The sequence below is a fragment of the Uloborus diversus genome, chromosome 10, assembly GCF_026930045.1.
Source record: "Uloborus diversus isolate 005 chromosome 10, Udiv.v.3.1, whole genome shotgun sequence".
Classification (NCBI taxonomy): Eukaryota; Metazoa; Arthropoda; class Arachnida; order Araneae; family Uloboridae; genus Uloborus; species Uloborus diversus.
The window spans coordinates 63,056,563-63,128,651 of NC_072740.1; the positions used below are offsets into that span (position 1 = coordinate 63,056,563).

The following is a 72,089-nucleotide window of genomic DNA, read 5'->3' on the forward strand; positions in this document are numbered from 1 at the left end:
GCAAATGGCTTTTGGCAAATTAAAGGGATATTTTTACAACCTCTATCACAAGATTTTTTATGAAGCCTGAACAGAAGTTAATCAGTATACTAAAAATAAATAAATAAATAAATAAACAATCATAAAACCAAACCAAGGAGATAAATAGGTATATGCTCAGCATAAACTACACACATAAAAATACATGAACACAATAATTATGTTCTTTAATCATATACTAAACATATTTCATTGTTAATGGAAATTAACATATATTTTGAATTAAATTCTTTTGTTTTATGCTACACCTTAAAAAATAATTTTTATGCAAGGGCAGAGCTTAGAAAATAATTCCATGCAAAATATCATCCTAGGTAAACAAAATAGTTGGATTAAAATATTGAACCTTTGTTAGTGCACTTTTTTTGCTTATATTAACAACATTTTTAAAAGCCATATTAATTTCATCAAGCAATTATAAAACAATGCTCACTAATTTATTAATTAATTTTTTCTTGTGTTTTAGAGCATTGATAATTTGAAAGTTAACAAATGCATTGATTACTACTTCAACGGCATGATTGAAATTGTAAAATGATAAAGCAACAAGAATAAGAAAATAAAATTCATTAAAATTCATTTATATTAATTCATTTGTTTTATCATGTTGTGCAAAAAGTAATCTCTTTGCAGTACTTACTACCTTACCTCACACTGTCACACTGTAATAAGCAATTTAATTAAAACAAACAAAACTATATCAAGATAGAAGCTTTTCTCTTACCAGAGAGAAAAAAATCTTTTTCATCTTATTTTCAGCTGAAACAGGTGGTATTTAAAAATATATATTAACAAATAAATTTGGAAATATTTACTAGAGTTTAAATTAACTATTGTTGACAGAATTCACAGAATTCATTATTATGCTGAAAATGCAATCACATACCAAAAAAAAAAAAAAGAGAGAGAGAGAGAGAGAGAGGGTTCTGTCACAATGCAAAATGCCTGATTGGCATTACCATTCATTAAACCTCACCAAATAGTATAGCATAAAATAAAATAAATATGGAGAAAGCAAAATTCCACTCTTGTCTAGTGAAAGTTGAGACAAATTTCAAAATAATATATTTTATAATAAAGTTTGATTTTAGCATATTAGTTTCGAAGTCAAGATTTCTTTCTTGTTTATTTTCTCTATTGTTTCAGAAAATGTAACATCAGTGCAAATTGAGGCATTCCAATTGTATTTTACAAATGCCGATTGATTATAAGCAGCTCATTAGTGTGTTTTCTCCCATTTTTTTCTCTCTTACTGATCCTTCCTTCCGATTCTTTATTGTGATAGAGGGATCATACATACCATAAAATAGCTTCAAGAAATAGGTAAGAGACTGAAAAATGTTTTTTTCATGTACATACTTTCTTAATGTGATATTAAATGCATAAGGATAAGAACATTACTCCATTAAAAAATAAAGTGATTTAAGTTCCAAATGCTTCAAAAAACTTGTAATCGAAGAAACAAAGTTAAAAAAAAAAAGAAATTTTGTTACAAAATTTTAAACTTTTTCACTTAATTTTTTATGCATATTACAATTTAATCTTAGGATTCAAAAGTGAACACATTATTAGATCATTGTGTGCATAAGACTATTATAGTGATTTTTTTAGAAGTGCACTGATTTCCAATCCATAAACAATAACAAAAGCAGATTACACACATAACAGATATTTAAACTCAACTATTAAAAAAACATTGGCAATGCGTGAATAGGAAAGGAAAAAATAATAATATTGCTAAGAAGAATTAAATATCACTTCAATGTTTAACAGCGTGTTGAAAAATAACAAAGCTAAATATATATATTTAAAAACTTAGTCCCCAAATTTAAACAGAAAACTTAATGAATTTCTAAAATTAATTTGAGCTATGTTGTTGAAAAGAATGATATACTTCTCAGAAAATTCTGCGTGATATCAAAAGTAGTGAAACTTATACCCACAGCTATTGGTCCTTTTATCCAATTTAAACTTAAACCTTTATATAGTCCTAGAAAACCTTCATCTTTATAAACTTTAGCAAGTGTACTTCTAATAGTACTATACAAATATCCTGTGACAGTAGCCGTCTGCATTCTTCGCCGAACAATATCTAAAGGATAGGAAGCAGATTGCCCCAACAAGCCTGCTGTAGCTCCAAATATCAATCTTTCTGATGCATGAAGTGGCCTGTCATTAGTTTTCTCTAAAAAATATTTTAAATATTAATATGACAAAACAAAGCTATAGTTAACAATGTCTTAATCTAAGCTGATTCATGGATTCATTAATATAAGCTGTGTCTAGCAAAAAGTTTAGTTTTTTCAAAAATGTGGCAAAAATTCAAAACATGTGTATAAGTTTTGTAGTAAGTTACCGCCCTAAGCCAGGGCTAAGGCAGAAATACTTAGAATACACCACCAGTTCAGTTATTCCATCCGAGGACTGCAGTTTTGTGCTTCTTTCTTGGCTCCCTTAACAGGATTTTCGCCACCAGCTCATGTGATTCCTATTCCGGGCTGATGAGTGCTAAAAAGCACGAAACTGCAGTCCTCGGATGGACTAACTGAGCTGGTGGTGTATTTTAAGTATGTATATAAGTTAAAAAATGGAAATTTAAAAGAATAAAATCTGATGATCAAGAAAGTTGCCATGCAGACAAAACTTTTTCCATGCTGGGAAAATTGATGGAATATTTTCCAATAAATTTGCTGTTAAGTAAAATGCCAAATAATTTTAACTCTGGAAAACCAACCTGAAACAAGTACATTTTTTCCTCTGATTCAATCAAATCTGTTAATTTGTTTTAGGCTTATTTGTATAATGTTTTTGTGTTAAATAATTAGAGGGAAACATTTAATGCAGTAACTTATGAGCTGCAGCTGATCATGTTTAGTGGAGAAATCTATAGCAACACAATGGCTGCTCATCATTTTGTTTTGCCAGTGTTGCAACAAATCATCAAAAATGTTTAAAAAGAAAAAAAAAATGCATAAAACAATTCGCTTCATAGTTTTTACTTAAACATAAAAATACAAAATACAGAAACAAGAAGCACTATAACTTGTGATATTTAGCTGTTTATTGCTTTTGCATGATTCACAGAAAAGCAGACATTTTTTGCAAAATTAGAGGATCCAAAAATGAGCCAAATTAACCTAATTTAATTTCAAAAGAAGTTCCAAAAATGTTCAACTTTACACAGAAAGATGAAGTAATTTAACATGACAAATATAAACTTGAATTTGACTAAAATGGCTTTTGAATGAACACAAAGCAACATTCTTACATAAAATTCAAGTAACAAGAGAAGAAAATTGTTGATCCTGCATTTTGAAAGAGTTAAAAAGTTTGAGAATTATTATTTGGGACTTTCAAAAAACAGCAAAAGAAGTTGGTTCAATACAGGGTCGTCCAAAATGATGTCACGCTTTGAAGGGGAGGGGGGGCTCGTGAAGTTGTGACAGCTAATAACAAGGGGAGAGAGGGAGGGAGGGGGTAACAAGAAGTAACATCATGCGATTTTTAATAACAATATGCTTTTGAAAAGTTATGTGACATGTGACAAGCATAGAGGTAGGATTATAGGTTGGAATATGGCGTATCTTCCAACATTAACACTTTGAGTAACTGTCATGGAGTGGTTGCCATATTGGTTAGATCATAAGAAGGAAAGCCTGAATGAACCTTTCCTGTTTTACTCTTCTTGTTTAAACTGATAATGTGACTGCATTTATTTTCTATCCAGGAAAGTATAGCATACTGACCAAAACAATTTTATTTCATTTTTAGCTGTACATTTCCAATTTTCTAGAAGATGCACTTATTTGACACACTTAATATTATTCCAACAAGATTAAATTTTGATATGTTAAAAAGTAAACTCTACATTATGCACGCAATAGGGTGGCATGGTACACGCGGATAAGCAAATTCAGGAATAATCCAAAAAACTAGGTAGAAACAATGCTATTGTAAGCAAAAGCTTAAAAATATAACACTTGCAAGCATTAAAACTATGGCTAAAAACAACAGTGTAGATAAAAAATGCGTATAAAAGCTTAAAAAGGATCGCTCATTATTGAAATCGATTACACATACGCGAGCAAATTGCGTAACCAGATTACCTGCAACAAATGAAAGTAGGTTACAGAAAAAAACGAACAGGGGAGGGAAATTTTTTCAAGCCAGGTGCAGTCACTCGTTTATGCATCAAAGTCAGAAAGTGGGGTAGATCTAAAAATCAGCAAGTAGTGTAGATTTAAAAATCAGGTTTCAACTAGTCAGATTTTGGTGACCTTGGAAGTGTTGATGTCATTGGTAATGAGGGTGAAGAAGAAGAAAATAGGAATATCTAGAAATAGATTTAGCACTTGCTAAGTTTAAATGTACATTCACAGTTAATAATAAACAAAAACGAAATTTTTTTTTGCATGTGTGAAAGGTCGCAGATAATTGAGAATTTACTGTAGCATGTTGTTAAACCCCTTTATTCTTGAAAATTTAAGAAAAACGAGTATGAGAAGTAATTAAAAACATTAATTATCGCCAAAAATCCTCCAAATTATCTGAAGAATTACACTGCTGAAAGAACTATTTTAGGCCCTTAGAAACTATACATTTTAAAGGAAATTTTTAAATAAGTACTAAATAGTAGCAAAATGATCATTAAAATGTTTTTATAAAGAGAAAAAAAAGAATTAATTAAAATCTAAAAGCTCATAATAAACTCTTGACGGTTCAGGGTACCCTCTATCTTGCAAATAAGTTCAAGTACATTTTAAGGACTTAACCTCTAATGAAAGGGATGCAAAAAAATCAAGAATAAAGTTATTCAGAAGAAAATATCAGCATCATAATATCAAGATCATTATGGCAGAACCAAATCAAAATAGCTAAAAAAGAAAATTTGTTGTCCACGGAAAGGACGTTTAGCAATTAAAAAGTTTTATTAATGAAGTAATTAAATAATTTATCACCATTATTGATGCAAGATCAGGGGCGGATACAAGGGAGGGATCCTCCCTCCCCCCTAAACCATCGACAATAATATACGTCCATATCAGGGTTCACTGATATATATCCGATGTTCACTTCGAAAACATCATCATATTTAGATATTTTTGATATTTATTTTTCAAACTAAGATATATCAGGGTGGCGACAGGAACTATGAAAAAACATTTCCTGACTTTTCCCTGATTTACATTATTAATGAGAATGGTTTCCTTTCTTTTCCCTATTTGAAAACCATTGCATATGAAGTAAAATGCAATGTTCAAAATGTTTTTAGCTGTTATTTAAAAATATATTTTGAAAAGATGTTCCTTTTAAATTATCTTCAGGGAAATATTATAGGAAATCTAAATCAAATACTTTACTTCAAGTAACCAGTTAGCATAAAATTTGTAAGAAATTATTAAAACCACTCTTAAAGACATATCTAATCATGATATAACTAAAAGGTTTACATGGAAATCATTTGAGTAAATTTTCATGCAGTATAACTGCAAGAATAACAAGTAATAGTGAAAGTATAGATGTAATGTAGATTTACTTATGTAAATAACAGACACATTTATGTAAAACAAATATAAACCTTTTAACAACCAGTCATACTGAGCTATTCTCTAATCAAGTACTTAGGTTTTAATGAATGAATACAGTATATTAACTATTAAAAAATAATTAAAATATTTACTTATGTGCAAAAGGTTACTCAATTTCAAATGATTTCATTACAGTAACCTCTCACTTATACGCAACCAAAGGGGACAACGAAATTTTCGCGCATAAGTGAAAACCTCCAAAAATAAGCTTAAATACAGTAAGTTATCAACAGTTATAGTAATACTAATAGTACACTACTGATACTAATGAATAAATACGCACATAATTTCCATTTATGCATTGTAGTTCAATAAAAATGTAAAATTTGAAGTTGCACGTTTTGTCATTTTTTATACACTGTACAGTATGTAAGCGAATTCCACAAAACCTAAAAACTGTCGCGTTATCAGTGTCATAGTCTGTGAGGATACAAAAGATCCTCGATAGGCTATGTCAATGCTTTCCGCTTCACCACGACCTTTAGGAAGGTTAACCTATTCGCATGTAACCTGTTCTCCCCTCTCGATGTCAATCATAAGACTAACTGCACCCCCAATCGCACACTTGCGCTGAAAAAGAAAAAACGCGTTCTTAGAAACATTTTGAACTTTGGAATAAAGGTGTGTGAAAGCATTCCAAGAGACATCAAGAAGGGTACATGAATAGGCGATTTAACTAAAACTTGAAATTTTTTTATCGCGCATAAGTGAAAGGTGCATTTTAGATTTCGTGTATAAATGAACAAGAGTTAACATTGTTTTCCTATATCGCTGGCCGGGCCCGTGAGAAGAACACGCATAAGTGAAAAATGCGTATAACAGAGGTCGCATATAAGCGAGAGATCTCTGTATTTGTTTTAAAAAAATCTTTGATTACTTTTGCAAAAAACACTGCAATTCAAAAAACAATCAATTAATTTTAAAATATATATTGTTGCCTCAGAGCAACACTAAGATGTTTCAGCGTTATTTCTGGGATTAGATATCTTACTGTTGCTCTGAGGTGAAGATATGCTGTATATAACTTGGTTTAAAAGAAAAGGTTATTTAAAATCTGACAACAAAAAAAATCCTCCATGTAATCTCACACAGCAACAGCGAATAATAAGATGGCAAAAAAAGGTTCATTAGTTTATTTTGATTTATTATTCAATTTCAGCAATTAAATTAAAAACACAAAGAAGTAATAACTTTTCGCTTTATCAGTATTTATTCAAAAAACAAAGATTTCTTCTGGAAACTGTGATTACAGTATGCTAATTACTTCAAGACAATGAGTAAAGGCAACAGAACCAAGTCATTAACGACGACTTCCTCTTTTTATTTTACATAGCATGGAATGCGTTCAAGGAAAATACAAGCTACCTAAAACAAACAACATTACAGACACAGAAGCAATCTTAGGAAGTTCATCCTTTGGTTAATAACTTACGATTCAATACTTTGACGTTGTGGAAAAAGGATGCACAAATATGCAGCAGTATATAATCACACATTAGTTTTATTTTTTTTAAACAGATAACATGTAAAATACCTAGGGAATTAAGGTACTTAATTTTGCAAAACAAAAAAAAATTTTTTTTTTCTTCTTCATTAGTTAATTTTCACTGAATTTTTGTTACTTTTTCGAAGTTCCCTGATCTCCCTAATTTCCCTGATCTGTCAATACCCTGCATAAGCAACATAAATATTGCATTTATTGATCACAGGAATGAGATTCATTCATTATTGAAAAAGCCAAAAAAGTTACTACTTATATGTTGATATTAATAAAATATCAATATATAAATATAGTATAGTATATACTATATTTATATATTGATATTTTATTAATATAATAATAGTTTTTTATTTTATATTCATAATTTTTTTAAGTAATGTAACAATTTTAATATTGATCAAAAATGCTGAGTTAAAATTGGTCAGAAAAAAGGAAAGTGTCATATGGTCTATGCATCCATCATATATCATATATAACATTTTGCCCACATCTCATGCATCAATACGAGGGCAAATCAAAAAGTCTTTGCGCCTAATTTTTTTTAAACCAAAATACAGCTGTGAATACAAAGCAAACATATACATTCCCAACAGTGAGTTCCTTGAACCGTACCAGCCGTATCTGCTTTTTGCTCATCAGAGCAGAGCTGCTATCAGTCATTTAAGATGACAGTGGTTCTTCAGACGTCCACAACTTATGAGCAGCCAAGTGATATTCGTTTTGTACGGAGCAAGGGACAAAAGTCCATAAAAAGTCACAGGGAAATGCACTTACAGTTCAGTAATAGTGATTTTCACTCCACTGAAGAAGTTTCTGGCAGGACAGAGATTCACATGTGACGATGAAGCCAAGAACGCTGTGCGACGGTGCATGGTTCCACAGGCAGCCAGAAGATTTCTGCCACAGCGGGATCTCTAACTTAGTCCCGCGATGGGACAAATGTCTAAACTAGTGTGGTGACTATGTGAATAAATAGTGCAAATGGCATAGCTTATTACGTATATTTGTAAATACATGTAGGCATCATTTTTTGGCAAATAAAAAATAGGCGCAAAGACTTTTTGATTTGCCCTCGTACATATCTCCACATCCTACCTTTAGCTTTGTATTTTCAAATTGCCTTACAAATTTTTGTAAAGATAAAAGGCATGCATGAAATGGCTACAAACAATGAAAAAATCGATGCCAAACAAAGAGTCTATAGACAATGGTTTACTAGCTAAATATTTGTAGTTTCATGCCTAGTTAACAACAGAATACAATTTTAATAACAATAGTACATAAATCGGCTTACAGAACTTGAATAAAATTTTGAAACATTATTTTTAAGAAAAAAATGTTGAAATAGAGTTAAATGAATCATCGCTGACAAAAATAAACTAACTGGTGTTAACTAATTCTGAAGGGTTGAAATTGTAATTCAGAAAAAATATCAATGGCAACATTGTAGTATTAAAAATTATTATGATTCTGACTACCTTTTGTTGGCAGCTGATTATCATTTGTTAATTAATTGGCAATTGCCTAATTTGCTAATTTGTGCATCCTTAATAAGTACTCTTTCTCTCTCACAAGTACACTACATTTGCAAATTTAAAAAGATGAAATATGTTCAAGACTTGCTGCAATCAATAGTTAGCAGATTTGCCTGAACACAGCTTGGAAAATGTAAAAGGCTCTTTTTCCAATTTAAGTGAATGCCGCTCAGGCCGAAATATTTTTTAACGTCATTTCGTTGATTTGCTCCAGAATACCTATTTTTTTTTAAAGTTTAATTCAGGGATTTCAGAAAACCGCTACAGCTTCACAGAAAAGTTATGGAAAAAAAAATACTGTGAACCAGTCTCTTGGTTAATTAAACAGGACGAGTTAAGGAAGAATGCTGCAATTAAAAATTAACATAAAATACTAAGTACAATACTTGAAATATTTTTGACTACAGATTTGAGTTTATGTACTTTGATCTAAACACAGAATAGTTTTTCAAAAGTTTGTTAAGGTTTCCCCCCCCCCCAAGTCAAAAAAAAAAAAAAAAATTTTTATGAGCTCTTTTCAAAAAAAAAAAAAAAAGGTTTGATTAAATTTATTAAAAGTGGACATTGTCTTGCAATGGACCCCAGCGCACTGTGGCATTGAGGGGAATGAGGTTGCCGATTCTCTGGCCAAAAAGGGTACCATGATCCAGCAAACTGCTAGGCCAGAAGTTTCTTTTGGCACTATTAAATGAATGATTAAAAGCAAGATGTTGGAGGAGTTTTCGAGCAGTCCTGCCACTAGAACTTCATCCAAACCATGGTGAGACGAACTCCTCTCCTATCAAATAAACACAGATATGGAATGGTGGCTGAGTTCAGACTGACCACGGGATATGATTGCCTACCCAAACACCTACATCATTTCAATGTCATTTCTAGCCCTCTCTGCACACTCTAATCTGGGATATGTTTTGGATGGGGATCACATGTCCTATTGCCCAGCGTTAAGGCAGCAAACTCTAGTAGACTGCTACTGGGAGGTGAGGAGCCGTTTGGTTTCATTGACTTTTTACTGCAGCTGTTTGTTTATTTTAGTATTTGTTCTCTGTGTTTGTTGTTGTTCTTTTGTTTTATTTGTTCTTTGGCTGTCGTGGTTTTGTAAACTTTGCCAATGGAAAAAAAATTATTAAAATCTTTTATGCATTATTATGTATGGTTTCAAGAATATTCTATACATTTTTATTGAAAAATATCCACAGACAAGCTGATGACAGAGCTTTTCCCAGAGTTCCTTCGGATAAAGAAGATTTGCTGTGTTCACTGTATCTCAGCCGACAATTATTTGAAATGAAAAACTATTTGAATTTAGTCAGACAATTAATAAATACTCCCCTCAACGATCTCAGATTTTTTTTTTGTCAAGTTTCAAGTTTTGGGAGGCTATTTTTTAAGTTAAAAAGTGCTATTTTCACGAAAAATTCCACAATTTTCTAAGTAAAAAAACCATTTAAAGAAAAAAAAAGAAAACTAAAACCCAACATTGGAGAAGGTTTTTTATATGCAGAATGTGTGTACTAAATTTGAAATGAATCGGAGCAGTAGTTAATGGGAGTGAACAAAGACTTTGAAAAAGTGGTTTGAGAAAAAGGTGTTTAAAGTTTTAGAAGCTAAAAAGCATCCAGTCTAGCTCCATAGAGTACAGTCCCAGAAGCAACTTCGATGTCCTAAACCTCTTTTTTAAATATATTTATTAAATTATATTCACTAACCACAAGCAAGCAGCACTGAGATTCCTAGCATCCGCAGCAGTCGGAACAGCTGCAGGCTTCTGCAGCTTTCGGAGATACAGCTTGAAGGAGCAGAGACTAAATACTTGATAATTTTGAGAACTTTGCTTGGATCGACTTGAAATTTTGAGAATATATTTTTGAAACTACAAGATAATACAAAAATGAAAAAAATGAGTTTTTGAAAGTGCAAACCTTAGCCTTCCCTTAATTTTGCAATCTGTTCAAAAAACAAAATAGGAGGAGATTAAACCTATGAATGAAAAATCATTCAAAGAGAAATAAAAGGAGTAAGCATCCAATACGTACCACTGTGCAATCTTTTTAAAGTTTCATAAGTAAAGAAACCAGTTCCAGAGTAAGGAATGACTCCTAGAAGAGTTGGTGCATACCCACGATAAAAGGTGGTGAATCCTTCAAATTTATAAATTTTAAAAAACACCTGAGATAAACTGTTGTACCTAAAAATTTCCAAAAAAAAAGTTGTTCAATAATAAAATATCTTCAAAAATATAAAAGAAAATTTACTAATATAAACATGCTTCAAAACATTCTGTGCACCAAACTGTCATTCTTTTGCTCAAAAAAAAAAAAAAAAAAAACAACTACATCACAAAGAACAATGAAACTAAATGTTAGAGACCTTTTTTGTATGGGAAATATATTTATTGTTATAATTTAATAATTATTTTCAAGCATTGAAAGAAAATTGCATTTCTTAAAAAACTAGTTTAGTTGATGTAGCTATACGTTTAAAAAGTGCTAATATAGGCAACGGACGCAATAAGGATATATAAATAAAAAGACAAACTCAATTTCCTGAAAAGAGTTAACTAATATATATACATACAATATACATAATTATATATTTAAAATTAACAAAAATAAAACAAAGACTAAAGATGTTTAGTTTGTCTTTGATTTCAACCTCATAATATTAGAGCCCTAAATAAAATTAATCAGTTTGATAAAATAGATGAGTGAAAATAAAAAAATAATAATAATGATCCAAAGATACAATCAAGTGAAATGACATGCTTAGTCTGAAGAATTACTTAAGCTGATGCTCAGAAGTATTGATTGCAATAGCGGTATTTGCTGAGGTAAAATATCGGTATTTTCAGTATTAGCTGAAAATAATAAATAAGTTAAATTAAAGAGTTTTCCATTTAACTTATTAGATATCTACTTTTATTTTAAATGTACATTTCTTTTTCCATGATATAGTACTAATGATGCATCAGTCCATTGATGTAAAAATTTGGATTCAAAAGCAGAGAGATTGCAAATGATATTTTCATTACTAGATGGTGAGATGAATCGCACTTTCGTGCACTTATGCACACCATGTTTTAATTTTTTTCCATTCACGTGATCACTTACGTTCCCTTTTGTGAAAGTTAATTTCAAGTGTAATTTCGAACTTATTTGTCCTATGAATATTTTATTCCAATCATCCATTGCAGTAATACTTTTTTCAAAAAATGTTTTTCTCAACTGTACTTAATTTTGACAAAATTTTTTCTTGTTAGTATAACAAATGGTAATTTGTTGTCAGCGGCATTGGTTTGTTGTCCTGTCTAGCTATTTAGCTTTATACTTGACAAGATAATCTTTTGAAACCATATAGTATACCCTGAAAGTTTGCATCAAAGTAAGGCATAATCAACTGGGACATATTTTCAGATAGTCACATAATTATAATTCTAAAAAATTACAAAAAGATTATGAAAACAAATAAAAGAAACTAAAAAGATCAAATTTAGTTAAATTCATATATTTCAAACCAAAGGACTAATAAAAATCGAACACAAACCTATCCTGATCAAGAGGAAATCGTTGAGGATGATGTTAATGTTGGAAAAGGTATCGTCTCTCAAAGATAAATCAAAATTAGCTATAAATTCAAATAATATTAATAATAATAATAACACAAGGGTCGATCCAAAAGTAAGGTTCCCATCAATTTTACAAATATACAGCACTGCCTATTCTCATTGAAATTTACATCGTTGGAAAGAAAAAAAGTTTCTCTATTTTTATACGTAATGGACATCTTTTTCTGTGCATTATTGCAGACGATGTCTTAACGTCTGTATTGAGTGTCACAGAATTACACCGCCAGAGTGGGACATGACAGTCAACAAACCACTCTGCTCTTGATTGCAGTTTGGAGCTCGAGTCTAGTGATTACCACTAGTTTAATAAGTTTAACGAACACTTTGATGGCGAACGTTTCCATAGTGATGACTAATTTAAAAAAGGGGTGGAACACTAAATCAACGGGTTGGCGGTTGACTTCTGTGACACTCAATACAGAAGTTAGGCACTGTGCCCAAAAATGCACAGAAAAAGATGGCGATTGTGTATAAAAATAGAGAAACGTTTCTTCTTTCCAACGGTGTAAATTTCAATGAGAAAAGACAGTGATGTATATTTGTAAAATTGATGGGAACCTTGCTTTTGGATCAACCCTCCTAAATAATAAATAAATAATAAAAATTATAATAAATAATAATAGTAATAATAAATAATAAAATAAAAATAATAAATAATAATAATAAATAAAAATAATAAATAATAATAATAATAAATAATAATAATAATAAATAATAATTAAAAAATAATAATAGATAATAATAATAAAATAATAATAATAAGACACATAATACAAAAGAAACACACATACAAAAGGATTTATCCAAAAATAACACACAAGACAACAAATTATTAGAAAATGAAACACTTTGAGGTAATCAGAGAAGGTGCATCATGCATTGTTAACAGTACCACTGATCTGAGTGAATTTAAAAAACGTATTTTCAAATGCAGGAAATTTGTGCACTAAAATCAGTTCCAGGCTTAGAGACAATTATATAGATGCATTATGTTTCTTACTTTTATTGATTTTTTGTTATGACTTTTTTTCCTTCATTTTATATTTGTTCATAATACATTTTCATAAATAATAATTAAATACGTCAACAAAACAAAATGATTAAGACATTTTTTTGTGAAAATTCTAATACTGGTAATCTGGTATCACGATTTTAAAAATACCAAATACTGATATTGCATATTGTTGGTCAAAATTAAGTTTTTAAATTTTAAACTCCATAAACTACGTTAAGACCAACTTGATTAGAGGTCATGAAGTGTCTGATTTGAAGATGAGATAAAACTGCAAAGTTTAAGGCAATGAGAATTTATTAAACATTTAAAATTTAATCAAGCTTACAAATGTAAATATCACAAACTGATTATCAACTGCAGGCTGTTCATTTAAGCAGGGGGATGTGGGGCAAAAGTGAAACGGTTAAGATGACTAATTTGTTTTGAAAATTACAGTACATAAAGAAATAACATGGTATTTTATATAACAAAACCTGCATTGAAACAGTATTTTTTATTTTTGACAGAAAATTTCGTCTTCAAAATAAAAGTGGAAAATTTTCACTTTTTTTTTCATAGTGCAAAGTGAAAAACAAAATATTTTTTTGGATGAAATATTTTCTATTCCATTATATAACATATTTTTGATCAAAAGAATTAGTAAATAAAAGGTTGAATGAATAAATGAAAAGATAATGAAACAATAAATTAATAATTAAATGAATAATTCAATTAATGTACTTGACTAATTGTACAATTTACTTAAAATAAAAATAAGCTCAATATTAACTAACTTTTTACTGCATTGAATGCTAAAAGGTCTCAATTAATATTTGAAATGTTAATAACAAGAACTTTATCATTTTATAGTAGTAAAATTTTTTGAATTATGACAAAATATTAAATATGAGTATTAATTTTTAAAAATTGCCTGTATTACCAAATGATGTAATCTTCCGTGGTATTTTTTTCCTGACTGAAATAGACTATGTATGGTACTGCATAGTTAAAATAATACCAGATAGGTGAAGCTTGAAGCAGAGTAAATATTTCACCATTTCACTTTGCCCCATGTTCCCCTACAAAAAAATTATATCACTGGTTTTAGAAGTCTCAATACACCATACCTTGATAGTAGGTTCTACAAATCAGAAGTCATTGAGTTTCATCTAAACTTATCATGTAATCTGAACATGGGGGCCTTTGACGACAAACATCAATTAAGATTCGGACATCAGAACAGCATCTGTAGAGCACACACAGATGCCAGATCCCTGGGTGTTAATAATCATCCTGGCCTCAAAATTTTAAAAAGATGAAAAAAATCTTCATCTGGTAGACATAAAAAAACCAGGGCTTCAAAATTCTATTTCAACTAAAAATGTGCCAAGCGCAAACACAAACTTCCCAGACACTGGTTGGATGTGAGTGTAGAATGAAGATTGGTAAGAGAGAGATCAAACATTCCTCTTCAGGTGTATTTATTCAGTGCCCAATCAGCACACCTCTTTGATAATGTCATAAACCTTTACTGTCACTTTAACCTAATTTGCATATGAGTCACTGTAATTTTCCTCCATAAAAAGTACATCTCTTAATTTGAAGAAAATAGCAGTGAGCAGCACTGAAAAACTGAACACAACTATTTGAATGTAAACAGAACAATGTGGATCAGCCATGTTGGCTGGATGTGTCAAGCTTTAGATCCCACAAAGCAATTGGATTATTTTTTCAGCAGAAATGAAAGAAAGTAATTTCAATTTACACTTTAAATTTATCCACTGTGGGTCCGAGAAAATTTTTAAATAAAAGTAATTTAACCAAACACACTTTTGGTTTGGTATTGCGATCCCTACTCAGAAGTATTCATAGGAATCTCAATACGAGCCATCATAGGAAACTATTTCATGTATTAAAATCTAAGAGAAAACAAATTTAGGGGGGGGGGGCAGGATGGTGTAACTGCCCTCAAGGCTTTGAGAAAATGAATTTACATATAAGTGGGCATGGTTTTTGTTGGTTTTTAATATAATTTGGAATTGAGTACATACCCTTCACCCAACTCTTTCTCAGAAAAAAATCAAAGAGTACAACATATATTAGAAAATAACGACGAAATTTAAAAAATAGCATTTCTGCATGAGGAAAGGGCAGAGTGGATAGAATAACTTATATATTAACGTTCAAACAATGCTATTAAAAAAATCCTTACATTTCTTTGTGTGTAACAGCCATTCGAGCTCTAGCAAGATCTAAGGGATAAGTGCAAGTAGTTGACACCACACCAGCCAAAGATCCAGCAATAAATGATCTTCCTGGGTGCTTTTTCCTGCAAAGATAACAAAAAAGGTGCTAAGAGCAAACAAGTTAAATAACTAATTTTGATGAGTAACTTGTACTCTCTAATCATGTCTGCCAAATAAATGCTGATTAACTAGGAAAAACTGAAGTATAGTCATTGAGGATAACTTTCAGCAAAAATTTCTTTACTACTTACTACTTTACTCCTATTTTACGGTCAATTTGCTATAACTTAAAGCCTTATAACTCTAATAGTCTCTTATCTGGAAGTTTATATTGCAGTTGAACTACTAATACAGTAGAATACGTTCAAAATTGATCTATATAATACAGTTTTGAACAAACTGCATAACTTTTCAGAAGTAAACAATGAGTTGTATGAATAAAAAATACCCATTTCTAGTAGAGGAAACATAGGCCTTTTTTGGCAAACAGCCTATTTATTAGTAAATGCTACTTAAATTGCATTATTTGATTCAAACTACTCAATTCAGTTATAACTATTTTGATATGCAAATACAGTGAAGCGCCATAAATCCGCTGACTTGAAATCCGTGTTGATTTTGTCCAAATCCTGTGCAAATTTGTCACTCTGCATTAAGGCTCCAATATTGTAAGGCAAGGCATAAATTTAACTATTTGGCATGGATTCAGAAAAGAGAGTTGGAGCAAAGACTAGCAGATAACAGACAGGAATCCTAAGAGGTTTTTTGTGTACGATAATTCGGGGAAAGTTCAAAATAGTCATATTGGGCCACTGGTTGATGAGCATGGAATTTTAATTTAGGATGATAGTGATATTGCTAATGTTCTTAACAACTTTTTTCGAGTGTTTTTAACGACAACTGTATCTCAACAGTTGACACCAGCAAGACACAAGCTATAGTACAGCTTGAGGACTTTGTATTTTCCAGGGATGACGCTTTACTTCATTTGAAAAAAATGAAAGAGACTAAGGCAACGGGACCAGATAATATTTATCCAAAAATTTTAGTTGAATGTGCAGAGGAATTATCAGATGTAATTGTAAATATTTTAAATGCTTCATATAACTCGGGGACAGTGCCAGAGGATTGGAAGCTAGCTAACATTACACCGCTCTTCAAGAAAGGGTCTAAAGGAAATGCAGAAAATTATAGATCTGTGAGGTTAACTTCGGTGGTTTGCAAAATTTTTGAAACATTGATAAAAATTAAGATAGTAAATTTTTTAGAGACTAATAATCTATTGACTAGTTTTCAGTATTGTTTCAGGAAAGGTAAAAATCTTATGCAACTAATTCATTACATTTCTACGACAAAGTTACCATGGCTTTAGACAATAAGAAGCTTGTAGATGTTGTTTACATTGATTTTCAAAAAGCTTTTGATAAAGTACTGCACGTTGCTCTACTTAGCAAATTAGCTGATATAGGAATAGGAGGGAAAATTTTCATTTGGTTAAAAAACTAGCTGACTGGAAGGAAAAAAAAAGGGTAGTTGTAACGGGAAATTATTCTAAATGGAGCGAGGTTTTAAGCGGGGTTCCTCAGGGATCAGTGTTAGGACCAGTTTTGTTAATTGTTTTTATGAGCAATATTCATAAAAATGTTTTTGTGAACATGAATTGTTTTGCGGATGATGTGAAAGTTATGGGGATTGTAGAAAATGAAGAACAAGCAAATCAGCTGCAAGAGGATCTAGATCATATTGCAGAGTGGGCTGATAAATGGGGTATGGCTGTTAATGTTGGGAACTGCCAAGTGCTACATTTAGGGCACGGAAATAAGTGTACAAGTTATTATTTGCAAGGTTCAGTCATTAGTCAGGCAGAAAAAGTTACTGATCTGGGCGTTTTAATAAGTCAGGATTTAAAGTTTAGCCAACAGTGCAGCATAGCTAGTAACAAAGCCAATAAGATGCTTGGGTTTATCAATAGATCTATTTCACCCAAATCTAAAGAAGTTCTTCTGCCCTTGTATAGAAGTTTGGTAAGGCCTCATTTGGAGTAGGCTGTTAAGTTTTGATCTCCTTATCTTAAGAAAGATATTAATGTATTATAAAGGGTTCAAAGGCGGGCTACAAGGCTAATAAATGGACTTTCTCATTTAGATTATGATTTCAGGCTTAGAATGCTAAAAATGTACAATCTTGAACAAAGAAGAGACTGAGGGGACATGATTCAGTTGCTTAAATTTATTAAAATGAAATATGTTACGGGGCTAAAGTTTAGCACTGAAAAATGGAAAAGGGGTCATTGTTTTAAGCTATTTAAATCTCAGGCTAACATGGATATTAGGAAAAATTATTTTAGCAGGGTAGTGGAACCTTGGAACAGCTTACCAGAAGAGGTGGTAATGAGCAAGGAAGTAGATAGTTTTAAGAGGGCCATTGATCTTCACTGGGGATTGTAAATTGACTAGGACCAGTCTAGCTGGGCCCAGAGCCTGTTGCTGGTCGTCACTTTTGTATTTGTATAAAATAAATCGGTGAGCTCCTTGAGAGTGTATTGGCATCCATCATTACCTTGCAAATGCTGGCACAACTTTTTAAAAATGTCTGCTCTTGACGAGTCTTTTTGTGATACTTGCAGCTTCTGCAGGCTTAGAAACATCAAGCTTAAATCTAGATAAACAGTATGTATGGTACCATCCATCTGTTTGAACCAAATCTCTAGTGTTTGCAAGTCTAACAAGTACTTTCCATCATCCCCAGGAATTGTTCCTTTCTAAGGCATCCTCACGGATGGTAGAAATAAGTGTTATAGTTTGTGCTTCAAACCAAATTTCTTTGGTAGTATTTCGACACTTAGATACATCTATACATATTTTTCCACACAAAAAGCAAAGAGATTTAAAGTCAAAGATGGATTGGAGAGGCTTCTGTATTTTATTACTTTTTGATGCCATACTAGGTGGTTGCGGATGTCGCATGTAGTTCTTAAGGCACATTACATGTACTCCAGTTACATTCCCATTCAGATAAGCATTTTTCACTCTATCCACATCCTCCTTAATTTCACTGCATGTCAGTATTGTGCTCCATCCTTTTTCAGATACTTATACAACTGTATCATCAGGATCAGTACACCGCTCCAAAATACACTCCATTTTCACAACACTTCCAAGTCTGTTCATTTTATAACTGCAAACGTATACCACTTAATTTTTCACTACATTTTGAAACTTTATAACTTATTTATACATATATATTTACAATCGTATCACCATTATACTAGAAAATTTTAAGATTAGATATGTACCAACAAATGCAAGCAATTTGAATAGTAGATATCTATTTATCAGAAATTTTATTAACAGAGCTTTCAGTCAAAAAACGCAATTCAACAAGACTAAAGCAATCACAACTAACGACTAGTTTGTGGACCTTGTTTTTTTTAGTACTCAAGGGACAAATTAAGCAGTGAAGGAGGCAGAAAGATGGTTCCCATACTGTCGCTAATTGCTACTGGAAACGAAATTTTGAAGAATAAGGGAACATATTTATGATGAGATCCCTTTAATGGGACGATGATGATGATACCGGAAATTATCCAGGTGTTTCAGGGTTAATGAATAGCCATTCTAAGGTTCAAGCTGGCTACCTGCCCTTTTCCAGAAATTTCGACCCTAGAGTTAGACCGGAGACTCTGTTCACTCATATGTTTTGAATGCAACAGACAAACAGGTGTCGTATTATCTATTTAGTATTTCTTTTCATCAGTGATTCAAAATTGCAAATTACGGTGTCAAGTGCGAAGTGTTACAACCATATAAGAGAAATAATTCTCAATAAATGTTATTTAAATTTATAACAAAAAAGAAAAGGGGGAAAAATACTTCAAAAATAGGATTGCTGCTAAGTTTCATAATATTTCATAACCATCGGCAAAAATAAACTACAAAAATAAGATATTTCATATTCTTTAACACAGCTCTAAAAAAAAAATTTCGATTTAGGAGTTGATTTCTTATTCAATAATGCAACTGAACTAAATATTGGGTTGTTCGGAAAGTCATTTCGTTTTTTTTGGGGAACATGAAAGACAGTTTTCGTATAATGAATAAATATTTTATTAAATTATATATTGGCCATTCTGGTCCAACACCTTTTGCCATCTTTCTGGCAGTAACATAATTCCCCTCTCATAAAAGTTTTGGTCCTTGCTGGCAAAAAACTGGTTCAGGTGGTTTTTTACATCTTCATTTGAGGTAAAGGTTTTGCCATCCAAAACATTTTGCAGGGACCGGAACAAATAGTAGTCGGAAGGCGCCAGATCTGGAAAATATGGTGGATGTTGCAGTACGTCCCATTCAAGCTGTAAAAGTTTTTGGGCGAGTGACCAAACTTGTGTGAGGCTCCGTAAGGATATGGGGCACCCACACATCGAGCTTCGAGGTTAAGCCCATGCCTTTCAAATGGCCATAAACAGTCGAATTCGACAAATTTAATCTCTCACCAATCTCTCGTGTGGTTATTCGCCGATTTGCATCAACTAATGCCTTTATCGCATCTTTGTCAGCTTCGACCGGCCTTCCAGACCGTGGTGCATCTTCGACATCAAAATTGCCGGATCGAAATTTTGCAAACCAGTTCTGGCACTGGCGTACTGTTAACACGCCTTCTCCATACACATCCGTCAATTTTTTTCTCGCTTGGACAGCATTTTTACCTTTTCTGAAGTAAAAAAGTAAAATATGACGAAAATGCTGCTTATTGCTCTCCATATTTAAAAGGGCACCAACCAAAAACTACTGCGTAGAATTAATAGAACTTTTTCACACACAAGCCTTGCAATATCAGCTCTCAAGACATATAATGGTTATGCGGCTTAAGTGTGAAGTTGGTTTCGAAATAACGTAATTAAGTCCTCGACGGGAAAAAACGAAATTACTTTCCGAACAACCCAATAAGTATCAGTCATTTCATTTACTTGAGGGGAGAGGGGGGGGGGGGGCAAAGTAAATACACTCACAAATATCATATACAAACAATGAAATTCTTGCAGTGAAACTTTTACATTTGTGCAATGCATTTCTAAAACGGAGGGGGGGGGGAGGGTCCCCCTGCTCCATCCCCCCAGAATGAGACTTACGTAAAAATATTAAGTAATATGTACCATTTTTATTTTTTATTCAATTACACTTTAATGAAATGGAATAGTGTTGGAGATACAGCTAAAATAAGGCACTAATCTGCAGTTTCAGCCCCCTCTTTGCAATTTTCAAAATGGAGGTGTTAAAACTATCTAAACAGTATATAAAATAAGTTGCTTAGGTAAATTTATGTCAAGTGCTTCATTTAGTGAGGCTCAGCAAAAATAAGTTCACAATTTTTAAATTTAATAAATGTCAAGCACATATTTTCGATTATTTTTGATTCGAACTTTATCTTATTTGGACCAATAGAATTGATTCTAGAGCCCTCTGAAGTGGGTAACAAATTTTTTGCTGATCCTGTATATCAACACGAGAACTATAATTACAGGGATGTGTAATTAATGAAGAAGAGAGTTTTTCATCTCTGTACATTAAAAAGTCACGACAATTGGAATTAATTTTGCTGTAATCCTTTTTACACTCCTGCAACTGTGCAACTGAAATCACCATTCTAAATGTAAAGTCAATGAACAAAAATTAAATTAGAAATAAGTTCCTATTTCACCTTTCTTCATTTGTTTCAACACCAAGAAGATGTTTCCATTGTTCATGAGCTGCAAACTGAATTGATGCATAAGGAATTATGCGTGCCATAGTAGCTGAATTTCCTCTCCATAAGCTTCGGAAACCAGATTGACGATAACTATGTCTGATGAATCGAAATGCTTCTTTCATTGTATAACGTGTATTTGTAACTAAAATGAAGAAAGAAAGAAAATTATCAGAGGAAAGTAAAACATTTTTCAAAACACATTTTTTATGAATGAAAGAAAAAGTTCTTGACAGGATTTTATTGAAGTAATTCAGAGGATTTAAGTGGTATTTTAAATGTCCAATTAATCAGTTTTTATGGCATAAAATTGTATATGTATCTTTTAAAATAATGAATTTGTTACATTTCAAAACCTATATTTAATAAAATATAGCACATAACATTTTAAATGTGCAGTTGAACTCTCTTCATCTGACGTGATAGAAGAATGCATTTAATACAAAAGCACAGTTAAAATGAAAATTTTGTTTCTTTAGTTTGGTTTTCTATTCAATTATATTAAGTATTTCACTCATAACATGTGCATTAAATTGATAGTCTTCAGCTAAGACAAACAAAAATTTCTGACCTTTTCACAGAAAATGTTTTAGATGGAATACAATAACTTTTTTTTAAAAAAATTATTCATCATTTTGTAAGGTTGTAGAAGACCCATTGTCTATAGCGTAGAAAATGTTACATCTTTTGCATAGAGAATAAAGTCTTGTTTAACTGTGGACATTTCAATTAGCTTGGAGATAAAACTGTCCATCTTTCATTATGGACAACAGTCTGTCCTGATTATCAACTTCCTTTTTCAATTTTTTCCAAAAACATTCAATTATAAGAAATACGTTACAATTTTCTGAATATTCTAATTATTAGATTAATAAATAATATTAATTTTTTAAGGTATAGGTAAGCGTTTCTTTAATTTTCACAGTATCACTTTTTTATGGTTATTATGCATAACAGCTAATATGAACAAATTTGTAGATTTTTGACATTCCATACTAACAAAGATCATCTGTATTAATTGAATAAACTCAACCTTTGCAATCTCTGGGTCTTCATTTTTTGAGAGCATGAGAGTTAAATTAAAAAATTTTTTTTTAATGAATAAAGCAATAAAATTGCCAAGCATTTTAATGCTTTCTTTATTCATGGCATTATTCATACTTGCCTTTTAAAAAAGGAACAAAAACAGTACATTTAACTTCAAAAAAAAAAAGGAGAAAAAGTTTATTTTGCATCAGAAAATAGGAGAAAAAGCAGTAAATTGTTCACTGAAAATAAATTAAGACAGCTCTGTTTTAAAAATTAAACTTTATTAAATAAAAAGTTTTTATTTAAAACGGACATTTCTATTTGAAGAAAATTAATAAAAAAGAATTTTCAAAATAAATGCTTCACATGCAAAAGATGGGTTTCAATTTTTAACTTAAGAAAATAATTTTCAAAAATGTGCAATTAAAAAATTTAAGACAATATTACTGAAGGATTGGCAATATATTTTTCTAAGTGAAAAATACGTTCATAATATTATTAACTTATTCTCCATCCCTAGTACTGCCCTCTTCTCTTAAAAATCAGAACACTTTTTAATTTACATCTTGTGGGGTTTGTTTCCTGCTGGCTTTGTTTGTGAAGCAGACTGCACCCACCAGGCAGCTGCTTTTAGTTGTCACTTCACATATAGCCTACTTACTGCACAAATTTGTCTGGCAAGTAAAGTCTAGAGGCAGAGCAAAATGGCTTTCAACAATTTTCTTAATTGGATTGTGATGGTCTAGACAGTGGACAGACAAATACAGATTTTAATAGTAAAAATATAGTTTGCCCATGAAAGAAAACAGTATAGTAACAATACTTTTATTTATCTGTGTTAATGCAACAGGTTATTTCTAAAAATTTTAGCCACAATTTTTAAGTGCATCTTTCATTCAAAAAAAGTAGAGGTAGGGTGACCCAGGGTAATTCTTTATTTAAAAAAAATGCAAACAATTACTTTGAAAAAAATGTTCAAGGGAGAATATAAGTTTTTGGTGAAAATCTGATCACTTATGAGACAAGTTCTATGCAACCTTATTTTCCTTGAAAATTTAAGCAGAATTTAAAATATTTAAAATTTTTAGTGATCTGGAATTACTCCAGGATAAGGGACATTTTTTAGCCACTTCTGGGGTCATCAATAATAACCTATTATAATAATTTTATCAGTATTATTGCTATTATTTTGAAAGAACTTTTAATGTGGTTATACAACATTTATTCATAAATAAAATATTAGATGAAATAAATAACCCCAAAAGTCTTAGTTTAGCAACAGACAAGATGATTTTTTTGAAAAAAAAAAAAAACTCAAAACTTTAAAATTCCCCCAAATAGATTTGAATCTTGTTCATGAACTTCCTGTTTCTTTTTTTTTTGCATTTCTTAGCATTGTTAGTGTTTGCAGTTAATAAATATTAACAGTCATCTAAAGTAACTAAAATTATGTATTTAGTACCTTATTTTGACTACATTACAAGAAATGGGCATGGTCAACAATTGTCTCAGTGATATAGCTACCTCATATATAAAGTGCAGCATTGGATAAACCTCTATCTAATTTTAATATATACAATAGATGTGGAAACACTTAATAAAAGCTAACTCTCTTTTTAGATAAACTAAACAAAAAGTAACACAATTGAATTTTAAGAGATGGAGGAGAATAATCGTAATCATGCATTGTTGGTAATCCATCTTAGAAAGAAGTTTAGCAAGCAGCTTAAAACATGCTTAGTTTCATAAACTAAACAGCATATTACAAATGAGTAACTGTAATCATTCTAAAGTAAAGTGTTGTAGAGTTCCAGGCAATACTTCATATTTCTTTAAAAAATATTTTTTTAATAAAAATTATGTCATCAATTTTTACCCCAGAAATGAAATGATCAGGAATTACCACCCGGGTCACTCTACGATAAAAATGATTTTATGCTTATAATTATTAAAGAAAGAAATTCTTACTCTGAAAATTTATTTTGGTTCTATCAAGAGGAGCTATAGTTGTTTTTGCCAGAGCTCCAGCAGCAGCGCCAGCTGCCAAAGAGGAAAAAACTTTCTTCCAAGTACTAAGCTAAAAATGTAAGAGCAACAAATGAAATGTTTGCTTACATACTAATTCTAAGCCAGAGGTAGTGCAAGGCACAGATGAAGTGGATGACTGCCCACAACCTCACAATCTCTTGGCCTAGTAATGAAGCTTTGATCCACATCATGAAAAAGTCATATCCAAAAGTATTTTAACGTACCAAATATAGAAACATTCCATGACACATGCAAACTTGTAATATATTTTTGTATGGAATATATAAACGAAAATCATTGATTATTTAATTCATTCAGAACTTACATTTAAACTCGTAACTTTTGATTATTTGTGAGTTATTACTTTCCTTTTTACTTCCTTGAACAAAGAATTGTATTCAAGAAGATTTTTCAATTTACATTTCAACATAAATTTTCCATTTTAATCACCACAGGATCAATTTGGAATAGCTAATTCTTCATGTGCCTACATGCATTTGTCTGTACAGGTAGAAATGTATAGCATAGCTGCGAACCTTTAAAGCTAAAAATTAGGGAGACTTGTGTGCAACATTAGGGAGAATAATTTTACACATGATTGGAATAAATGAATAAATTTAATGACAAAAATATGAGTGTAAAAGAGATCTTTAAAATGTAAGTAGGAATGTCTGCAACTAAGACTGCATAGAATTCAAAACCCCGAATTGAGATTACCATTACTACTTTTTGAAGTTGAAAAACTAAAACATTTTGTAAAGTAAGAAAACCAACGTTAAAAAAAAGCACAAATTTGCCAATAACAACAGACACATGTTTCGGCGTTACAGGGAACGCCTTTTTCAAAAAGTAATGAGCTTATGGATGAAAAGACATCCGACAAAAGCGTTCCCCGTAATGCCGAAACATGTGTCTGTTGTTATTGGCAAATTTGTGCTTTTTTAAAGTTGGTTTTCTAACTTTACTGTTCAGCACAAAGGTATTTATTTATCTTAAACATTTTTTTAAAAAACAAAATGTTTTAAAAAAAATCTGGATGAATTTTCCGCCTATTTTTGGAAGCAGAATTTTTTTAAAAGAAGGATATTGAAATAAACATGTTTCAAAAGTGATTGGACACATAAAATTTTCATATTTGTGTGTGAATAGGTTTTGTTTTTGTGATTGTGATAATTTTACTGTAGGGATTTTTCCTGAAATTCAATTACAGACCCCGAAGTGGTTTTTTGAGGGGAAAAAGTAGGAAATAAGGAATCAAAAATTAAAAAAGTAGGAAAAGTAGGAAAAAAATCGCTTAAAAAAGTAGGAAAAAATAGGAAGAGATAGGACTACACACACGTCAAGACGACTGACAATCATTAGTATGGAAAATAAACTAGTGGAAACAAAGATAGTAATTACAAAAATATGAAAATAAAATCTAAACAAAGAAACACCTTTCACCAATACAGTAATAAAATTTTTAAGTGTGAAAGAATAAAATGCAATATAGCGATCGCAAAAAAATAAATAAATAAATAAATAAATAAATAATAAAAATAATAAAACTCCTATTTTGGTTCAATAAAACCTTTTTTGTTTCAGATTTGTTTTGTCAAAAACGAAAACATTCCTTCAAGACCATCCATTTATCATTTAAAAATACTATCACTTTCAGCTCCTGTTATCATAAACTATGATACAAAAGCAAAGCAAATATTAAATTAGTTTTAGTCAAAAATAATCAGCAGTTGACATGCATTCTTGCATAATCAGAGGCAGATGTTTGAATTTGAAAAAAAAAAAAAAAAAAGGAAAACGACTGAAAATACAGAACTAAAATAAATGTGTTCTTAAATATGGGGCATAAAATTTATAACAAAATAATTAAACTAAATAAATAACGAAATAAGTAAACTAAAGGGTTTGTTCTATGTTATGTATTTTTAGCATTCAACATACATTTTTGTTTCAGGCACGTGAATTATGGGGGTCAATTTCTCCCCTCCCTGGCTTTGTAAAATTAATGCTTAGCTATACATGTTTGTGCGGGGTTTTTTTTTGTTTGCAGATAAAATTTGCATTCAGTATACATCCTTCGCTACCCACCTCCGGGGGGGGGGGGGGGGGGTTCGGGGGAGGGAATCAAAGTGATGCGTCAGTTCTAATTTTAATCAAGCAATAAAAACGAATATTGTTTTAATGGTTTGATGATTTTTACCTCCTTCTTGTTCCAAAATTTTTTGGCACGAAAATAAAAGGAAACATTCATGCATGGTAAACATAACATTTTTATCAAAGACAAAGATCAGTTACTAATGTTTCTATGTACATAAAAGGGAAAGCAAATAGTTTATCTCAATCCTCACCATACAACAAAAATATTCATTCGGAAATTGTTCACGAAATTGAGAGTGGGGGGAAGCACTTGGCATCAAATGCCTGCATATATCTATTTCTCCCCCCTCCCTTTGATCAGGCGCAATAAGTACAATAACTTACAGTAGATACGCCGCATCGGTATAATTGCCGCACCCCGAAAAGAGTTAAGAGTCTGTCAAAAAAATTTTAAATGCTCAGAAATGTCGCATTGCCAGAAACACAGCACATAAAAATGATGAGCAACTCCTCGATACTGATGATATATCAGAGTAGAAAATACCCATTAAAAAGAAAAAAAATACATATTAATTTGTAGCTCTATCCCCCAACTTTTAAAAATGAGAAGAAATAAAAACAAAATATTGCATTTAAATTGATTTCCGATTTTGTTCTCCAAAATCGGGAACGTTTTGCCCATCCAGGTTTTGCCGCTTTATTTATTTATTTATTTATTTTTATTTTTTATTTTTTTTTTTTTGCAAATACACTCTTTGCAAGGAAAGAAAATGAAATTTTATAAATTTCATAATCATGTTTACGATTTAGAATGAACAATAATCATATTTATGTACGAAAAAAGTTTCCGCGATTATTTTTGAAGTGATCCGTTTTTGCGAATTTCTGTTAGATGTCGCTTTTATGTTGTACTAACATCAATAAAATATGTACAGTATACAAGTTTTTCAGTTTTTGTTTCCTTATGTCCTTTTAAGGTTTTACATTGCCTTTCTGTTTAAATAGAGCTCCATTTCACTTGTAATCATACAAAAAATTGGCAAATAGGAAATTCGGTTTTTCCCGCATTTTTTGAACAGTCGGCCGTTTACTTTAATTAAAGCTTCTAATTGATGGGTAAATAATATATAATTGCATTAGAGTGTGCCAGTATCTATTTTTTTTTTAGTTTCGTTAATACAGTAGGACTGAAGTCAGGGCGATAAAAAGAAAAGTCGATCATAAACGCCGCAACGGCAAAAAAAAGTCACTTATGAAAATTTAACTTTTAAACACACAAACGCCGCGGCGTTCCTTCCAGAAATTACTATAGTCTAGTCATTCAATGAAAAGCTAAGGATCCGCTTTTTCCTTTTACTTTTCAAAATCAAAACATGCAGAAAATTATCGGCGTGGCATTGTAAAAATAAGAATCAATGCACAATTAGAAGTGCTAAAGAAAGAAAAAGTAGGAGAAAAAAAGGAAAAAGTAGGAAAATAAGGAGAGAGCTCTAAAAAGTAGGAAAAAGTAGGAAAAATAGGAACTCTTCGGGGTCTGCAATTATTTCTCTTAATATGATCACTTTTAATACGAAATCATGGATAAAAGAAACATTTTGTTCATTAAGTTTGGTTTGCTTCCTAATTATATAAAAAATTTCACATATAATACATACATTAAACTGAAAGTCTTGGCTAAGACAAATAAAAATTCTGACCTCTTTACTTGTTGAATTCTGTAGTTTTCTCTTTTAACAATTATTTATCATTTTCTTAGGTAGTAGAAGTCTGGTTGTGTATCAAGAACAAAATATTGAACATTTTGCATAGAAAATAAAGCCCTTGTTTACCTGTGGACATTTCAATTTAACCGGAGATAAAACTTCATCTTCAATTGTGGATCACAACCTATCCCTATTGTCAATTATCATCTACCATTTTCAATAGTTTTCAAAAACATTCATTTATAAGAAAAAAGTGATTTTTTCTGAATGTACTAATAGTAAGATAACTCATTCACGGTTGTTACAAATAACGGCTAAACCAAACAAAATCATAGATTTTTGACATTTCTTATTAACCGGGTTCAACTGTATAAGTACTGGAAAAGCTTTGATTTAATATGGGCCCAGTAGTATTATACATAATCATACATAGGACAAAATTATGACACTAAACTTATATTTTGTCTGAAAATACAAGACTGCATTTAAATGAAAAGATTTAAAGTAACATTAAATCAATTTAAAATTTTTACTTTTGCAGCAGAAACTTTGTCACTTTTTTCTTCTGACGAGGAAGATTTACTTGCTTGCATATATGCAGTAGTTATGAAGGAAAATGTTAGTGATTCATGTCTGAAAATAAAAAGGAAGAAAATGTTAATAACTAAACAGTATTCTGGATGCTTTATCACCATAGTACTTTCTACATTAATACAGGGATCAAAGAGACCAACTGACAAAATATAGGACATTTTTTGAAAAAAAATATAGAACACATTTTCAAAAAATATAGGATTTATAGGACACCAAAAAAAAAAAAAGATTAAATTTCGCATACACATCATAAAAAAGTTACTTTTTAGTGCCACTGATGAAAAAATATGTATACAAAAATTTAAATTTCTCACACAGAAAAAATAAATATATAAAAACCATGATATTATTGGAAATAACAATTTATTTCAGTTAAAAATCAAAATGGTTCAGCCAGGGGCGTAGCTAAGGGGGGGGGGGTTTGGGGACAAACCCCCCCCCCCGAAAAGTTAGTCTCAAAAAAAAGAGAAAAAGAAGAGAGAAGAGAAAGAAAAAAAAAAAGAAAAGGAAAAAATTCCAAGCGATTAAATATATATATATATATATATATATATATATATATATATTAAATATATATATATATATATATTAAATATATATATATATATATATATTAAAATATATATATATATATATATATATATATATATATATATATATATATGTAAAAGAAGTAACCCCCCCCCCCCCCCCGAAAGTCGGGTCTAGCTACGCCACTGGGTTCAGCAACAAATCACATAGAACTGCTTGACTCTTTCTGAGCAGCTTTTAACTTTTTTATTAGCAGCGTCTATTACGACTTGCCCAGCCTCAATGTCAATAATGCATTTACATTTGAGCCTTATTTTTTAAATTCATATTCCTCTCATCTATCATTACCTGAGCTGAATTAATTCTTTCCTTAAATCCATTCAGTTTATCTCAAGAAGATTTTTTTGTTACATCATTTGATTTAAGTTTTATATTTTCCCTTCTTCCTATTTCTTCCAGATTTTTTTTCTTTCTGTTCCCTAAATTTCAAGTGTGCTGCTTTGCACAGCTGGATATTTTTTTTATATTTACATCAATGTTTTCCAGGGTGTGTTACCGAGTCTTTCATCACTCTGAGAGCAACAATTGTGTCTAAACTCATGTTTGGTTTGTCACTTGTCACAATTATTTTGTTAAGCCTCTCTTCTTGGAAATTTGGCCATGAGATGAAGTCAGGACAGCCTTAACAAGTTTGGTCAGATCAGGGCAGTGCAGTTTTTCATTCTTCAGGTTAAAGATGGAATTCCAATACTTATTGTCAGGTTATCTACTACATTCTTAGGAACATCTTCATCATTGATGTCATTAGGGTGTATCCAAAAAAATGCCTCTTATATTTTCCCTTTTATGTCAAAACAACTATAAAAAAATTTCGTATAATTTTAACAATGCCAACCCATGTTCACTTGCGTTTAAATTTGTGAACCAGCACTTATAAACTAGGCTGAATCAAAATTTTTTTTCTTGGAAATTCGAAATTTCATGTAGATGAAATGTTGCCCCTATAGCCCCATATGTACCACAAAAACATTATCCAAATTTAAAAAAATTTAAGGTATACAGCAAGAGGCCTTTTCTCAAAAGAATGATTTTTTCTATTTATTTTTAAAAAATATATGCATAAATTTATATTAAAAATTTATTTCCAAAATTATTAGCAAACACATATTTAAATCAACATTTGCAAATGAATAATAAAAAAAATAATGTATTTAAAATGAAAAACTTAACTGAAACATGAAAAAAACCCATATTTTTGAGTACTATGTGGAAGACTTAAAGATTGCATGAGAGCAAAATCTTCTACTTACTACTAATTATCTTATTGTTTATATTTTTCAGCTTTATAATTTCTGAAAATTTAACTTGTTTTTAAAAAACAAAGAAAAATACTAGTTTTTTGAAGAAAATCATAAATTTTTGCCAAGTGCAGGAATATTTTTTTAACTTGAATAAATATTTCAAATCGTTTATTGGATCTAACTAAACTTTCACCAGTTTTCCCTTTAAGAGCTTCTTTTTTGATGAAGCAGGGTATAACTTTCAATGAAGGGTCACATAACTCATTATGCATAAGGCGTAGAATTCCTCTGGAGTACCAAAAATATAGGATTTTTTTGGAAATATAGGAAGGTTTTTGACCTTTTTTTTTGAAAAATATAGGATTTATAGGAAATATAGAACAACTTTGATCCTGTTAATAAATAAAATGTCTAAAGACTTGTCCTATTTGATTAGACACATTCTTAAATACACCTTATTGCTCCTCATGAACTTATTGTCCCTTAATTGTTCCTTTGGGGGCGAGCACCCCCAGGTTCAGAATCACTGGATTAGATATTAGCATAAAGAGATTTTCCCAGAATTATAATACATGTAAGTAACATGAATATTAAATTATTGCACATAAGATAATTGACAGGACACTTCATCAAAAATTTCCACTGTAATGTGAACTAAATAATAGCTGATGCTCTCATTTAGCATGGGGCATCACATGACAAAGAAAACTTGCACCAATGAAAGTGAATTTGTAGTTATTAATACACTGCAGCATTATTTTTTGTATCTCTAAATTTTGCTAAAAGACAACGTTATTAATCCTTCTCTGTTCATTTTAACTGTGAGACTTTTTGTGTTCAATGGAAAATTTAACGGTTATGCATTTTACCCATTTTACTAAAATTTTATGCATGTGAAAAATAATGATTAAAGAAGTTAGACCAGGGGCAGTGAATCCAATATTTCCAAGTCTGAAAATGATAATTTTGATTTATCAAGTGATTTTATTTATTTTGAGTTCAGTGAATCAGATGATGATGATACGAGAATGATGCTGATATGAAAAACATCGTAAGAAGGATATAACTCAAGGGAATCAAATAAATAATTACATTAGAGGTAGCAATTGACATCAATTTAAAAAAGGAAATAAAAACTTAGGTAGAATAATGCAATGATGGCAAACCTTCTGGTGGATAGTAAAGGTAGTATAACATAATTAAAACTAAACGGAGTATTCAGTGGCTAAAATTCAAATACAGTACAAACCTTTTATCTTTTTTTCAGAAAAAATTTCTAGTAATTTTTAAAAAGCAATACATTTTTAGCAAATTTTTGAAAAAGTACATATTTTCTCAAAATGTCTTTAAAGATAAGCCTATTTTATTCTAAGCAGTGGCATACTGGGGGGGGGGTTCTCTCCAGGTGGTCATCCATCTGGGGGGTGATACCCTAAGTAGAATTGTAAGTTTTTGAAAAATTTTAAGCTAAAATTCAGTTTTAAGACTACAAATTTGAAAATTTTGCTGGGGTAAACCCCCGGAACCCCCACTTTTGTCGGTTTTTTGTACATTAGTCAACTTAAAATTTCATTATAACACAAATGTAGTTGTTTTTGAATTGCATGAATTTCATGTTTTCATATTTTTCTTTTGCGTCTGTAGGGGGGGGGGGTGACACCACAAATTACTGCCCCGGGTGTCACCCATGCTAGGTACACCACTGAATCAAGTATACCATAATATTCAAGAATAGGTCAAGAAATTTAGTACAAAAAGGAGGTTCAAAGTTGGAGGATCTCGCTCCATGCAGGGCAAAATTCTTGAAATTTTCAAAGAACAAAAGTTGAAAAACAAATTAAAAATCAACATTTTCTCTATTTAAATTAAACTGAACACTACATAACTGAATATTGACACAGTGTAATGCAAGTTTTTACTGTATGGCCATTAATGACAAACCTGCATTAATAATACTTAATGCAGGATGAAATAAAACCAAATAGTTTTAAAAATATGTTGACACGGAAGACTGATGGAGAATCTTATCTAGTTTGAGAATTTGCAAAGAAAAGATAAAAACAATGTGATAAACTGAAATAAGGAATATAACTAGGGATTCAAGAATCAATTTCATTAAAAATAAATATGTTAGAGATGTAGTAACATAAAATGTCAAGATGAAGACTTCTTAACTTCAAACCTTCCTTCGTTTAGTCAAACATAAAGTAGCTGTGATCTTTCTTTTTCCCTAGAAAGATGTCGTGTGTTGTCTTGACTAGAACTGTTTATGATAACATTTCATTGAAGTGATAAATGTGAAGATCACAAATAGCAAAGGATTGTTTTTCTTCTTTTCTTAAATTACTTCTATGAAAGACAAAAAGTCCTTATGTGGCAGTTAAGCTATAGCTATGTCTCATCTTATTCACATTGACCAGAATAATAAATAAATTAAACACATATAGTGTAATAATACAAAAATTAAAGAGCTTCTTTGTAAAGACACAAGCAATTTTCAGCATCACTTTTGGGATATACTGAATAGAAATTATCCACCCTACAGTCTTTTGGACATGAAAAGCAAAGTGAACAGATTTCTAAAATGAATGAATACAAGAGCTAAGAATTAATAGTTGCATCTGAAAAAAAAAATGCATGAAGCTGTTACTTGTGTCACAACTTGCTGTTTAGTATTGAAATGAAGCTTTAAGCTTTACATAGCAATGAAAAAAGTACACAAAGTGAACAAAAACTGAAGATAAAGTCTTGAAATATATTTAAATGTGTGTATGTTCTCCCCCCCCCCCCCCCGATGAGCTTGATTTTGTTGTAACAAACAATCAGAAAAGCTTATTTTTTCAAGCATTTTCGAATGATGATAGGGTGAAAACACTGTATGCATAATAATAACATATTGAATCTTATTCTAATAATTCAAAGAACATACAGAATATTATTTGAACAGAAAAAAATCTGTATTTTAACTAGAAATTTACAGAATTATAAAACAATATAAATCCTTTTATAATAAGCATGTGCAGAGTTCTAATGTTAGAGAAACTACTGTACAGTGTATAGAGACAGCATCAAAAGGTTTAGAGTGCCCAAGACAGATTTTAACAATATTTTTCATAAAATAAACAGTGAACACAATAACTTCTTCGGGATATTTTTTATAAACTATGGAATTTTCTTTGAGTGTTATCCGGTGCGACCCCTCTTGCTCGCGACTGATAACAAGGAACCTTTTTTTAAATGCAAGAATATGTGAGCTTTTGAATGGAATGCATGAATTTGCATCCATTTACTTACATGTTTTTGCACTGAAAAAATGGGCTCGTTGTAATCCCAAAACTTGTTTTCCATATTTTTCACTAACTTGCGCTTTTAGCACTGCTTTATAATATAATGAATTTTTTACTGGTACTGAAATCTGCTAATTCGTGTGGCATGATACATAATTTTTCTACCTTGTATATATTTTGTAAAACTTAAACAAGCAAGTTTAGTTAAATTTCTTTTTAAAAATCTTACATTGCGATGCATAGCTACATCCCGGTGTTAGGTTGGCGATGCATCATGATGTAGATATTCCTACACTGCCCAGCCCTACAACACAAACATCCTTTTCTCCCCTTTAGGAGTTAATGAGGTTACCACAGTACCTCTCACAACCGAATTAGCGCACATCTATACATTTCATCTTTTATAATAAAAGTATTATCCTTTTTGCTTTGCTTTCAAAAGTGGCCAACATAGGAGTTTCTCAGTTTCTGCCAAGGATATGTAAACACTTTCGACGGGATATTTTGTTCCACTGTTTGAACATGGTACTCTCAGCTTTATTTAACTGTAGATAGTCATTTCAAGTTTTGTTATTTAAAATATAGTAGCCTGTTGTAATTTAATTTTGTGGCCTCCATCTACCTCCAAAGAAAAAAGTCGAAACATTTTCCTAAGGCAATACTTTTTCTTTCTAATACAATAAAAAATAAAAAGTCTAGAAAATGATGGACAAATTTCGGATAATATAGGATTTTTTTAGAGAAACTGGAAACAAAGGGTTTTAAGTCCCTTGCATATGCTTCAATATAAAGCATGTCATTAATGCAATCAATGTTTTCTGTGTTCCTTTGCAGTCAACTAAAATTCCGAAAGTAAGAGTTTATATGGGCTGACAGTGACAGTATCTCTTCCCCATTTCTAGAAACGAGCTGATGTGTGCATCACATGACTTCCTTTTACCCTAATTTAATGATAATAGTGCCTTGGACTTGGAGTAAGCAAAGAAACACTTTAAATATTTTCTCCCCAAGTTTGTTGCAAACCAAAGCAAAAAAAAAAAATATATATACAGATTAATTTTCCCAACATTGACAATTTTAATGAGATTAGATGGCTAAACCTCTAAATATCGCCAACAGTGGCCAAATTGACATTAGATTTAAGAACAAAAAAAAACCGTCAAATTTGTCGCCACGTTGGTGAAAAAACTTAGCGACCAAAAGATTGGCGATATATCGACAAGTGTCCACCAAATTATAACACCCCTTGAGTTTGCATCGAAATTAACGATGATTTTCCCCCCAAAAAGGGCAAAAGATCTCCTTTGGAGCATCCGAAAGCAACCAAAAAGGGAGGTGCACAACTAGACCCTACTGAGAGTCTAGGTACCAAATTTCAACTTACTAGGACATACTGTTCTTGAGGAATGACACATACATACATACGTCACGAGAAAACTTGTTGTAATTAACTCGGGGATCGTCAAAGTGAATATTTCGAGTGTCTGTACGTTCCTAGGCATATATCCACGTGTGGTTAGGTCGGAAAAAAAAAACACTCAACATTCATTCGGGGGTGAGCAAAACAGGGTTCATACTCTATTTGGATGAAAAAATTCCATGACTTTTCCAAGACTTTTTCATGACTTGATAAAATTTTTCATGACCTTGTTACAAGAAGGAAATAGTACTATTTAATATCAAATTTGCCAATTTTTTCAGAAAAAAACATTAGCAAAACTCCTACGTGAGTGCCACTACCTCATCGAAGCACTTGTAATTGCAAAATTATCAGTGTACACGTAAAAATCTATTCTTATTTGTCTTCATCACATAAATTTAAAATCTCAAAGCAAAGTAAAAATACAGTGAATGGAATATAGTGATTCTTAAATACTCTTAATTTTATTAACAGGCAGAATGATAATGAATAGGACAAAGGTTGAATGAGTTATTACTGAGTTTCAATAGATTTGTTCAAGAGTTGCCTTTTAATGTCAATTGCACATTTAACCATAAACATAATCTGACAGTATTTTTGTTTTTTAATAGCCAAATTCTTTAGTAAATTCATGTTCCTAAACCAGAAATTTGTTTAAAAAAAAGAACTGTTAGTAGAGTGAATAAATTTTCTGATTCATAACTAATTATTAACTTATTTGCACATTTTTAAATGCATATAAATTAATAGGTTCAGAAATTCCAGAACATTGTGTTCGATTCCTGACACTGAACGTAGCAGTGAGTAGCAGGAATTAGTTTTGCAGGCCGCATGCTGAATACTACTGTTTTAGAGTGTACTAGAATTCCCCTATTTCTATATGCCAATGTCTGACTAAAGATCTTCATTTTCTAAAACCTTCAACAATTTAAGATAAACTATGATAAGTTTAATAATAAAGTTTTTACAAGTGATGTAAAACTCGGATGCAATTGAGTCGCATTTTTTGAGTGGTGAAATCAAAAATCTGCAAGTTTGATTCTACAGAATATATAAGAAGTGCTGAAAACAATGGAAAATTAAAAATGAGTAATGGTCCAATTAGTAAAATTACATTGCAAAAAAAGACGAGTGGCTGCTACAGAAGTGAATGCAATGAGATTTTAAAATTCAGACTTGTTTTTGGGATTGTTCAATTTTCCACTTTTAATAGCTTTTATGTGCAATGCTGTTAAATCACTCAAGATTTCTAATGCTCTTTTAGCTACCTCTTCTGTCAGGACATTTTTTCATGACTTCAAATAAATTTCCATGACTTGGAAAAAAAATTTCAATTTTCCATGACTTCCCCAGGTCTGAAATTTGCTAATTTTTTTTCCATGACTTTCCAGGATTTCCATGACCTGTACGAACCTTGGCAAAATGGAAATTAAGGCCTATTTTTGAGTGAAAATTTTTTCATGAATACAATACTTCCTTTTTTGTAAAAGGAAGTAAAAAGTATGTCTAACCTCATTTGCTAATAGGTAACTGTTTATTCTTGGTATTTCAAATAAGTGAATTTATAACTTTGATGACTATTTCACAACTTTAATCATGAGCAACTTATAACTTGATTTTTCAAGGTTTTTGTCACTAAAACTCCTATTCCAAGGGAAAAAAAAAACATTTTTAGACACAAGTTATATAGATGACTCTAATCATAGGCAACAACTAAGTATTTGAAGTTTATTAATCTAAAATTTATAGATAATTAATCAGTTTCAACACTGAATTTTGAATGTGATCCCAAAATCATTCATTTAGTTGCTGTCAAATAACATTTTTAATGACTATTTTTTCATGGTTGATCTTTTAGATGATTCTAAAATGTTTTTACTCAGCTAAACTACAGCGGTATGCAGTCTAAAACTTTTGTATTATGCTCTGCAATTTATAAAACATTTTTTATGAAAATATTTAATCACCTGAATACCTATTTTTAGAACCCCATGATAAAAGAAATCATTCATATTTTTATTATGTAAAAATTCTTCACACAACTAATGATCACTGAGCTTTTGTGTGTGAAATGATAAAAGCAGTGAAAAAACTTGACAAACATTACTCAAACAAAATTGTGTGCAGGTTCACACTAAAAAAGGTTTTTTGTTTTCATTTACCAGTTTAGTTGAGCTAAGATTGGCCTCTTGTGGGTTTGGTCGCCAGGCATAAAAATGATAAACTTATACAATACAACTTCCCTTCAAGGGCCGGGCCCCTAGTTTCCGACTAGACTGATATGACCTCTCGTCGGCTCTGCTAAAATGGGTCAGTAGTTGAAAGAGTGAAACATTATCACATCAACAAATGCACAATACCTATTAGTTTTTAATCTACTGTCTGTGTGAAACACTTGTGGTGTACTCAGTCTGACAGAAAAAGATTGAGGGCTGCTGCCTTAAAATATTCTGTCTAATATAAACTCATCAAATCTAACACATTTAAAAATAAAACAGTTATGTTACTGATCCCAGCAATATATTGTACACTCATGGAATGAAAAATTACCTTTAAAAAAAACTACAGGTCATTAATATATTGGAATATAAATTTTCCATCATACCTATTTTTAAGGACATTCTCTTGAGCCATTCCTTCACATAAAACAAACTTCAAACCTAAAAATTGAAGGAAAAAAATAAAAGTGGACTTTAATGAAATTTTAAGCATAAATAAGCAAACAATTTTACTTAGCAACTTCATTGTACCTGTTGAATACATATTACTGCCAGAAGAATTTTAGTTGGCTCTCCTCTGATATGCCCCCCTCTTGGCGAGATTTTAATTTTTCGCTCGATACGAAAATCGCCAATAAGGCGATAACTTGGCAACCCTGGTTTTGCAACTTGAACGCTGGAAAGTAGTTTCTCGAAGTCTGTCTTTTTGCACGTGTCTGTGTGGTAGGAGGTAGGTGCTCATATGTTCCGATTTTAGAGTATTCTTTTTCTTGTTGTTTTTTAATGTTAATTTAGTTGAATTTTCTATTTTAATTATGAGTTCGGTTTGTGATGTTGTCCAAAAGTATCAATTGAAATTTTGAATGAATCTTCTTTTTCTTTTTCGTCAGGTCGTCCAACGTTTGGACGTACCGGAGTCCTAAATAGATTTTTTATATTTAAACTAATTGAAAATAAAGAGGTTTTTTTAGAATTTTTAAGGGAAATTGGTTTACTTAAGAATGAAATGTTATGTTCTAGATGTAATTCTGTTATGAAAATTAAAAAAACTAAAAAATGTTCAGATGGGTTAATTTTTTTTTGTAGAAAGGTTATTGGGGGTGTTGTTTGTGGAAAAGAAGCAACGATCAGGAGTGGGTCATGGTTTAGTTCTAGCAAGTTGAAAATAGAGGAGATTTTTTTGATAACATATGAGATTTTAATTGGGACCAAAACTGCTGATATTGAAAGTCAATATTTTTTTTCATCACAAACTTTAGCCGATTGGCGAAATTATATTAATGAAGAAATATTAAATTACATTGAATTAAAATCCGAACAAATAGGGGGGGTTGGGAAAGTTATTGAAGTTGATGAATCTAAATTTGGGAAAAGAAAATATAATCGGGGACACGCAGTTGAGGGACAATGGGTTTTTGGGGGGGTTGAACGGGGTTCGGGGAAAACTTTTTTGGTTGCTGTTGGGGATAGGGGTAGGGAAACTCTATTTTTGGCAATTAAGCAGTGGATACTACCAGGCACGACGGTGCACTCCGATTGTTGGAGGGCATATGATACATTGGGGGAGGAGGGGTATGAGCATTTAACAGTCAACCATAAACTTAATTTTGTAGATCCAGAAACTAAATGTCACACTAACACAATTGAATCCACATGGAGACACGTTAAAAGTACTCTACCAACATATAATAGATTAGGGGATTTTAAATTTTATTTAGCTTATTATTTATACAAAAAAAATTGTGAATACAAAAATGAGGATATGTTTGTAAAGTTTTTGGAAATAATTCGCGAAATTAATTGGGTGGAGTACAAAATACAAGTAAAATAAGGTTGTTTTTTTTGGAATTTTTTTTGTCAAAACAAACATAATTTAAATATTTTTGTAAAGTAATGATAATAAAAAATGGGATAATTTCCCTAAGAGCGGAACATATGTGCACTGCCTCACGTGAGGAAGTAAAAGAAAAGTAAAAAAGGTAAGTGAACATATTTTGAATTATTGTGTTTTTAGTGTGTTTCTGGTAGTTTGTATTTTGGTCTGGTTGGCATTTTTGTAGCACAAAAATGGTGTTAATTTCACATAAAATCTGTGACTTTATTGTATACTGAACGGAGGAGATCTGTGACTTATATCCGACTGTGATGTATATTAAAAGTTGGAGGGATAACGGACCGAGCGGCAGCGAGGTCCTGGCGAGCCCGAGGTCTCATAGTACTTTCGTAATGAGACCGAGGCAGGGCCGGCGAGCCGAGGTCTCATTACGAAAGTACTATGAGACCGAGGGCTCGTATCCCGGAGAAACAACGGAAAAAATTAATGCATTAATTTCATTAAATAATTAATGACATAATTTGAATTTTTCCTGTTGGCGCTAAAAAAGCATCGCTAAGAACGATGTATGACATATGACGTCATACATAGTTTTCTTGGCAACGCTTTTTTGGCGCCAACAGGAAAAAGTCGCCAAGAGGGGGGTATATCAGATTTGTTCCTTTTAGTTTCTATAATAACAGTTTAGTCAGCTTGGAGTTTAAATGGTTGGTTTTCTTTTTGGATGACATATGAAAAAAAAAACATTAGGTATATGATATACGTGCACGAGCTTTCCAGTTGACTGTCAAAGAGCAGATTAACAGCAAAAATTTTAAAGTCGTAACATAATTAGAATAAAACATTTTAGTGAAAGTTTACAAAGCAAACAAATGTTGCTTTAGGAAAATATTAGTGTTGGAGAAATAAACTTTTACTTTAAACTAGAGTTGACAAAAAGTTTACATTTTTTTTTACCAGGCTAAAATGTTAAAACTGATCTAAACCAGTCAAAATTGGGTTTAAATGATCAAAACTAGTCAAATAAAACTAGCTTTTTATATAATTTAGATTGGTAGGAGGAGTCAGGGCAAATTGATCCACTTTTCCTTTTTCATCTCATCAAAGAAATTAATGAGCAGTTTGATTTTCCACCATGAGTTTCATGAAATATTTCTCATCATCCCAATTCTTTTTGAAAATGTTCAATTCATTAACTTTTTTTGCATTAATTTTCTTGGTCTTTTTCACTTAGTGAAATAGACCAAAGTGCCTGGAGCATGGGGTAGGTTTGTCCGCATTACGAAAGCACCTTCTGTTACAACTCTAATTATCCAATATTGTAACTAACTTATTCTTTTGTGTTTAGAATGAAAAACTTACCAGGATGCTGTTGACATTTCTATGGAAAGATCGAGAATTATATGCCTCATTGATTTTTTAATTTTCTGTTACAATAAAGAGAACGGAAATTTGTCACATAAAAAAAAACAATACAGTGGACGCCAGTTAATTGAATCAGTGGTTAATTGAATCAGCTGCTTTAATGAATTAAATTGCCAAAAAGAGAAGAGAATCCAGCTTTACTGAATTAGCTGCTTTATGGTACCAAAACTGTTAAGATCAAACATGATTCATATAAGCGGCAGCCACTGTAATACTAGGGGAGGGGGGGGGGGGACATAGAATAAAAATTTGAAGAAACAATTTGCACTAAACCGCTAGATTTTACCCTTTTATTTACAGTGTCTATTAATGTTTTACTTGTCTCAATAGGGCCATTTCACGGAAAATGGTAATTTAGTCCCTCACGTGACGCCTCATGTTTCATTAAAAATAATAATCCTTATATATTATTTCTGTAGCCTCTTTTTTGTTCCTACCCGAGATCTCCCTCAATTCTTTTGATTTACACCTCATTTTAAAGTTAATCGTACAAGCTAATGACGAAAAATAGACCCATGGTCTAAACATTGTTTTTTCTGTTAAAAAACCTATTTTAAAGCACTGGACCGAAGTTTTGGGTTAAATTTATAAGTTTAACTTATGCTTTGACTGACAGAGCTAAATAGCTCGATCGGCAGAGCGTTCGACTGGTAACCAGAAGAATGAGTGTTCAGGCACAGCCCGGATGATCTGCATCAAGAAATTAGACAACTATCACGCAATACATGAACACTTAAAAACAATAAATAAAACAAGTGAGGTAATAAAATAAATGAGATGGAAACCCTTTGTGCTGTTACGAAAACTTGATGCAACCTGTAGCTAAACTTATTCTTATTCGTAAGGTTTCTTTTTGTTTTGTTTTTAAAGCTTTGGTTCCGGTCAAAAAACTAAAGCATAATGTAAACGAAAATATAAGTATCAGGTTTAAGATTTCAGACTACAATGGAATAGTTCTTTGCTCAGGAAAAAAATAAATCATATACTGAAATGTAGATTCTTCTAATAACAGTTTTTGACCCATTGTAGAAATAAAATTACTGCCCCAATAGAGATTATGCTTTTCATTTAGTTAAACTATGAATATTTATTAGAATACGAAGTAAAACATTAAAATTACTAACAATTTGATTGCTAAAATATCATTTCTTTTCTTCTTTTGGCTAAAAACAAATAGCCAGTCACATTTTTACTACATTCGAAAAGCTACGCTTGAAAAACGAACTTAGTTCAACTGAATTTGTATTTTAACCATTCGGTTAAATGATGAACACGTGCTGCCATCTAGGCCATAACAGTTCAAGCAGCCTGCGATAACAAATTGTATAAATTTCAAAAATAAAAACACTTCTCTTCAATATCTTATCTTATTTCTGTGGATTATTTTTCTGTCAGTATGTGAGAGCTTTCTTATCTCTTGAAGACCCCCCATATTTTAAAGCTTACCGGCCCGCCTAATGACGAAAAAAACACTTACGGTCTAAAAATCAATTTTTCAGAAATGCCACTTGCTGTTGCAAAACCTTGATCAAGCCTGCAGTTCTTATGCAATTTTTTTTTTTAAAGCAAAATTCTAATACAATTTTCCAATTTTTTGCATCATTTTTGGTGGAAAAAATATTACAATTAACCTGTATATATTTTTAAATAAAGCTTAAAAGCACTTGTAGTAGCTTTGGTAGTGCGTTCGGTTATAAACTAGCTGAACTACAGTTAGGGCCCAGCATGGGATGTCCAACATTATAGCTATATATAATTTAGATTAATGTTACGCATTATATGTACTCATAACATACAACAGATAACACACGTAAGGATATAAAATAAATGCAATTGGAATGCTACTTGGCATTTTGACTCCTTTATGCAGGCTACAGTTATTATTCAGATTGTTGATTATTAATGAAAGGATGTTCTTTCTTTTTTTTTTCATGCTTTGACTCTGTTCAGACCACTAAGCATAATGTAAGCATAAAAAAAGTATTAGATTTAAAAATTCAGATATCAAGAGAATCCTTTTTGTTCAGAAAAACTTTTTTATAGTATGCTGAAATGTAGATTTTTCTAATTAGTGGTCGACCTTTTGAAAAAATGAAAAAATACTCGCCAAGTTGAAATTTTGAGTTTCACATAGTAAACCTTTGACTATTTATTCAAATACGATGTAAAGCATAAAATTATTATCAACTTCATTAGTAAGAAATCAATTTCTACTCCTCTGCTTTTGGCGGAAAAAAAAATGCATTTCGTCTACGTTTGAAAAATTACACTTAAAAAGCGGACTTAGTTCAACTGGTTTTGGTTTTGAATTTTAAGTATTCAATTAAAAGAAAAACACGTGCTGGCATTCAAGCCGTAACGATTAAAGCAGCCTGCTATGGGAAATTGTATCAATTCTCAAAAATAAAAACACTTATTTTCAATCTAATTTATCATTTCTCTAGAATGTTTTTTTCAATCGTTACGCGAGATCTTCCTCATTCCTTAGTCAAATTCTATAGTTTACGAAAAATTTTAAAGCGTATCATGCTGTCTAATGACAAAACCTAGACGCATGGTCTTTTTTTTGGCAAGAAAGCTTTTTTGCTGTTATTTGTTACACATTGCTTCAATGAATAGCAACTGAAAACGAAGGAGCAACTGCTCGGTTGGTTGGAGTGTTGTGCTGTTAACAATGGCACCAGTTCGAATCCGTGCCAATAAATATCACTTTAATGTTTATTTTTGTCCCGTCAGATGCTCACATAGGCAGGACTGTATTTGCTGCAATCCAATTTTTCACATGCACAATTACTGCTTTTTCACGAGACACTTAGTCACACTTTTAATGATTTTTTTTTCATTGAAAATACATACAACCAAAAGATAAGCGATGATCACATTATTACAGCGTTGTATTTAACGAGGTTTTGTTGCTGATGTTTTCAAATTACATGCCTTCTTTTGTGAGTTTACTTTTTTCCTTTTAGTTTAATCCGTTTACTTTTTTCGATTCTTTTTGATAACGTTCTTTCTTTGAAATTTTTAAAGAGCGAAATGCTACATAAAACGATTCGAAGCACAGTGCGGAGTTCCACACGGGTCGACTAGTTTAAAATGTTAATGATAAAATTTTTTATTGCTTAACAAACTACAAATGATTGTGTGATTTAGCAAAAGTTTTTATAATTTGTTTAAAAAATAATAATTACTTTTTGATGAACTATCCATTATGTGTGGGACAAAGTGACTACTTTTCGTGGAATGGCCCAATACATATTTTTTTCAATGGTTAAATCTATTGTTTCTCAACAAATGAGATATGTTTCCTTTATATTGGAACCTTTGCTTTCAAAATCTACAATTTATTTTAACATTAATATGATAATAGAGCAAAAATATTAACTAATTCATAAGCAAGTTACAAGAGGTTGACTTTGAATGTCCTGCATGTGACGCACACAAATAAATTAAATTTTAAATAACAAAATTGTTTAATACAAATATAATTGTGTCAGGAGAATCTTTGTATCAAACGTAAAGATTAAAAAATTTACTTATCCCAGTTTCATTAGAATATAAGGAGATATGACAAAATGTTAATGAAATTTAAACGTCTTTTTGTTCTGCATGCGACAGTGGAATGGTCCAATATCAATCACACAATTTCACTTAAGTAGTCATCTCAATGAGCTAATCCCCTCATCTATCATTGCAAGAGTCTATTAAATGATTTCCTGAAAGTCTTTCAACCAGGGCCAGATTATGGCATGGGCGCATGGGACATGGGTCCAAGGCATTACAATTTGGTGGGCATTAAATCTGTATCAAAAATATTTTTAAAATGGAGTAATTTCATTTCACACTAAAGCAAAATGAAGACATAAACCTGGAGAGAAAAAAAATTACCTTAAAATTTTAAATCTCTTTCACAAATCCCAAGGTCACTCCAAGCTTTACATATTTACACCGGAGTGCATTGATCACAACTACGGATTTAATTATTTCACATTGGCATTTAGATCGTAAAAATTTATGAATTTACAGCTGTTTTAACTGTTATTTCATTCATAAGTTACATAATAGATACTTTGGATGTTTACGTCTTATTGCAACCAGGTAAATTTAATGACATCTTTTATTTATAATGTTTTTTCATCATATGTGGCAGTGACAAGCCAAGAGATGCGAATTTGGACATTTTCAAGTTTTGAGTAAAACACACGTTTATAGATAAGGTCTTAGGTAGGCTTTCATTGAAAAGTTTTTCTAAATCATGCTGCATAACAGAACCTAATAGGACTACTAGTACTATCTCTTGCCCTAAAAGAGAGGAGATGTCCCCCTACCATTTGTACTGGTTATCTCAAAATTTTTAATTTTGCCACTGTACATCCCTTTGCTTCTCACTGCCTCATATATATTTAATTTCTACTTACACTATTGAAACTCATGATAATATAAGTATTTTAATATAGGGGGTCAAGGAATTTGGCTTAATTGCAGTAATATATAAGTATAAAAATATTTTGTTACCTCACTGTACAGTAGGGTGGGTCGATTTTGACTTTTTTTTGAAATCGAAAACGCCTGTGGTGGGAAAAGTTGTGTATTGGCATCAAATGCTTGCATAAAAAATTTTTTGGAAATCAAAATATATTTAGATCCCCCGCCAGCCCCTTAAGGTTTGGCCAAATAATGTACAAATTGACATTTTTAAAATTTTTTTTTAAAAATCTTATGTGTATAATTTTTAATCGCCTGTGGTGGGAAAAGTTGTGTATTGACATCTAATGTTCATTAAAAAACATTTTTGGTAATTAAAATATATTTATACCTTCTGCCAGGTCCCTGGAAGTTCGCTAAATATGTAAAAATTGACTTTTTTAAAAACTTTTTTTTCCTTTCTTATGTATTTTTTTTTAATCATCTGTGGTGTAAATAGTAAACAGAAAGATCCTTTGTTTGTGAACAAAATTATTATCATATCATATTACATATACCACCCCTGCCGGGAATCTGAAATTGCGCGTTTTGCCTTTTTTCTTTGCTCCTTCTGCTTAGTTTTAACTGCCAAAGAGAGAGATGGTGTAATTCCTCCGAATGTTTATTTTTCTTCTTCTCTGTGATATAATGAGACTATTTAAATCACCCACCCCCAGTCTGACAAATCGACCTGTTCTTGGCAAAACTCAGAGCAGAAGAATTGGTGCAGCGAATGAAGTGTTATCAAGCATATTAAACTATTTAAAAACAACCCAAGTATCTACTGTGGATTTAATTGCAGTAGGATCAGATGGAACAGCAGTCAATACTGGTGTGAAAGGTGGTGTAATAAGACTGTTTGAGCTGCATTTAAAAAGGTAGTTGCAGTGGCTCATACGTCAATTGCACGCCAATGAGCTACCTTTAGCTATCTGTTACGGCATCTTGATGGAAGCACTACAGGTCCTTTTACATATAATGGTCCTATAGGGAAGCTTCTTGGCACATGTGAGCAGCTACCAATTGTCAACTTTAAAAAAAATCGCTTTTGATTAGTCAACAGTTGATACAGACCGACTTGGCACTGACCAAAAATACTTGTAGCAATATGTCAAGCAATATGTTCAGGAAATTGTTCAATATCACTGTCCACCAAATCAACAGGAAAGTTATCTCATGCAAGGTGGCTTACAATAGCAAACAGAGTACTTCGTTTGTATGTTGGTACAAAAGAGTCATCGCTGGAAATAGGGAATATTGTAGAATACATTATAAAAGTGTATGCAAAAGTTTGGTTTTTGATTAAAACTGAGCCTTCATGCACAGTCGGTGCACAGCATCTTTGGGAAGTTATCCACTACTCAAGATATCTTAGCGATGATCTGAAATCAGTAGTTGACCCTGTTAAATGGTTTTTTTGGTCACCCAGAAAACCTGCTGATAGCCATGATCAACGGCACATGGTCCTCAGTAAGGAAACTAGGCTACAGAACAATCCTGAAGGCCCAAACTCTTACTAATGAAACTGTTCGTGATTTTGTCATTCCACCTCTGAATTTTCAAGCAAAAAACTATACAGAATTGATAAATTGGCAAAATTGTGTCCTTACAGACCCTCCACTCACCAAACATATACCCAATGCGGAACTTGAGAAAGTAGCTGAAACGGGTGACATTATTAAAAGTGAGTTGTGGAATTTACCATGTCATACACAAGCGGTAGAAAGAGCAGTTAGGTTGGTGACAGAAGCATCTTTATCTGTTTGTGGAGCAACACGCTATGATGGCTTTATACGTACAACATTGGCTTCCCGAAAATTAATGCCAAAATTTGAGAACAAAGCATTGTATAAGGTGTAAAACTTCTTTATTACAAAAAACTCCGAGATGAATTCTTAGTCATTTTCCCCTAATACTTCGGGAAAATGAGCGAAGAGCTGAAGTAAAACTGCGACGACGGACTTCTGGTAATTTAATCTTCTATACCTATGTTTTAATCCTAAAGAATTTTATAGTGTTATCACAGAAAAATAAAGTACAAAAAATGCTTAATTTTTTTTTAAAAAGTGTTGGATAAAATTTTTGCTTTAAAACGTCAAGATTTTAAAAATTATGAAAATATTCCAAATTTCACCGGTTGAGCGGAGTTTGAATATTATTATTATTATTACTTATAAGTGAAGAATCTTACTAGGTAATGATTTTCACAACGGGTGATTAAAAAAAATCAAACATGAGAAATTTAAAAAATAACCAATAGATGTCATTTTTTCTATATTTGGTGAAATTTCAAGAGACTGGTGCGGGATCTAAATATATTTTGATTACCAAAAAAAAATTTATGTGAGCATTAGATGTCAATACACAACTTTTCCCACCACAGGCGTTTTCGATTTCAAAAAAAAGTCAAAATCGACCCACCCTACTGTACAGTATAAGAGTGTGTAGGAGCACCAAACAGAATTCATGCCAAGTAAACTCCTGTTTGATTTATCCTTTTTGTTACACTTCTACAATTTACAGAAATGCCTCTTTCCATGTATGCTTAGCCATAGGAAAAAGTAAGGACAACATTCAGAAGATTAAAGGAAACGCAGCTTTTTACATGTTTGAGTTTACATATAAAATCCCAATAATTAAAGATGGAGCTTTTCTGCCATTTGTATGAGTCAAGTGGTCAAAACAATGTGCATCACGAGTCAAAATAATAACCAATGGCAACATTGAGTTGCCATAATATTGTGAAATTTGAAACGTACATGGGGTACTAAAATATTTACTATATTTTCTTCATACCTCTGATGAGGAAATGATACTATTTCAAATTGATAGGTAATTTTCAAAAAAAAAAAGGAAGTTCAAAATCCATAACTATCTTTGTTTTTGCTTATCTTATCTTTCTGAAAACCTATGTTGCAGCAAATTTTATTTTACTTCATTTGTTATTTTGTTTCTGCTTCTTCTTTTAAGGGAGGGCATGAAGGAATCGTAAAGATCATAGAAATATAGAGCAAGTACTATATGCAAATATGCTTTTTGTGTTTTAAATTCATTGCTGACTGAACTCCCCCCCCATCCCTACACATAAAAAGATAAAAGATAGGAAACAAATTATAAAAGCATTGGAGCTGTTTTAAAATGTAATTCAAATGATTCATGGAAAATGTTCCTGCCCTTTAGAAATTTCATGCCCTAAATAGGCGGCATTTTTTGTTAGTGCCTCCGATAGACGACATGCTTTTCAATAGAGTGGGGACTTGATGCTTAAAACCCCAAGTTATGGGTATATTCATAATTATGTTTCCTTTAGAAGGCATGTGGAAATCATATCTGAAATACATTGCAGTATTTCTGAAATAAATTGAGTGGTAGTTAAAATTGTTAAAAATATTTAGTGAAACAATTTTTAATAAATCATTCATTGTTAATGAAATGGGCAGTGGGAAGTTTTGATATTTACGCTCAAAATTTATTAAAACATGGGAAGTGTTGACCTCTAGAGTGGGACCTGAGCCCCACTTTGCCCACCTTATGGGTGTCTATGGAGTCCTGCCCTAAAGAACTGCAAGAATATCAAGAAAGAGTCAAGACAGATACCACAATATCAAAATAAGCCCACTTTGTACATAATTAAGCATTTTCTGAAAACTCAAGAAAAATATGTAGAAATCTCAAGTTCTTAAAAAGTTAGAAAACTATTTAAAACTAATTGGTTAATTGTGGGTAGAAAATTTTGTCTTTTAATAAAGCTTGCTAAAAGAAGCTATTTCAAAAATTCACGACTTGATACTAAATTTCGTCATAACATTCGATTCTGAGTTCACCACTTGTGACCTGTAGACACTCTGTATTTCTTTCTGATGGAATTGCTGCTATCTACTCGTGAATGTCAATCAAAGTTGATTAAGCTCTAGAATGTACAGAAAAACACAGAGAGAGAAAAAAAAATGCAATCAAATGCGACAAAAGTTAACTCAAAAAATTTCTTGAAAAACTTTCACTTCCGACACTCAATAAAATACAGAATAAAAGAAAAAAAAAAGAGTATGCTTTCCAAACTAAGAAAGATGGCAAAAAATTGTAAAAAATAACTCACTTTTCCAATCTCCCTAGAGTAGACAAGCCAGGGGGGGAAATGTACGACTTGTTGAAACATCAATCGCTGAGTTTTTTTGAAACAATAATAAGCAGAAGGAAAACACATAGCACACAACGGTGATCGCAGGAAACGTGCGGTGATTCTCTGGCGACAATTGGCGACTTTTTATCTATTTCAGTACGGTTTCTTTCACGTGACATACGGAGCCTTTAGCAGACACAATTCGTTTTTAAATCCCCAATGGATGCAAGTGTTATTAAATGATGACGTATTTTCTGTGAAAGAAGAACTACAGTGGAATCCGCCTAATGGGACCATCGGTTAATTGGACCAGCCGCTTTTTCGGATCAAATCTTAGAACCCAAACTAATCCCATCACACAATATTATTCGCTCATTGGGACCAAAATCCGTTTAATCGGACCAAGGAACATGAGAACAAATTGGAAAAAAAATAAAAATCGCCCACTTGAAGTGAGTTTCAAGTCGGTAAACGAACTTAATAGTTAGTGCAATACAAATTAAACATGATTCTTTGTAACTTTCAATCAAACCCATCAATATTTACATAATTTTTTTTTAAACGAAACTCCCATTTCGTGGCGTCACTGTTCCAGCAGAAATAAAAATTTCACTGAACTTTCGAATTTTCTTCAATTTAGTTGTAAAATACGTAATTTGCACTTCATATGTTTTGTGTATAGCGTGTTCGATTAAGCTACATAGGTCCTGTTCGCTTAATCGGACCAGCCGGTTATTAGGACCAAAAAGGTCTCATGTTGTTCTACTAACCGGAATCGACTGTATTATGAACCCTTGAATTGGAAACTCGTGAACTTTATGCATTTTTTTACCCTGACCGTCAACTGCAATATTACTCCCATTAGAAAACAAAGTGATTTTATTCAAATATGCTTTGTGCGCGCGCGCGTGTGTGTGTGTGTGTGTGTAAAAGAAGATCCCCAGCAGCACAGCAGTATCGGCCAATGTCATAACCACGGTGTTTGGTAGATTGGCCAATATCGGGTAAAGTTGGGTCGGCCAGCGTAAAACGGCTAACTTTTTTACAGTATTGGGCAATACTCGTTGCCAGTATTGGCTAATACTGGCAAATCAAAATTGGCTAATGTTGGCCGGTAATTTTTCCCCAGTATTGGCAGATACTCGGAGCGAGTTTTGGCCAATATCGGTTAAAGTTGGGTTGGCCAGCGTCGAATGGTTGACTTTTTAACAGTATTGGGCAATACTTGATGCCAGCATTGGCCAGTACCGGCCGAACTAAATTGGCCAATACCGGGCATAGGCGGATTTAGGACTGAGTTCTTGGGGGGGCAGGATTTTTTTTTTTCCTTTTTGTGAGCAGCATTTTAATTTGCCCCCCTCCTCCATGTTTTAGTTTGTCTCCGGTGATGCATAAGGCCATGCTTTACCTTTTTCGTGTGTTTTTCATTAATGGTGTGTTTTCAAGCTGTCCTTTTTTAATTGACCTTAAGAGAGGTGACTGGTATCAAGAGAGCGACGCAGGGCTCCCTTTTAAGTGGAATATAGAATATGTTCAATTTTAGGGGGTCCGGGGGTTTCTCCCCCGGAGGAAATTTTGTAAAATGGATACAAAATTCTGCATTTTGAAGCCTTAGAAGGGTTAATTGGACAGACAAAAATCTCGGGGAAAAAATAGACAAATAATTTTTTTTTTTAAAGTTTCATGGTTTAAATGTGCTTTGTGATGTAAGTTAATACTTTAAAAGAAATACTGTACAGATTTAGAAAATATGTAACATGAGATTAACATACTACTTATTAGAACAATTCATAATTTACACACTTGATAAGAAATAAAATAGAAGCACACTTTGCTTAGGAGTTTCAAAGACTTGTCTAATTATTTTCAAGGTTTGGTTGGTTAGATTGGGTGTTTTGGCACAAGAGGCCTAGTAGGCTATACTTCGCCAATTCTTTTCAAGAATTTTAGAAGATTTAATAATTTAAGGCACCTCATTTGCACTTTCCAGTCTCTGAAATCGAGTACTAGATTATACAGTTGTACAGTATTATTCAAACTTTAAGTTTAAAAGAAAAAAATAAACAAAAGAATTCTCTCATTACAACAACCTTTTTTTAAATTATAAGCAGTGCAGAAAACGAAAAGAAATAGAGGTAGTGTATCATTTTTTCTGGGCTAAACAGATTAACAATATGCATTAGAAGCAAGATAAAAGCAATCAATACAGAAGAATTTCCAAAATACTGCATTTGGGATTAAATAAATAGCAAGATATGAAACATGTGACTCACAAAAATTTATTTCAAGTAATATGTTACAAACGAAAGAACCATGATTTTTACACTTTTGATGCAGGATGTAGCAAGGAGCTGAATTTGACATATTTTGGCATTCATCCCCCTAGCATTTGTTAGAAATTTTAAAATTTGAGGTTTGTAGCCACACGTTTTCAAATATTCCAAGGTTTTCAAGCACTTGAAAATAAAATTAGTTTTTTCCAAGCACTTACCATTTTTCAAGGAACAAATCATGCAATTTTTTTGCGAGTTACGAACCCACTTCAAAGCAGTAGCCCGAAGCTATAGCTTGTTTATCTTATAGGCAAATCCGGCCCTATATGTAATTCACTCTTAACTCTTACCTGCAGATTTTTGTAATTTTTACGAACATTCGTCAGTTTTTACGGTTAAAATATTTTTACAATTTTACCAATAAGAACGTGTGAATTCCAAAAGGTTCTTCAAAATCTTTCGTATGTAACAACACAAAATATCTAATTTTTGAAATCACGCAAATTGAAAATAAACATTCTGAAAATAAAGAAAACAAATCATAACAAGTAGATCATTCTATTAGCGCAAATGGGGAGGGGGGTTCCCTTTGTTTTAGGTTCTAATTTAAAAATAATCATCAATTATTATAAGTGTTGCAGCTGAATGCATAGCTCGTTTAGCCTACATTTTCATTTATATACTTGCCCAAATGGTTTTCAGTTCAAAATAGTGAATATAGGCATATTTTCAGCACCCCAGTGAAAGCTTTACTATTTGTATTTAATGTTTTTTTTTTTTTTCTTTTCTCCCTCCTATTCTCTTCCTTTTCATTGAACTATTCAAAAAAGAAAAAAATAATGATTTTTTTGTTTTAAGATTTTGAAAGATGTGTTGTTACTATTTTAAGTTCTCCCAAAACTGGTGGGCATTGCCCCCTATGCCCCCCTTCTATAAATCCACCCATGCCCTTCTGAACTAGTCAAAGAAAAAAAAAATGATTTAAAAAAAAAAAAAAATTTGAAAATGTGTTGTTACTACATAAAGTCCTCCCAGAACTGGGGGGGCATTGCCCCCCTCTGCCCCCCCATAAATCCGCCCATGATACCGGGTAGCCATCTCTATTGCAGCATTGGCCGATACTCGAGCCAGTACTGGCCAATGGGGCCAGGTGACACTGGCCGATCATATATGTAGCTATTAGCCAGTGTTAGGCAATACTGCTAAAACAGAATTCAGTCTTTAAAAAAAATTGGCATACAGACTTCCATCCTTTCAGTTTTAGGCTTTTGTTTTACCTCTTTTAGTTGAAGGATGGAAATCTGTGTGACGATTTTTTTTTTTTCAAAAAACGGAATTCGTCTTTACTGAGAAGTGGTACCCATTGCTATGAAGCTTTGACACTGCACTAGAGGTATAAAACCCAGAACTGTGCGTTTGTGTTTTATTCCTAGCGCACTGGTCAAAGGTCCCTTGACCTTTCTGTCTGAAAACGATATAATTTACGGCTATAATAACTAGACTAGAGGGAAATTGACGGTTTATCATTTATTTTATAATTAGATTACTGACAGTAATATCTTTCATTTTTTATGATTTTTAATGAGCAGCAAATTACTTTTTTTACGCCAAATGTTAAGATTGTGGGAAATTAAGATTCATTATTGTTAAGAGTAAGGATCAGATTTAAGCATGACAGTTCTTCCCACTGACAGTATTTCCATCATAAATGTTTTTGTTCCCTCATTCGTTCATATAAATGATATAATCAAAATCCTTATTTTTTTCTTAAATTAATATTTTGGAACAATTTATATATTTACAAGTTCATTGGAAAAAAATTTTTATTCATTTTTTTTTACATATTATCAGCTAGGTAACATGTAAAAAACATACATATTATTTATAACATAAATATGTTTCATTAAAATACATATATATTGTGTTTACATATTATCAGCTTTTTTGCCTTCGTTTCGACCATTCAGTGTCCTTTATTTGATACTGTGAGACCGATGATCCCAATCTACAACTCCAGCAAGTATCTGCCGATTCTGCGGCTGATAGCATTTGTATTCGCAGCATCCTACTTAATTTTTACACTTGCTAAAGAGAGAGAGAGAGAGAAAAAAAGCAGTCACTTAAAATATAATTACACTTTTTTTTTTAAACTCTGCAATGTGCAAAGCAAACACATAGTAAGGATTACTACTTATAACCAACATGTAAATTGTAAACTACGTACAACGGACTCTCGTTTTTTGCAGGGGTTACATTCCACAGAAACGTAAATGAAGACTTAACAGTAATGTTAAAATAGGTTAGGTTATGTTCCATTGATAAAAAATATGTACTAATTCCAATACAAATACACAATGGATATGAAGAAAATATGAATTAACTTAGGGAATATGAATAAGAGCTGTTTATGATATTCCTTTGGCAGTCATTTTGCTATGCAGGGCTTTTCCTTTGTGGGGCATGAGCACACCCATGGTCACTTGCATCATTTCCATGATGGGATCTTCCTTTATAAACACAAATCAGAAAGATCTACTGTCAAAATATGGCTCAAAATTTAAATGTGGAAGCTCGAGTATCATCAATGTTGGTATTGTTGTTGGTTTTGTTCTTATTTGTCACTTCTAAAAGCTTTTTTTCAAGCGAGCTATGAATTGTGTGAGTTTAATAACATTACTTCTGAAAAGAGCTCTAAAAATGTCTCCAATGGCTCAAGCTCCCTTATAAGCATGCTAAAATGCAGTTTTCATTTGTTATCTACAATCTTAGAAGTTTGAAATATGAAAATTTTGAAAAACTTTATGCATTTTAATGCTACATCTGCATAAATCAAAACTCATCCATATATAATGAAATAACGGTGTCAAATCTTAAACTGTGTGTGCTGAAATCCGTGTAAAATGAAAGTATTGCAAATTAATTGGTAGTTAATCTGACATAAGTAGTGGTGCAACAAGAATGGTTTGAAGGTCAAACTCTCCCCAGAGTTCTTAGCTTCAACATATACTGCTAATTCTATTACTGTAGAAATGGTAGAGTTAGCAATTTGCTACCAATTTGATAAAATTAAACACATCAAGACTATAGACCTCCCCTCCCATTCAGGTAAAAATTCTTGCTGCTCCAGTGGAGATGATTAAAGACTATAAAATTATTTCACTGATGATTATAGCAGTAACGAAACCTTATCCAAATCATGTCTCACTCTTTGATAAGACTTTACTTTGGCAAATTTAAATTTTCAAAAAATTTCTCGCAGATTCCTACATTTTTTTTCTTTCTTTTCGGCTTGGGGGGAGGGAAAAGTTCAACTTGTACCCTTTCCTCAAACCGATAAATGACACCATATACAATGGAGATATTTTTTTACAACAATTATGAGTGATGAAATCATATTGATTCCAAAAGTTTTCTTTGATAAATTTAATTTCAGCTACAAAAATGATTCTGTTTACCATCAACTAAAATGTTTGCAGATCACATGAAGATTGCTCGTGGACCACTGTAGGCTTTTAGTGGTAGCCCCCATTTACCCTTGCAATTATTAGACACTGTAAAATAACTCATATACAAATACATTATCCCTCATATTATTTTAGCAAGTATTTTTAAATTACAAAATGAAAAAATTACGCATAACTTGATTTGCGGATATAAATGATTTTCTTTGAATGTTTGTGTACTTCTGTTGTTGTAAACAGAAAGAGAGAAGACTTATAGGTTCAATATCAAACAAATTTATGTAGTACAATCCTAAGCTAGGTAGTTACAGCAGAATATTTACAGGTGATAGAAATTCAATACAGATTAAATGTATAAGAAAATCACTTTGAAGAAATTTTTATTTTAGATTTAGCTTACCACCATTAAATTTGGATTGAATTAAATAGAAAAAATCTATTTTATCATTAAGTAGTTTATTCTGCATAAATTGTTAATTTTATTACTTTCAAAAATGATCTATCAAACTACTGTTCAGAGTATGGATTTTTGAGGATCAATACATTTCTTAAATTAAGATCAGATTCCATAAAACTTCTAATTTTTGCTCACAATTCTAATTGTTGTATTTTGCAAGCAAAAAGGAAAAGAAATCCTAGAGGCTTTAGATGCTAATTCTTCTAATTTTTTTAAAAAATTGTATTATTATTTTATAGAAATTTTTTATATTCTAAATTATATTAGAATATAAATAATATATTAGAATAATTAGAATATAAAGACATATTTCTAGGCTTGAATAAGTTCAAAATACAATGAGTATTAAAGCAAGTCATCTATTTTCTTTGTCATTCAAATAAAGATACTTCACAATCAAAAGTTCTTAATCGTGCACTATTGTTGAATTTACTAAGACAATCTGGTACTAGTTTTACTATAAACATTATTTTTCATGAAAACAAAATCTCCTCAGGGCTACCACTGACTTCAGCTATTAAAATAATTGCTTCTAGTAGTCTATGATATAAAAGTATTCAAAATAGTTGCCAGATGCAGAAATAAATAGATGTGGAAAATAATTTTTGAAAAAGTCATCAGATGTAGAAAATAATTTCGAAATAGAAAACAAATTTAAATGTTCAATAATCGGTAAACAAACACTTTTTTAAATACATTGAAAGTTATAATTTGTACACAGTACAAAATTAATTCAGACTGTCAAAGTAATTTTAATGTAAAGGAAAATATTCAGATGTTAAATTTAAACCTTATTGTTTTTAATTCACAATTCTTGTGACCATATGCATCAGCTTTACGATTACAAACTCGTTTAAAATTGACAATAACCAGGGAAAAAAATTAATATGAACTAGAAATGAATATATATGTCAATTCATTACTAATTAACATTAAATATAAAATATGCAGATTTGAAAAAAAAGGAAAATACTTGGCACTCTGCAACAAAGAGATGGCAAATTTACTAAAAATCTCATTGTTGTAGGTTAAGCAGGTCTTTAAACATTAAGGTAAAAACCTGTTTCTTATTTTAAACACTACACCCTTCTTGAAATTAAAAAAAAAAAAAAACTAGTACTCTTTTTCATTAAAAATATTTTCCAAGTACCAAAACTGAACTTATATAATGATAACTCCAAAAGAGATAAAAATTCTTACAACAGAAATCTAAATAGAATTTAAGAGAAGAAAAATGTGCCTTTTAGTCCTCTTTTGTTTTGTTTATCTATCTGTGATAAAATTTGGTTGTAACCAAAGAAACATTTGCAATTTCTTAACTTAACTATATTAAACACACATATTTTTCATATAATTTAAAACACTGCATATTCTTTCAACCTAAATATGTTTTTTCTTTTAAAATTTAACTACATAGCAAGCTTAGAAACAATTAAGTCCCCTATGTTACTTTGTTGTCTCCTGTGTTATCAAGGTAACACAGGGGAAAAAATGGTATTAAAAATTCCCCTGGTATTAATGGAAACAATGCAAAAGTATATGATTTTTTTTTCCCCTTTAAACTCAACCTGAAAGTTTTAACATGGGTTAAACAATAAAATAATTAAACCTTTCTATAATTTAATAGTAACACAGGGAACACATAAAAAAAACACCTATGTCTAAAGTTCTTTTTTCCTCACCTGGAACTCTTCAAAATAGCACATGTGAAAAAAATAGCTACTTTACATTAATAACTTGTAGAAGTACATAGCTATCGTTGACAATATTTAAGTAACACATTCTTATTATAATAAAGTAAGGAGCCATTATCACAGGAGACAAATATCAGGAGACATAAGATTTTCTTCCATAAAATAAAAAATAAATTTGAAATTTTATTTTAAAAACATGTTAGTATAATATGTTTATAATGAGTTGAAAAGAAAAAGAAATATATTTAAAAAAAATTAACATGAAAAAAAAAAAAAGCTTTAAAAATAAAGTGCTGTTGGGACATGGTTTTTTTATAAGACACAATTTCAATAACCCCATTCAAAAAGTAAAAAATATACTTAATATTAGTAATAAATCAATGAAAAATATGTCAGACCTATCATTTTTAATGTTTACATTTAACTTAGTAAAATTTGGAAAAAGGTTATAGGGCAGTTCTCAAAAGATGGGAGCAAACACAGACCTCAACTTTGAAGCTTCAACACAAAATAACTTTCATTTTAATTGACTCAAAAATTTTTGAGTTAAATAATAATACTGTATAGAGGCAAGAATTATGGAAAAATAAAATTATGGAATATTAATGATAAATGGAAATAATTGTTAAATATATTAAAAATTATGGAAAAAATGCTCTTCAAATACCCTTAAAAATATATTTTCTTTGCTAAAAGGCACAATTTTGGACTTTCAAATGTTAACTGAGCAAATTTACCATCAAAAAATTTTTTTTTAAAATTATTTCCAACCGTTTCAAAACAAAATTAAGGGTATGAATCTCAAACTGAATATATTTTTGGTAATATTTTCTACAAATTAAAAAATTAAAGACAGATTATTTATTGTGTAAAAAATTTTAAAAAAAGAAGGAAGTTGGAAGTTTCATGTATGTCCAAAAGTTACAATCGTGACAATGCTATTATTTGAGTACTAAATATATGATTTATATGTTTTAAAGGTATTTTTCGATCCTCAAAATCAATTGTTAATCATTTTAAAGTGTTTTCATATGTTTTTATGTAGTATCTTTGAAGGAAAATCACTTTTCTTAAACATATATGTGAGATGTCCAAATTGCGTTACGATCTAGACGCCGATAATTCTGTCCATTGATTCAATATTATAATATGATCTTCTGTCTTGTAACCTTACTAACTAAAGGCTATTATAATGTTAATTTCTTTAATCCATTGCTATTTTGCACAATTAATACGTTATGCATTAAACATTACATAAATAACAGTAGAAACTCAAGTTATGATGCAACGAATAGTAAACAAAGGCGGCAAAAATTGCAAAGCAAACCCCGATTGGCGACAACTCACAGCGTACAATATGCAAAGGGTTACCAGAGAGGAATTCAGGTTCTCGCCAACAGCGTCGGTTTTGGCGACTTGATCACCTGCGCTGGCAAAATGGATGTTTTTTTTGGATTCTACAAAACCATAACAAAATTTTATTATTTAAAGACCAGTATATAAGGTCACTCATGTACTTCATAAATCCTCTATTTTTCATTGCAGAATTTAAAAATAGATAACATTTTCATTGGAAAAGTTCAAAAACTGAAACTTTCATTATGATGATGTCCAAAATCTGTTACCTACCGGACAACTGTATGTCCAAAATCTGTTACCTACGGACCGATCATTAAACTTGCTATTTATTAAATTGCATAAATACTTGCTGTCTTTTTGTGTTTGTGTATGATGTTCTAGGTATGCATGCTATGCAATAAAAGCAAAATTGATTTCAAATTCCAAAATTTTAAAAATGGCTCAAAAGCAATGTTTTTGTTCCCACCTTTTGAGAACTACCCTACAACTTAAAGTCTTGGACATTAAATGTTGCATTAACTTTGGAATGACCCAAATACAAGATTCTTGATCTATGATTAATCACCTATCAAATCATGTATCAGGAAAGAAATGATCAATTTAGATGATTTGTTTCAGCTTAATAATTTTTCTAAACATAGATAAATTTACTATGTTACATGGAAATGCTTTAACATTTCCAAAAACAGATAAATGTTTTCTATTTAAAAAAAACTAGAAAGCTATTTTAATTTATTATTGCCAACCAAGAAGTAAATTTGCAAAAAAATGTTAGCACAGATTCTGCTATAAGTGAAATTGTATCTAAAAACTAAAAAAAAAAGGTAAAGACTACACATTTTTCTCAATATTGGACAACAGTCTATTTTTTAACAATATGTGTACATTTTAGCCATTGCTCTAATTTTATGTTTTCCCAATTGGAAGGTTTTTATCACTGGTCCGACAGAAAATTAAAAAAATCGCGGTACAAAAACTTTTTATAATTGGCTTTACTATTGAGCAAACTTACCAAATCATGGATCAGTGAAGTGGACTAAAGGGTTGCGGGTTCGAAGCCAGACGGTCGAAGATCCTCTGTTGTGTGGACAAACAGGTATCATTCATCTCTAGAGCCTGATGAGAGAAGATTCCCTGCTGAAAAGATCAAGAGGTCATACGGGCGGCACAACTTGAACCTCTGGCAGGGAAAATCACATAGATATTAAAAAAGGCAGTAATTAAACAAACCTAAATAATAAACATTACTATTATGTTTCAAGTATGCATTTTATTTTTTACCAAATTACAGTGCATTCTATCCTAGTTTCGAAAATATGAAAAATATCATATATAGATAGATATACCTATATCAGTGAACCATGGCAACATACAACTGAAAGTCTTGTACAACTATTTAAACTTTTCTTAAAGTTAAGTTCCTAACCTTGAACTATAATTCTTGAGACAAAATTAAAATTTATGTAATCAAAAAAGTCAATTTTTTTAACAGATGCAAACAAATCAAATTACTGAAAGATATTAATGAGAAGTTTACATTAAACTCATATTTGCCATAATATCGAAATACTCTTTATAATTATAAATTATCTTTTTCACATTTAGATGTAAAATATCAAATATTAAAACATTTCAAATTTTGTTTTTGAAAATAAGAAAATATAATAACAACAACATACACTATAATATGCTATTATAGGGATTTTGTTAGTTGAAGAGATTTCTTCTTTTCCTCAAATCTATGTAGTTAGTTGAGCATTTTTCTATGCATCAAAATCTTGAAGGCATATATGCTTTTATTAAAATACTAACAAAGAATTACTACTCCAGCAAGTAGGATGATGTAATAAGTAACCTTTTAGATTATGTTATCTTTTGTGGTTATGATAATTTTTACAGATACAATTTTAAGCAATTATTATAGAATTAAATATCTTTTCACTTCCAGCCATTATATTGCAATAATCTCAAATAACTTGGATAAGCACAAATCACAAATATATCCAATTGCAAATAAATATTTAATATTACATACAACTTTGAACAATTTAGTATACAACCGCTGGAATCGCAATACAGAGAAAATACACAGCAAAACAGAGATAAAGATACTATTTATGTTTACTTTAATAACTCAATACCTTTACTTTCTTAAACTGATGTCAAGTGCCAACTACTGTTAAGTGCACCAGAAAAAAAAAAAAAAAAAAAAAAAAAACCTGTGTCAGAGAGCATAAACTTACTACAACCCTCTTTTGCTACGGTACCTATTCATTTCCTGAGTTTGGATTTCCCTGAAAAGTAATATGTTATATGCACTTGAAATATTGAAAATATTTGTGAATTCATGAAATTATTTTCATCAAAACATCACTGTTTAAAAAAAAATGTTAGTAAAGAATCAAAGTTTCCATCTTTTTTCCTCGCAGCCTCAAAATGTTCAGAAATTGTACATATCTGATTCAAAACTGAATTGTTAAATATATTAACTGGTTGTTGACATAAATTAATTACTTATATTGCCTACCAAAAAAGCGTTATACTTGACAGTAAATGACAATTATTCTAACTATATTCTAACTTATTTTTTCAAGAGCATGGGAAGAATTTTTAAGGGAAAAAAAAGAATATTTATATGTTTTTATCTCGCTCGATGCCTGAAAACAGCCTAAAATGCAATTTCCCTATACTATATGAATTCTCTGCAAGATAAGAAAATATAAAACAAAGCAAAACTTCGGGCGTCTTTTTTTTTTTTTTTTTTGTAAGTGTTAGCGACAACGTTAATATAGCTCGATTCTCAAAACGTGAAACGGAACGACTTATAATAAAGGATAGCACATGCTAAAAAGTTTTAATTGAAATGCCTCCCCCCACGCTATTGACATCATAAAACAATCACAAACTCAGCACAAGCAAATTTAGAAGGTTTTTCGGGTATTCAGAACACTATGTGTATTGAACAAAGAGTGGATGCAAAAAGTATAACACATTTCAAATTTTAGTTTAAAGAAATTTGCAATTATATTCAATATACAAAACGATTTCAAACTTACCCACAGAACGAGTTAAGCAAATAACAGCAATGGCGTCCTTCGACGGAGCGAAGCGAGAGAACTCCCGGCTCTGCGCATGCGTCATCAGAGAGCGCTGGCTGTACAGCACAATATCGAATGGAATCGGCTAATGTCGGCAAAAGCGAAATTCCATACATTTCTTTAACGGGGACAATAGTTTCCTAAATTATTTCAGAATAATTTTTCTCAATTTTATCCACTTATTAGAAGCAGCAAACATCCAATAGGAAAACTATTTTGAATGTAATTCTCTAATTCAGAATACCAATACAGCACAGTATCGGATGCGATCGGCTAATGTCGGCAGAAGATAAAAACGCCGTACATTTCAGTATCGTGTATTATAGATCGATAAATTACTGTAAAATGACTTTTTTTTTTTATCGTACCTACGTATTAAAATTCAAAATGTCTTGCAAAAAGTCTGTTTTAAAGTAATTTTCTAATTCAGAATGTCAATACAGCATAGTATTGGATACGATCGGCCAATGTCGACAGAAGTGTAACGCCGTACATTGTATCGTGGATTATATAAGTCGATAAATTATTGTAAAATGACTTTTTTTGATTGAACCTACACATTAAAATTCAAAATGCTTTTCAACAAATATGTTTTAAAAGTAATTTTCTAATTCAGACTGTCAATACAGCACAGTATCGGATGCGATCGGATAATGTCGGCAGAAGATAAACGCTGTACACTTCGGTATCGTGTATTATAGATCGATAAATTATTGTAAAATGACTTTTTTTCATTGTACCTACGTATAAAAATTTATAATGTCTTGCAAAAAATAAGTTTTAAACGTAATTTTCTAATTCAGAATACCAATACAGCGCAGCATCGGATGCGCTCGGCCAATGTCGGCAGAACCGAACCTCCTTACGTTTCGTTTTTGTGGATAATAGATTCCTAAATTATTTCAGTATCATTTTTCACATTATTATCAACACATTACAGAACAAAATATTCACTAAAAAAACTATTTTAAAAGTAATATTTTAATTCAGAATGCCAATATTGCATAGAATCGGATAAGATCGGCAAATGTTGGATGAAGCGAAAACCGTAGATTACTTTATCTGGATGATAGGTTCCGAACTTATTGGAAAATAACTTCTCCTAATTGTACCCACGCATTAAATTTCAAAATGCTTTGCAAGAAAACTGTTTTGAATGCACTTAAGTAATTGAGGTGGCCAATGTTGCTGAGTATCGGACAGCATTGGACATTAGACAGGAAGCGTAAATTTCCAAATATACTTTTGCAGTGCTAAATTTCGTCAAAATGTCTGTTATTCATGTTATTCTTTTGGGAGGAAATTGCAAAATGTTCTGAAAAGTAACCGCTGATTAAGTTTTTCTGATTTGACCAGTATCAGTTGGCCAAGCCTATACAGTATTGGACTAGATCGGCCAATAGCGAGGTCTGTCAGTTTCTTTAATCAGAAGTTTCAAATACCAAATTTACTGGAAAAAGTCTTAGAACAGTTCTACCTTTATGTTAAACACAAAATTTCCTTTTAAAAAACGTTTTATAAAGCCTTTTCACTTTTTCAGTATCGGGATGCCAATACTGCCCAGTATTGGCCAAAATCGGGTAAAATCGTTCGACATACGGCGACGCATGCCAGGTTTGGCCAATACTCGACCGATATTGGCCAAAATTGTTGTGCTACTGGGGATGTTGAAAAGCTTTTTACTTATGTTATGGTGAAATTAATTAATCTCTGCATAGGGAAAATTACACTTCATTATGGGTATTTTAAATTATTTTACCGGTAGTGAAACCTCGCGATACACCATTGAAGCAAAACAACTTTAGATAGTTTAACAGTATGAGTAATTTTATTTGTCGGTTTGAAAATGCAGTTCGAGAACATATATTTTTTTTCACGCTCCGTTTATCGTTTAATTTACTTTGCGTGAAATCTTTAATGCCTGAAGGAAATGGTGATTGCATTAGTGATTACACTACACAATGGTAATAGTACGGTAATACACTGCTCGACATTGAAAATGCAACACCAAGAAGGAGTGTTCAGAAATTTATGCAAATTTTAGGAGTAGACATCATACATCACTAAGTTATGTAAATGATGTGAAATGCGCAGCTCTCCGACGCACGTGAAGTAAGATATAAGGGAAGGAACTTCCAGAATGGGCACTATTCGTGTTGTTATTTCTGACTGGGGAGTATTATCGAAGAAATTTTGTTTTTGTCTCAGAGGATAAGTGTAACACGAGAGAATGCCAGGCCGCCGTCAACGAAAGCACTTCCAGCAGATAGACGATTTTACGAGGGGTATGGTGATCGAACTGAGAAGGGGAGGTTGGTCCGTACGTCAAATCGCAGCCGATACCCACATGGATGCGAGCACCGAGCACGGTGCATCGGCTGTGCCGAAGATGGTTGGAACAACGAAATGTGGCAAGATTGAGGGGTGCAGGGGCAACCAGAGTGACGTCAGAACTCGTGGATCGACGCATCCACCGAAAAGTTGTAGCAGACCCACAAGTCATTTGTTCCTATTTTGCAGCAGGTGAATGTTCCCGTGTCAACCAGAACCATTTCCCGTCGTTTGGTCGCACGTGGTCTGCAATCACGGTGTAAACTAAGAAGAGACTGCCATTGACCCCACAACGTTTAGTATGGTGCCGGACTAGATCGACGTGAAGGACAGAATGGCGAAATGTCGTGTTCCCAGATGAATCCCGCTTCTGTTTATCCAGTAATAGTCGCCGCATACGTGTGTGGCGTCGACTTGGAGACAGATCTAATCCGGCAGTAACTGTGGAACGTCCCACCGCACGACAACGTGGCATAATGGTTTGGGACGCAATTGCGTACAATTCGATATCACCTCTAGTTCGCATTCAGGGCACTATGACGGCCCAACGATACTTGGTTAATGTGCTGAGGCCTGTGGCAATCCCTTATCTTCAAAGGCTACCTAATGCAATTTTTCAGCAGGATAACGCCCGACCACACATTGCTCGCATCTGCCAACATGCTCTCCAAGGCACACAGATGCTTCCCTGGCCACCATACTCTCCTGACCTGTCACCAATCGAACATGTGTGGGATGTTATTGGACGCTGTTTGCAGACTCTGTCCCTGCCTCGTTCAGAAGACGAACTGTGGCAAATGGTTAAAAGGGAATGGAGAGCCATCCCTCTGAACACCATCCGCACCCTTATTGACTCAATGCCTAGACGTGTTTCGTAGTGTATCGCTGTTCCCGGTGGTCCTACATCCTAGTGAGCCGACGCCGTTCTCGCTCTGTATTCTGCCTATCATTTTGAAATTAAGATCATTTATTATTCCTTGCTGTCTCTGTCTTTTTTTCCAGATTTCATCACTTTCTGACCACTCCTTCTTGGTGTTGCATTTTCAATGTCGAGCAGTGTAAATTGTGAAACTTGAAAGTGAAACAAAGATTTTTTTTTTTTAAGGTACATAATTGTGCTTTATTTTTTCGTTAATTTTTATCATTATTTTTTTAAATAATTTTTTTTTACAAAATCCACCTGTATATAGCATTTGAAAATGCTGACTTGTTTCAAAAAAAAAAAAAAAAAAAATATTATAATCACTTTACCACCAGAAAGTCAATTTCTGAAATCAATTTTTTGTACCATTAAGCTTCAGATGTGGGTTCTATCAGAACACGATGCAGGGTTTTAAGGACATATTCAGAAAATTGATGAACTCAGTAATAATAAATAAATAAATACTTACAATAACAAATTTATAAAAAACTTGCAATTACCTTAGTAGCACACAATATAGTGGCATCATGTATACGACATCGGCATACATCATTTTTTCTTCTCAAAGTCGAAAGTCGTTTAAGCTGTGTAGCACTTCATCGCCCCGATATCACAAATATTTTCGAATGTCATAAATTTTGTTTCAAAACCGGAGTTGCGGCGCATTGAAAATAGGCTATTTCTCACCTGAGCGGTTTTGATAGCCGCTTAAGATGACAATATATTTCAGAAAATCAATATTTACGCTCTGCAACTATAACCCATTAAAAACATGTATATTGACATAATAATTACAAAGTAAGAGATTTTGAATCATTTTCGTTCAGAATTTACGACAGACGAAAATCCAGGAAAAAATTTATCCACTGCGTTTTGTCAAGACTTTGCTTGCGTGCTACACAAAGCTTAATGCACTCAAACTCACAAAAATACTACAGCGCGTGCACAACCAAAAGTATTTCAACCTCCTAAAATTTCAGGCTTCCACCATGGTGGTAACAAAATCCTGGGAAAAAGTTTCCGGATAATGCCCCGATATTCCTGATTTAGCTCCACAACTTTCCCTGATTTCACAATCGTGGCAAGCAGTAGATTTTAGTTTGAAGAACACGAGGAAAAGAAGTAGATTTTTATATCAGAAAACAAGAAAGAAAACAGTAAGATTAACTTTCAACATACTTGAAGACTAAGCTTCTTTAAATTAAATTTTGTCCGATTCAACATTTAACTTGTGACATTTGAAAACTCGCACTCAAAATGATTAGAGGATTTCAAGTAAACATTTCCGAATTAAGGTTTGAATGAAAATAAACAAATTTTATTTACAAGCCTTCTAACAAAGCTTAATACATAATAATCAAAAATTAAAAAATAAATAAATAAATAAATACAAGTGCGAACACAGATGCAAAAATATTGAGATCATCAGCTGTATGAGACAAAATATTAAAATATTATTCATAATTACTGACACGATCATCAAAACCTTTTAGTAAATTAAAGAATAATGAAGAGAAGTACATCTGATTTGAGTTACTTTTACTAATTTTTATTATTCTTTGATGGGTTCGATCTCGAGGCGTTGTTGGTTTGAGCAGTTAATTTTTTTTAGAATGTATGAAGTTTCATTTGGCACATAAAAAAAAAAAAAATATTTCGTGTCAAAATGAAAAGAAATATCAGGGGGGGGGGGGGACGTCAGTGGTTTGGCGGTTGGAAATTGATCATTTTTGGGAGATCCTAGATGCTCAGGACTTGGATCCCGGAAGCTGAAAACTTGCATTATTTAGTTTAAAAGACATCTCTACACCTCTATAAAATTTCATCCAAATGAGAGAGGGTCGAGCTGGGACCAGTAGGTATCACGTGACGTGGAGTGACTTCGAAACTACATTCGGAAAATAAATGAAAACTTCTGACCTTTTTTTTTTGTCTTTCACTTTCTGTTTTAGCTGGTAATTATTGAAAGAAATAGCAAACGAAGAAAATAAGTGCATACATTAAAATAAAATTAATATTATATTATAGATTGTTCATAAAAGCTAGAGTTAAAACAATGACCCTGTGATGAAAAATATCAAACGTTTCAAAATGACCAACAAAAATCCGTAACACAAAAGGAATTTATTTCATGATAATTTGCAATTTTCTGAGTGCAGCATTTTTAAAAATTTAATATTAATAACACACTATAAAGACCATACGGTATAAATATAAATGAACAAATAAGTTCAACTAAAAAGCATAACTTTTAGTTATTTAAATATCATAAAAAATAAAAAGTTTGATATTTCTCTTTGAAGTAAAAATGTGAAAATAAGTAAAAGATATAAATTTGCTTAAACTAGTAAGCACGTGATTCGGGTTTACAAGAAAATTCCAACATCTTTTTTAACCGACCTCAAAAAAAGGGAGGTTAAGAATTCGTCTGCGGCTTTTTATGCATGTTTTCCGATTCCTCGAAGACACCTCGACCGATTTGAATTTTTTTTTTGTTTGAAAGGGTATACTTCCCAGATGGTCCCAGGGTAATTTGGTCTGGGTTCGATAAAGGGTCCTGGAGAAATATAAGAATCTTAAAATTTCCAACGTTGTGGCTACGTAAATGACGGGCGGAGTTTAAACAATAAGTCAGAGGTAGGTCACGTGGTTTTGCCGTGAACGATGCATTTTCAAGCCAGAGGTTTTGTCTTTGTCTTGAGCAATATTTAATTCTCACAGCACTGGGTTAATTTTCAAGGGGCCGTGTGTTAATTTATTGGCACGGATTCGAACTGGCGCCACTCTGATTAACGGCACGACACTCCAACAAACTTAGCAATTGCGCCTTCCTTTTCGAATGCTAAGCATTGAAGGAATGCGTAAAAAAAACAGTAAAAAATATTTTTGCCGAAAAAAAATAAGTTCATGCGTTTATGTTTTATCATTACTCAGCATGATACGATTTAAAATTATTCGTAAAACATGGAATTTGATTAAAGAATGAGGAAGATCTCGCGTAGCAATTGAAACAAACATTCTAGAGAAATAATAAATTAGATTGAAAATAAGTGTGCTTTTATTTTGAAAATTGATACAATTTCGCATAGCAGGCTGCTTTAACCGTTTACGGCTTGAATGCCAGCACATGTCTTTCTTTTAATCGAACATTTTTAATTCAAAACCCAAACCAGTTGAATTGAGTCCATTTTTTAAGTGTAATTTTTCGAAGGTAGACAAAATGCATTCTCCCCCCCCCCCCCGAAAATAGAGGAGTAGAAAATGATTTCTTATTAATGAAGTTGATAACAATTTGTTTTACATCGTATTCGAATAAATAGTTAAAATAGTTAAAGGTTTAGTGGGTGAAACTCGTAATTTCAATTTAGCGTAGTATTTTTTCAATTATACAAAAGGTCGAACACTGCTATGAGAAAAATATACATTTCAGCATACAGTGAAAACGTTTTTCTGCATAAAAAAGATTCCCTTGAGAACTGAATTTTTAAATCTAATACTTTTTTTATGCTTACATTATGCTTAGTGGTCTGAACGGAGTCAAAGCTTTAAAAAAAAAAAAAAAAAAAGGAACACCCTTCGATTTATAATCAACTTATCTGAATAATAACTGTAGGGAATAACATAAAGGAATCAAAACGCCAAGTAGCTTTCCCGTCGTATTTATTTTATTGCCTTACGTGTGTTATCTGTTGTATGCTATGAGTACATGTAATGCGTAATATTAGTCTAAATTAGCTATAATGTCGGACAGCCCGTGCGGGTCCGAAGTTCAGCTGGTTTATAGCCGAACGTTCTACCGAAAAACACTTATCAATTTAACTGAACAAATAAGTCCACTACTTTTAAGCTTTATTAAAAAAAAAAAAAAAAAAAAAAAAAGATGAAATATAATTTTTTTTTCAGCCGCAAGCGACGCAAAAAATTGGAAAATTATATTAGAATTTTGCTATAAAAAGAAAAAAAAAATGCATAAGAACAACAGACTGCATCAAGGTTTTCCAACAGCAAGGGCATTTCCGAAAAACTGATTTGTAGACCGTAGGTCTATTTTTCGTCATTTCTAGGCCCGATAAGCTTTAAAATGAGGAGGGGGGGGGATTTCTTCCAGAAGTAAGAAAGATCTCGCATACGAACAGAAAAATAATCCACAGAAATAATATATAAAATAAGATATTGAAGAGAAGTGTTTTTATTTTTGAAAATTTATACAATTCGTTATCGCAGGCTGCTTGAACCGTTTTGGCTTAGATAGAAGCACGTCTTCATCATTTAACCGAACGGTTAAAATACAAAATCAGCTGAACTAAATTCGTTTTTTTAAGCGTAGCTTTTCTAATGTTGTGAAAATGTGACTGGCTACTTGTTTTTTGCCGAAAGAAGAAGAAGAAAAAAATAGATATTTTACCCATCAAGTTAATAATTTTAATGTTTTACTTCGCATTCTAATAAATATTCATAGTTTACCTAAATGAAAAGCGTAATTTCAATTTGAGGTAGTAATTCTTTTATTTGTACAAAGGGTCAAAAATTTTCTTTGTTTTTCTAAACAAAAATTATTCCATTATAGTCTGAAATCTTAAACCTGATACTCATATTTTCGCTCACTTTATGCTTTAGTTTTCTGACCGGAGCCGAAGCTTAAAAAAAAAAACAAAAAACCCAAACAATCAATTTAGCTACAGATTGCATCATGCTTTCGTCACAGAGGAGCGTTCCCATTTTATTTATTTTATTGCCTGCCTTGTGGCGTTTATTGTATTTAAAGGGTTCATATAGTGCGGGAAGTTTATCTAATTTTTCGATGCAGATCGCCCAGGCTGGGCCGAACACTCATTCTTCTGGTTACCAGTCGAACGCTCTGCCGATCGATCCGTTCAGCTCTGCCGGTCCCAGCGCAAGTTAAACTTATAAATTTAACCGAAAACCTTAGTCCGGTGCTTTAAAACAGTTTTTTTCGACATAAGAAACAATTTTTAGACCTTTGGTCTATTTTTCGTCATTAGCCTGCACAATAATCTCTCTCTCTCTCTCTCTCTATATATATATATATATATTTTTTTTTTTTTCCAAGTAAAAAAAAAAAAACACACTTACGTACGATTTCCTACCCAAACCTATAAATCAAATTTGATTTACAATTCTAGTACAAAAATCAACTAAACTAAACACATAATTATAAAATAAACACTGATTGTAATTACTATACGAAAAATTATTTTAATACTTAACTTATTATATACGATCTCTTACCTTTTAATCACCTTTTGAAGTCGGTGCCTCCTATAAACTACGACCTATCATATCTGACTAGGTTTGGTTTCAAAGATTAATTACGTGTTTAGTGTTCAGCTGAGGATTCGCTGGATTGTCAGTTAGGTTAGTTAGTAGTTTTTAGAAGGTACTGACTTCAAAAGGTGATTAAAAGTTAAGAGATCGTATATAATTAGTTAGGTATTAAAATAATTTGTCATATATTAATTACAATCAGTGTTTATTTTATAATTGGGTGTTTAGTTAAGTTGATTTTTGTTCTGGAATTGTAAAATAAATTTTATTTATAGGTTTGGGTGGGAAATCGTAAGGAAGTGTGTTTAATTCTTTTTTGCTTTTTTGTTCCTGAGTGTTTTTTGAGGGTGTTTGTTTTGTTTAAAAAACAATTTATTTCCTTTCAAAAAAGATGTAAGCTTATGGATTTAAAGACTCCGCCTCAGTCAATTCTCCCTACATAAAAAAGCTCACATCTTTTCTGATTTGAAAAAAAAAAGAGAGTTCCCTGAAACTGCAAAACACGGGTCAGCGAGTTGTTGCAAAGTTATATTTGTGTGATATCTTAAGAGCAAAACATTTCGTCATTACCCTTTAAAATTATTACTTTTTAATGAAATATATTAACCGTCACGTGCGGGACAAGCGGTTGATTTTTCGGTGGAATGTCCTTTTTCTGTTTCATGAGTTTTTAACGCTTAGAAAATTTATATATTTTTTTATTCTTTGTAATATTCACATTTCTAAAAGTTTTACTGATTAGAAAACTTATCTTACCTACATTCCTGCATTCTTTTCTTTTTTTTAGTGGGTATTATTGTTGTTTTTTTTACATGGCAAACACAGGCCATTTAAATAAATAAAAAAAGGATTGCGTTAATACCTCACACACAGCTTGTTTTATTCAATTTTTACATCCACCATCCCTTATCGAAATACCCTTTATTACAAGCAGAGTTATCACCTGCTTTTTGGTGAGTTATTTAATTTATTAATTTAATATCACATGCAGAAACTTATACAGTCGAGCCCACTTAATGGAATAGCCAAGTTTCTACGAAAAATTATTCTAATAAGCGGGATATTCCGTTTAACAGGATTAAAATAATAGACAACAACGTTTGTTACATTGATGTTAATGTATTACATTAAGAGGGATATTCTTTTAACTGATATTCTAATAAGCGGGCTTGACTGTATTGTGTAAGATTAATGTAACATTATGAGGGAGTAATAAGTATTAGCATCTAGGCATTATATTAGTATTTATAAAAGATTAGTAGGGAAGGAAAATTATAATTTTGCATTATGTGTGTGTCACTTTGCAAGAAATTGGTTAGTTCATAGTCATGATTATGTGGGCTTAAAATACCATAAGAACAATTTCCAAGTACCTTATTGTAGGTTTTGATAACTTATTTCCTTGAGAATTCTTGAAAACTTTCTAGATATTTCATTGCTCCGTTCCAATCTTAAGTTAAATTTTGTGTTAACTTCAATTTATGTTTATGGCCACATTGATAAGAAGCCTGTTTTACAATTTCTTTTTGTGCTGGAATCGCAATAATGATAAGTTAATACTCCTCAAGGACTTCAGTATCAAAGCTTTCATTGCAACTGCAATCTTGTTGAATGCGTTCCCATCCCATTTTCCTATTTTTTCTTTCAAAAAAAAAATTTTTTTTAGTCTATGTTTGTGAGACTGATTAGACAACGAAATAGGTGCAAGTTCGATATACTTTAATACCAGCTAAGACAATTTACAAGAAAAACGATTTGTATGAACACAACTTAAAATAAACAAGAGCAATAACTATTGCAAAATATTCTTCTTAAAAGAACAAGTATTTTCATTTTTAGACTTATGCATTTTACTTTGTCCCCTTTTTAACGCCCTTTGAAATGGC

At 31.7% G+C, this 72,089-nt stretch overlaps 1 protein-coding gene across 1 annotated transcript; it reads right to left on the reverse strand.

Moving 5' to 3' along the window:
* Window positions 1-1,907: 1,907 nt before the first annotated feature.
* On the reverse strand, window positions 1,908-38,023 carry LOC129231026 (mitochondrial coenzyme A transporter SLC25A42-like). The gene is made up of 8 exons (XM_054865273.1): window positions 38,011-38,023; window positions 37,866-37,920; window positions 28,661-28,760; window positions 24,268-24,376; window positions 21,226-21,415; window positions 15,495-15,611; window positions 10,700-10,851; window positions 1,908-2,224 (listed from the first exon to the last, which is right to left on the reverse strand). The coding sequence occupies exons 1-8, from the start codon at window positions 38,021-38,023 to the stop codon at window positions 1,908-1,910; spliced, it is 1,053 nt and encodes a 350-aa protein (XP_054721248.1).
* Between the last annotated feature and the right edge of the window lie 34,066 nt (window positions 38,024-72,089).

What these genes read in the sequence shown, in the direction of transcription:
- LOC129231026 (XM_054865273.1), bottom strand. An exon ending in ACAAAGTTTCTGCTGCAAAA is followed by an intron (nt 24,377 to 28,660) that starts GTAAAAATTTTA and finishes TTACATTTTTAG; the next exon opens with CTTAGTACTTGGAAGAAAGT. An exon ending in GCTGTTACACACAAAGAAAT is followed by an intron (nt 10,852 to 15,494) that starts GTAAGGATTTTT and finishes GGAAATTTTTAG; the next exon opens with GTACAACAGTTTATCTCAGG.